We start from the raw sequence: 72089 nt of genomic DNA on the forward strand, positions 1-72089 counted from the left end.
TCTGTTTTTAGGAGCCCAAAGTTAGCTTTGGAGAAGTTTTTCATGGTGGTTACCTTTGCGGGGGTAGGGGGGTGGGTGGGATGTGGATTTCTAAGGTGATTAGCTTGTGGTCGGATCTAACCAGGTAGGAGTTGGCTATTGGTGTAGAGCAACAATCACCCATGTTAATACTGACTAGGTCAAGGATATTGCTACCTCGAGTGGGTGTAAGAACAAGCTGGTCCAGCGCATTGGAATTAATGAATTCTAGGAAACATTGGGCAAGTGTATTGGTACATGAGTAGTTTTCCCAGTTAATGGAGGGGTAGTTGAAGTTGCCCAGTATGAGAGTGTTAGGTTGGACCCTAATATTCTCCAGGGTACTTAGGAACGGGGAGTGCGAGTCTTGGGACATAGTTGGGGACCTATAACAGACATTCCTCCTCGGTTTTCTACAGCTGACTTGCTGTGTGTGTGTGAGAGGTGGGTGATCTATGACTCCCCCCCCCCCAGTTAGTTGTCCTCACACATATACTGCAGGGGATTTGTTACCTTGGGTACTACTGCATAGTGTGCGGAGGCCAGTTTGGGCCAGATATTTCCTGTTGTCCCACATAGCTGTAAGTTTTGTGCTGCTCTCCCAGTAGGCCACTCCATTCCCTTGCATGCATAAAGCATTACCATAGATATGCTCGCAAAACATGCTAATCCATTCATTTATTGTTAAGAAGACTGACTTATCTTGTGCCTGCAGCAGTTGAAAGGATGGTGCTTGAGGGCTGCCTATGTTGGATGCACGCAGCACACTGCCTATTCATGGTAAGTTACAGATAATGTGATGTGTGTGTCATCCATTATACTGTGTGTGTGAGTCAGAGAGAGGTGTCAGTCCCTGGGGTCTCTACAGTGTCAGTGTGTGTGCTATGCGTTAGCTCTTTGCCAATGCCTTAGCATACTGGGCATACCTCCATCTGCCTACAGAAGCAGGCTTAGGGGCCTCCAGCTCTGAGTCCTTCTGTGCCTGTGGGGCCCTTGGCAATGGTGGGGGGCTGTGTGGCCCTTCCCCATGCTGCTCCTGCTGCAGCTGCTTCTTCAGGTTTATATTGTGTAGCATGGCACATACTACATGTGTGCACATGTGGCTGGAGAATACTGCAAGGCTCCAACAGATATGTTAAGGCAATGGAACCATGACTTGAGCACCCCAAACACACACTCTATAATGATCCTGGTTTGTGCATGTGTCTCATTATGGTGTTCTTGTGTGGGTATGTGTGCATTTCTAATGGCTGTCATCATCCACGGCTCCAGTGTATAGTTAGCATCCCCCACTAGATGGCCATATGGGATGCCCCCACTGGCAAATGCTTGGTAAAGCTGTGATGAATGCCAGATGTGGGAGTCATGATATCTTCCAGAGCTGCCAGCACACACATTCATGATAATGCCCGGTGCATTGCACATGACCTGTCAGTTGATGGAGGGGAATCCCTTGCAGTTTCTGCAGACCCTACCCTGTTCACTGGGTGGTGCTTTGATGTGGATGTGCATGCAGTCTATTGCTCCCAGTACCTCTGGGTATTCTGCTACATGGTGGAAGAGACGCATATTGCTGGTCTGCTCCTCATGGGTGTTGGGGAAGTAAATGTGCTCACTGGCATGTGTTAGCATGGCATCCAGGAAATGGTGGATTACCCTGGATGCAGATGCCTGTGAGACTCCCATGGCTACACATACCTTGGTATCCACTGGAATGGATTCTTCTCTGTTGGCTCTAGGTCTAAGTTGAGGCCGGCACAGCTCGGTGATTTGCTGAAGTATGTCTCTGTCCACCCTGTAGGGCTCTACTATCTCCAGATCATGTAGCCCTGGTAAGTTACCCTGGGTTTGAACACTCTTCTCCTCCTCCTTGGTCTGTGATGGTTGTCAGCATTATCCTCCTCACCACCCTCAGCCTCTAGCACATACAGATGGATCAAAGCAATAGCAGCCCCTTAAATTTTTCCAGTTAAAACTCCCCCCCATGTATACGCCAATAGTGCAGAGTTTATGGGAAAAACAGACTGTAAGATGTTTGCATAGTTTATACTGCTGTGCTGCAGATGCTTCCAGTATGTTTGGCTGATTATGATGCTTTTCACCTGCTAGCTATTTATTTTGTACTTGGTTGCTTTTATTCTGCTATTTCCCTTTTTTCCACTTTTTTCTTCCCATTTCCTCCTCTTTTAAGCCCCTAGACACACCGCACAAACCAGGTGCTCAAATGTAAACAGTTCTGCTATTTCTGGGTTTTCTTTTTTATACAACACATGCCATGCAAACCCGTTAAGTAATGTAAACAAGAAAAAATGGCTCATCATTTCATGGAATAAGTCAAAACAGCCACAGACACACTTCTTGCTTAGCTGTGCTTAGCTAAGCTTATCTGGGGACCATAGGGCTCCACTGTGCTTACACCATGCATGACGCACCGCCTTTTCTTGTATGTTGTTCACCCTGCTTACACAATCGTGTTATAGCACCTACACGGTTAGGTGCAGTTTGGCACTTAGAAGATTTTTGTGATTCAGTAAATTTGCCCACATTTGCATATCCCACTGCCTTAGTCCATAGTTACTGCACTACCCCAGAGCCTTCCCCTTAACAACTACTGTTCCCTGGTATTTGTTTGATTTTGCATTCCATAGACTATAATGGAAAAATGCAGATTTTCCTTAAAAATGAGTTTTCACGTTTCTTTTTTTATTTTCGGCACGATCCCATTTGCACGCTCTGCCCTATGCTTAAACGGCTGAGATCGGCCAAAAAAAACAACTTTTATTCTTATGAAAATTAAACCCTTTTCTATGCCATTGAACATATATTTGGCAACTGGCATGCCCAGAGATTATAATACATGCTGTTTTTTTGAGCTGTCACTCCTCCATTTTCATTTTTGCAGAAATGTATTCGGCTAGTAGCCGAATACATTTCTGCAACTAGCACTATTCTTGCATGGATGCGTGCATGCTTGCTGAATCACTAATTCACCTCATTTGCATGTTATTCACCAGCAAATGAGGTAATTAGCATTATGCAGTGGTGTTCATGCAGGAATAGTGTAGGCCGGCTTATGCATCAAATAAGTAGTTTACTGGATCTCTCGGCGGCCATATTCCATGCAGGAGCGGCTATACTGTTCCTGCAGGGAGAAATTAATTTATTGATTCCCAGGGATAGTTTACTCCGTTAATCTTGTGGTATCACAATGAGATGTTGTAGTTTTTATTTCTATAGTTATTATTTATATAGTGTATGAATTTATACTATTTATATAGTGTTTATTTTGCCACTCTGTATGTGTTTTTTAGGCCATACAGGTAAGTGATATAGTGTACATTTTTTATGGTGATCATGAGACAGTTGGGTTAGGAAATTAACTTTTCCCAGTATAGTGTGATCTCAGAGTTGGTATATTTAATTTACGGGGGGGTGAAGGGGGTCTTTCCCCTTCTGCAGAAACATAAGAAAAAGTGTGTTTGTTAGTTTAGTATCATTATATGTGGACAGGATGGTATTTTCATGTGATTTGTAGTGTTCTATGTTGTGATGCAGATTTTAGATGTTATGAAATTCGATGTTATGAGTTTTAAACATTTTGGGTTTTAGATGTTATGGTTTTGATGTTATGATTTTAGATGTTATGGGTTTTAGATGTTTTGAAGGGGAACTATATATATATATATATATATATATATATATATATATATTTATACACACACACACACACACACACACACACACACACACACACACACACACACACACACACACACACACACACACACACACACACATATATATATATATATATATATATATATATATATATATATATATATATATATATATTAGACCAGGGACCAAGAATAGAAGATGTGGAAGGAATAACTGAACAATAGAAGAGAACACTTACAAAACAAGGTAATCAACTCCATAGGTTCATAGGTTCATAGGTAGGTACTAGGCTATTGGCCCTAGGGTCTATACAAGCCTAGCCAAAAATGTACCTTGGCTTTCGCCACCCAAGAAAATTATTTTCCTGTGCCCCTGTCAAGCAGAACCACAGAAGTGATCCCCGGGGTGAATTTCCTATTACCCATCCAATCATCAAGATTTTTCTTGAAGAGTGCTAATGAGGAGCTCTGTTTGACATAGATAGGTAGTCTGTTCCAGAGTATGGGAAGTCTCTGGGACAGGAATCTATCCCTCCAACATGTTCTGTTTATTGTGGTGACAAGGTTTAGGTCCCTAGAGCATGTAGCTCGGAGGGATTGGGATTTCTTTAAGTGGAGGATGTCCAACAGCTCTGGGTTTGACATAGCTTTGTATGTTAGGCAGAGATCGCCTCTGAGTAGGCGATATGCGAAGGAGTAAAGCTGGAGTTTTTTGAGACGGTCTGCGTAAGGCATCTGTTTGAGGCCAGTAATCCTCTTTGTGAGGTATTTTTGTGGCCTTTCCAGTTGTTGTAGATGTCTTGTGAGGTACATACCAAAAGGGGCGTTGTACTCTATAATAGGTCTAATGAGTGATGAGTAGAGGGGAACAATGACCTCTTTTTTTCTGGATGAGAAACTTTTTGTGATGAGGTGTGCCACTTAGAAGGATTTCCTGACCACTTTGGCGATGTGATTATCAAAGGAGAGACTACTGTCCACCTGTGTTCCAAGGTCTCTTATCACACTTTTGGTGTTAAGTAGACTACCGCCTATGTTGTAGTTCTTGGGTACAGAATTTTTACCAAAGGGGATGACAATGCACTTTTTGGCATTGAGCTTGAAACCATGTCTTTGACACCAGGCATCTGTCTCAGTGAGGCCCTTTTGTAAGATGTCCACATCATTAGGAGTTTTAATTATGGCTCCTAATTTGCTGTCATCTGCGAATTTAGTTAGCCAAAGACCTTCTGTGTTAGCCTGTACTTCAGAGAAGTAGATACAAAACAGGAGAAGACCCAGGACTGGACCCTGTGGTACTTCACTTGTCACTGGTCTGAAGTCTGATTTGGAGTCTGCTACTTTCACAGTGTGGGTTCTTTCAGTAAGCCAGTTGGCAACCCATCTTGTGACATAGGGATTTATACCTAGTTTAGTGAGTTTATCTATAATTCCAGAGTGGGGGATGGTGTCGAACGCCTTGGTGAGATCTAGATAGGCTGTGTGAACCACCTTACCCTCATCCATGGCCTTGGTGACTACTTCAAAGAAGTCTTTCAGGTTTAGGAGACATTATTTGCCTTTCACAAACCCAAACTGTGTGGGGTCCAGGGTTTGGAGATCTCCAATGTCTTTGTTTATGAGTTCCATGATGATACGTTCCATGGCCTTGCAGACGAGGTTCGTCAGGCTAATGGGGCGGTAGTTCCCGGGGTCTGTTGTGGTCCCCCCCTTTGTGGAGTGGGATAACTGTCGTGCTGCACCATTCAATGGGCACAAAGCCTGAGGTGAGGCTATGATTGAACATGGTACTTAGGTGGGGTGCCAGTTCATTCTGTAGTTCATGTAGAAGGCAGCCTGGGATGTTGTCAGGTCCCATGGATGCTGTGTTCTTGGCTTTGGAGAGTGAAGTTTTTACCTGTGCAGCCATGATTACAGCAACTTTGCATTCTTCCGGTATAAAGATGGGCTCTTTAGGGGGTGAGAGGGGGGTAAAGTTAGCAATGAACCTATCTGCTAGGATGTTGGCAATATCAGTTGGTTCTGTATATTTAGTGTCATTGTGCTGTAACTCAGAGCAGATCTGAGTGTTGCCATTGAGCTTTTTAACATAGCTATAGAATGCTTTGTGGTTGTCTTTAAAATCAGTGGCAATTTTGTTTTCATAACTAGCTTTGGAGGATTTTATGAGGGATCTCAGCTTCTTACTGAGGCTGACCAGGGAGTTCCTCCAATCGTGGGATTTTACTCTTTTTTGCAACAATTTCTTTCTTCTGTTGTAGAGTTTGTTTATGGCAGAAGACCACCAGATTGGCTTCCTTTTTTTTGGAGGATAGCATCTTGGTTCTGTTAGGGATAGCATGATACATGCACTTGTGTAAGTGCTTATAAAGTGCATTTGTGAAGGATTCAGCAGTCATACCTCTATTGTCCATCTGCATGGGTGCCATGAAGTTTGCCACTTCTGTCTTAAGAAGCGTGAAGTTGACTTTGGAGAAATATTTCACGGTTGTTTTCCTAATGGGGGGTGGGAGCGGGATGTGGATGTCTAGGGTGATTAGCTTGTGGTCGGATCTGACCAACGAGGAGCTGACCTCTGGTGTGGAACACCAGTCACCCATGTTGGTGATGACCAGGTCTAGGATATTGCTGCATCTGGTGGGGGTGTGGATAAGTTGATCCAAAGCGTTGGAATTGACGATTTCCAGAAAACGTTGAGCAAAAGAGTTGGTACATGAGTAGTTTTCCCAGATAATGGTAGGGTAGTTGAAATCACCCATTATTAGAGTGTTGGGTTGCACCTTAATATTTTCCAGTGTATCAAGAAAAGAGGAGTGGGAATCCTGGGGCATGGTGGGGGGTCTGTAGCAAGCTACAATCTGGATTGCGGTTTTGCCCAGAGTTAGTAGAACTTGGATAATCTCGGATGCATTATGCTGAGCAACTAGCTTGGAGGTGTGGATATCCTTAATGAATATGGACACACCTCCACCTTTAGTGTTTCGGTCCGGGTTTGGTGGCCGAAAGGTGTGGTATGAATTATAGCCTGGTAATGCAGGGGTGCTCTGTGGAGCTTAGAACCAGGTCTCTGTCACTGCACAGATGTCAATGTTCTCCATTTTAAGGAGTGCCTCGAGTGAGTGCATTTTGAGGTTTAGACTTCTAGCATTGAGCAGCATTACCCTCAGATTTTGCTTGCTTGTACCTGTTACAGTGGTGAATTTGTCATTTGAACCTTGCCAAAAAAAGGCACTATAGGGGTGGCAAGAGCCTTTGCCAGTATCCAGAATCCCAAGGGCGACAGGTGCAGGCCATCACTGGCAAAGCAGCGTGGTCTGTCGATCATGTCATCCCAGGCAGACAGATACTGGATTCCCTTAGAATGACACCAGAAGCTTAGCCAATTGTTAAAGTAATTTTGTCCTTGTACTGTGGTGTCATTCTGGGTGATGGCAGGATGCTACTCAGGGCTAGGGTCATACCGGCCTGGGCTACAAGATCAGAGAGCTCCTCCATGTTTCTTTTCATGTAGTCCATGGAGGTAAGTCTCAGGTCATTCCCACCAACATGGACAATGACAGAGTCATATTTGTACTTGTTGTGGAGTGACCTGAGTGCGTGCGTTATGTGGCAGATCCTGGCACCTGACAGGCAGCTGATAGTAACTTTGGTTATTTTACAGATTAGTACCTCGCGGGCAGTACTGCGCAGCTTTGGGCGTGTCTGGCATGATTGGCAGTTTTGACTGACAGGTCAGATATAACCGCAAGTTGACATGCCACAAGAGCGGTTTGTAAGAACCGTTGTTAGATTGTTTAGCAGTCTATTAAAACGAATATCAAACCAAGTTCGCATCTTCACAGAAAAGTATGTTTGTAAGAGTGGTTTGTTGGAATGTAGAGGTGGCAACTTTTTAACAAAAATTGAGGTGATTAGAAACTAAAGTTTGCTTTAGAACAGCTACGGATGTACAAGTTAGTTTTTGTTGATGAACAATTTTAGACAGTGTACGAAAGAATGTTGAAAGAAATACACCAGCGTATCACATGCGCAATCCACTTTACTGATACAAATCAGAAGGTAAAGAAAAACAGGAAAATGACAACCAATATATCTACCAACATATGTACCCAAAAAAAAACAGATTTCACCTACATAAGCAGCGTTTATTGGCCATAACTGCGGACACCCAGCTCTTCCTGGTGCGTCTCCTGGTACTGTCTTATATGTTCCAGGAGGCACATAAACAAGTCTTTGCTTTGTCTTCCATACTTTTCACACCAAGCAAATTCATCCAGGTGGCTGTCCACCATATGCCTTGGTGTCCCGTTCATTTGCTTCAGCTGCTTTTTGCAACGCGACCACATCCCCTCCACTGCGTTAGTGTGTGCACCTGTGGTAGGATCTGCAAAATGTTTACTGTGATTCACAGTAAGGTGTGTATACTGCATTGCCGACAGCTTGGAAATTCCCCTATATGCAGCCCATTCGTCAGATGCAATCACCGAACCAGGTAACACATGTTTCCTTATAATCGGGAGTAAGGTAGCCGCATCCCGTCGTTCAACAAATGTCAGGTAGCCACATTTAGTAGAACAGTCATAGATACCAAAGACCCAACGGTCCATTTTGCCTAACACTCGGCCGCGATTGTATTTAGTCTTGACAAGGAGGCATTCGTCTATTTGGACTTGAACACCTGGACCACCGAGTAGAAGGGGATCCTGCAGAAGTGTCCAGCTACAGACATCTCAGAGAAACTGATACCAGTCCACCAAAGTTGTCATGGATACTGTTAAGTGTTCAGCTAGCCTACAGATTGGGAGCTTCAGACACCACCAGTACATGACTTTAAGGAGGGTATCGACAGGCAGCCGGCTGTGATGGAAAAAAGTTCCACATAGCATTCCAGCTCTGCTTCTACATTTCCTTCCTGTGCATCTCCAGGAGAACGAAGCACGATGCCGAACCAAAGATGAACGAGACCCACAGAGATGGCAGCGTTTTTCCTTTGGCACAATTCCTACAGACTGCAGGAATGTAATTGCGGATCTGGGCGAGGAGGTGATGCAGCGCAGGTATGAGTCGTCCATCCTATTCATTTTGTTAAGGTCACGAAGTAGCAATGGCCGTACAGCAAGGTACAGGTAAGGTAAAGGTAATAGAAATTAATTTCAGTTAATTTATAGGTAGTGCAGGACAATAGGGGCGATTATTGCCATTAATAGTTGAATAGGTTACTTAACAGTTGCTCAGTTTGCATGTCAGGTATTAAACTGCATGTGTGAAACAATCACATTTTACAGTTGCTCATCATTATAGACATTATAGGTGTTACAAGGCATATGTGTTTTTGTCGTGACAGCTTTAGTTCAGAAATGTAGTGTAGGGTGTTCCATTTTAGCGGTAATAACAACGCTTGGCAGTTTGTAAACATAGACTGTTTATTTAATACTGTAGGGTTCGTAAATATAGAGTGTTTTATTTCATTTTTGTACTGTTTTTGTAGTGACAGTTTTAGTTCAGAAATGTAGTGTAGGGTGTTTCATTTTTGCCATAATAACAAAGATTTTGTACTGTTTTTGTAGTGTATATAGAGTGTTTTATTTCATTTTTGTACTGTTTTTGTAGTGACAGCTTTAGTTCAGAAATGTAGTGTAGGGTGTTTCATTTTTGCCATAATAACAAAAAGCTTTTGTACTGTTTTTGTAGTGTAGTTTCATGTAGTTTAGTACTGTAGGGTTCGTAAATATAGAGTGTTTAATTTCGTTTTTGTACTGTTTATGTAGAGTTTTCAGTAATTATTTATTTGGAGGATATATAATTTATTAATTATTTGGACGACATATAACGACACTATTCACTTCAATATTGCTTAGCCCGTCCCAGGGGTGTGTCGGGGCGGGATTTGCTACTGTGCATCCTGCGAGGTACTAATCTGTAAGATAACCATAACTTTTTCCTTGTTTAGCCTGGTGAGTGGAACATCAGTGTGCCTGACTATAGAGTCACCTATGACTAGAGTGTTGGGTACGTTATGCCTTATGGGCTGTAGTTGAGTGGCACACAGAGTATGTGGACTATGTGTCATTTGGGTTGTGTTGGGGGGTGGAGGTTGCTTGCATTTCTGCTTTGGAGGTGTCTGTTGTTTGGGCAGATTAGTACAGAGAGCCTCCGCGAATGTAAGTGTGTGCTTTGTGGTTCTGTGTGTGTGTTTTGGTGGTGTAGGTTTTGAGAGACTATGTGATGAGTGTGGTGCGGTGCAAGTGTTTACCTTCTCCTCTTGACTGTCTAGGCCTGTCTTTGGTAAAGAGAGCTTTGCTTCCAGTTTGGTTATATAAGTGCAGCTCTCACAGGTCGTAATGTTGGGTGGTAGGAGGAGAGGGTTGTCTGTGTACATGAGGCAATTGTTGCATTGTCTCAAGATGCCCAGATTCATCAGGTAGACAGGAGAAAACACCGGGAGCTGACCTTTAGACATGCCTGAATAGGTGCTTATTTATTAAGTACTAAAAACTGTTTTCCTCTAGACAAGTGAGGAAAGTTGAGTGCTGTAGTAATTTGTAACTTATTTACTGCTTACAATGAGTTCTGAACAAGTGCTGAGATCAAAGAAACAGATGAGTGCTAAAACTAAAAAGCTAGCTAGTTGCAAGGGAAATTTTGAAAAAACAGACTTTATGGTGCCAGGAATAGTTTAACCCCAGTTAAGTGGGGAGGGGGGCTTAGGAGCTCACAAACAGTCCTGGACACAGCAAATCCATATCTGACCTGCCACAGAAAAGGGGGGAAGCAAGCTTAGAATTTTTTTTTCCAGTAAAGTGGAAATGGAGAAAGCTGGAACAGAAGTTAATTCAACGTTAAGAATCTGAGTGGGTTGGCCTTCACAAATGTTCTCTATTAGATTGAGTGAACTAATGACATTAGACTGGGAGGAGTGTCACAGATCAAATATACAGTATGGGTGGGCAACTACAAAGCCACCAAGTATAAAAACACACAACACTAGGGAGGGTAGGTGGTTGGGAAAAAAATAATGTTCCTAGCTGTAGCCACTAAATTAAAGTTTTAAACAGATCAAGGAGCAGACTAGAGAATGCTTTTAACAGACAAAAATGCACATAAAGGTTCGGACAGAGCAATCACAAACAGAAAATACAACTCTCAGTATGAAAAATTAGCTTACAGTTAAGTAATGTTAAAATAGTTTAAAACAGTACATAAATGCAGTGAAACAATAAAAAAAGCTTTATAACAGTGCAAAAATATAGTAGATCAACTGTATAGCACAATTATAAGTGTTTCAGAAGGGCAATTCCGTGAAATAAGTGTAAGAAATATCTTAGCCTGCTCTTGGAATCTTAAGGAATTTCCACTTATGCAATGCAATCCAGAACCTGACAATACAAGCAGAGCCTTTATAAGACACAGGGTTTATATAGCAGTAAGAATGGAAGAGTTGGGAAGATCAGATTACTCCTCAGCCCCTGCTATTACCCAATCACTCGTACTACAGAAGGTCAGGAGGCCTTGTTACTCTCAATAATGAAGACAATCAGCAGAAAATGGCTGCCAGAAATACAAACAAAACTTCCAGCCTACACAACAGGCCTCTATCAAGATTATGCCACCTGATCAGAACACATAAACCTCACTTTAAAAGCATATAAAGCACACCCACAAATAGAAAATCCAAGTCTCAGTATGAAAAAGCAATTTACAATTTAGTAATTTAAATAAAACAAAAACAATTATAGTAATGCACACTATTACAGTTCCTAGCTGTAGCCACTAAATAAAAGTTTTAAACAGATCAAGGAGCAGACTAGAGAATTCTTTTAACAGACAAAAATGCACATAAAGGTTCGCACAGAGCAATCACAAACAGAAAATACAACTCTCAGTATGAAAAAGCAGTTTACAGTTAAGTAATGTTAAACCAGTTTAAAACAGCACATAAATGCAGTGAAACAATAAAAAAAAGCTTTATAATAGTGCAAAAATATAGTAGATCAACTGTATAGCACAATTATAATCGTTTCAGAAGTGCAATTCAGTGAAATAAAGAAATAACTTAGCCTGCTCTTGGAATCTTAAGGAATTTCCACTTATGCAATGCAATCCAGAGCCTGACAATACAAGAATAAGTGGAAGAGGTAGAATGAATTAGGAGACTATTAAGCAGGGGAATGGGAAAATATGAAAGAGAAGGAAGATTATTTGAGGAGAGACCATCTAAGAGTTATGTAGTTGGCAAAGACATAATTACTAAAACTCAGTGAAGACGGAGAGTATAGGTGAATGGTGAAAATGTTTAAAGGTTACTTAAAAAATTCTCATAGTTTCATAGGCTCATAATAGATTACTAGCTTAATGGCTTAAGGGCCCTTACAAACCTATCTAATATAACCCAATTTTACCCAATATATGGTCCCTAGGGACAAGAGGATTGCATGGATCTGTACCTGTGCATTGAGTATCTCACAGACTGCCCTGTCCATAATGACTATAGGCACTTCCTCAGGTGTGAATTTGTGCTTCCCCATCCATTGATCCAAACTGCATTTGAAGAGAGCCAGGGAAGTGCTCTGCTTAATGGAAATAAGAATCCCGTTCCAAAGAAGTGGCAATCTCTAAGACATATATCTGTCTCTCCAGCATGTTTTGTTTGAGTAGCTGACTAAATTTAGATCTCGCAATTGGGTGACCCTCATGCAGTTTTACTTGTGGATGTGTAGCAGCTCCATCAGGGCTGCATTTGTGAGTGTCTTGTAGGTCAAGAATAGGTCACCCCTTAATGGTCAGTAGGAGACACAGTAAAAGGATTGGGCTTTAAGTCTATGCACATAGTTCATGTTGTTTACACCCTGTATTTTCTTTGTGAAGAGCCTCTGAGGTCACTGCAGCTGGTGTAAGTGCCTAGTCAAGTACATGCCAAATGGTGGACTGTATTCAATTATTGATCTAATGAGGGCTGAGTACAGGGAGACTATAATTTTCTTGGATCTGGATGCCATACCTTCATTTAGAATTTGTGCCACATAAAAGGATTTCTCAAGACTGTGGACATGTGGCTGTCAAGATATAGCTTACTTTCTGTCTGTGTCCCTAGATTTCTCACCTTTGAGTCTACTCTAAGGGGTGTGCTGCTGATGTTGTAATTTGTAGGGGTATTTGACTTCCCAAAGTGTATGATAATGCATTATTTTGCATTCGGTTTTAGGCTATTGTTCTGGCATCAGTCATTTGTCTGATCTAGACCCTACATCATTGGGGGATTCAATTATTGCCCCCAGCATGCAGCCATCAGCAAACTTTGTCAATATGAGGCCTTTCCCATTTGCCTTGACTTCATATAAGTGTATTCCCAACAAGAGTGGCACCAATACTGAGTCCTGTGGTACACCACTAGTAACTGGCTTCTTGCTGGATCTGAATTCACCCACTTTAACCACATGTGTCTTGTCCATGAGCCACTTGGATATCCATCTGGTGACATAGGGATTTATGCCAGTTTTATGAGTTTATTTATAATACCTGAGTAGGGAACTGTGTTAAATGCCTTGACCAGGTCGAGGTAGGCAGTATGTACTGTTTTACCTTCATTCATGTCCTTAGTGACTTTCTCAATAAAATCCACCACATTCACTAAGCATGACCTGCCCCTGACAAAGCTGGATTGGGTCGAGTCCAGTGTTTCGAGGTCTCCTATGTTATTATTAATCAAGATCATGATTATTCTTTCCATTGCCTTATATATAAGACTAGTAAAACAGATAGGATTGTAATATCCTGGCTCAGTAGATGGTTCACTCTTTATGCAGAGGGATAACAGTTGATGTTGTCTATTCTATTAGGACAAAGCTAGTCCAGAGGCTGTAATTAAATAGAGATCCTAATGGGCCTGATAAATCATGATTTAAGCTGTTTAAGATGCAACCTGGTACATTGTCTATCTCCCCTGAAACCTTGTTCTTAGCTTTAGAGAGTGCAGTGGCAACCTGTTATTTGGTGATAATTGGATGTAGAGAGGTGGAGGGTATTTCTTGGGGGAGAAGTGGTGGCGATGTTGTAAAATTTGAGCTCAATTTGTCAGCCAGCAGATTTTCTATGCCTTCTGGCTGAGTATAGGTGATACCATCTACAACAAATTCTGCAAGTTGTTTAATGTTGCTCTTAAGATTATGAACATAACTGAAAAATGCCTTATGGATATCCTTTAGTTTGGAGGTTATTTTTTTCCTCAAAGTCTGCATTCAGAGACTTGACTAGATCCCTGATTCACTTGTTTAGACTAATGATGGATGTATTTCTCTGTTGTGCACATTCCCTCCTACTTCTCAACAGGGTTTTCTTTCTTTTGTTGTACAACCTATTGATATCAGGGATCCACCAGGGTGACTTGTTTTTGTAGTTCGACTTGGGTTTATTTTGGTCTGGTATTGCTGTTTCTAGGCAGTTGTTTATATGGTCATGTCAGTCTTTTCTGTATGCCTCTGCATATGCCTCTGTGTTTTCTGGATTTGGGGGAGCTTGGAAACTAGCTATGGCATCCTTTAATATGGGGTAATTTACCTTACAGAAGTTTTTAAGTGTTTGGAATTAGGTGGGGAACTAGTTTTACCTTTATTTCAAGGGAGACACTTTGTGAGGACATAACACTAGTGATAGTGCAGCACTCTCCCATATTTGTTAGTATTAGATCTAGGATATTTGTTTCCCTAGTGGGAGTGCAGACTAGCTGTTCCAGGGCATTTAAAATTACAAAGTCAAGAATTATTTGGTCTTGGATGTTATCGGTCATGTATGCCTCCCAATTAATGAAAGGGTAGAGCTAAAATCGCCCATGAGTATAGTACTGCGTTGGACAATGAGTGAGTCTAGTAACCTCAGGTATAATGTATGTGTTTCCAGTTTCATAGTGGGGACCTGTAGCTATCATGAATATGGTAATGGATTTGTCCCATGGTAAGTTGGACATGGAGTAGCTGAAGCATGTCATATTATTAATCAGCCTTGAGGTGTGTTTATCCTTTATGTAGATAGCTATACCTCCACCTTTTGCTTTTTGCCATTGTAACTACTGATTTTGAGCTGGTGCTGTTATATAGTGGATACTGGAAATATGCCAATCGAGTGAGAATGTTTAAAGAGATTTCAGCTCAGCTATTGGGAGAATAGTGAGCACATAATTTAAGTGAACTGCACAAGAAGGTATACTATTGTGATTTATAAACAAGCTTTTCCAAAAAAAGAAAAAAAAATGGCCACCTAGATGATAGAAGATAGCTCCATATCAGATGAGGGAGGAAAACGGGATGCCCTAACTCCATTAATAAACTATGATTGTAGACATGACATAAGAGAAGCAGCAAGACACATCAAACAAACCTCAAAATTAACAACTATGTGCCAAGGTTAGCTTCCAGAAGGGAACTATTTCAAATGACTCCCTCTATGTCTACAATGCACATTATATGCAGCAGTGCAGCCACTCCTCAATCTAAAGGATGCCCTTAAAGATGGAAGTCCTCAGGAAGAGAATGTTCAGAAATAGCCTTTTATTTTGTACTCAGAGTCAAAGCCAGAAGAACCTGGCTCAATTGTTCCAAATTGCCCTGCAAAAGGATCTGAGAATTCTTCAACGGATCGTTGCAGTTAAAATGCACTGTATTCTATGTTCCCAGACCAGATCAGTACAGCCACCTAGACAACACTCATGAAGTTGTCCAACCTCACTGAAAAGAAAGAAATCCTAGTGAGGTCATGTGATGCCTGTGCCCTGGCCCAGCAATCAAGGAGCCTCAATCCTCACCAGTATTACCAGAGAGGGCATCTCATGTGTTTGGCAGCTGTGGGATATCCACATCACATATTAATTAGTTGGCAAATACTAATTGGCTTGTAGTGGTGTGGGTAGAGTGAATCCTCTATCTTATGTATAGTGATCTCTGAAGGTGTTTTGTACTCTACAACTGCCACGCAGTCAATACTCAGAGTTCAGATCATCATTGTTTTATTTCTTTTGTTAGCTTAGTAAGTCAGGGTGAGCAAGCAGCATGTCAGCAGAGGAGTATGGAGAGCTGACAATGAGCCAGCTGGTGGATATGTGCCAGGCTAGGGGACTGGTGCATGGAAACCTAACTAAGCCAGACCTGATTGCAGCCTTGGTTACAACTGCATCAGAAAACAGCATCCAGGAGGACAATCAGACTGGCAGTGGAGATACAATATCCTCGAAAAATGGACAGCTCAACCTTTCTGTGGAGGACAATCAGACTGGCAGTGGAGATACAGTATCCTCAGAGAATGGACAGCACGACCTTTCTGCAGTGGACTTAAAAATCCAGCTGGAGCTAAAGAGACTTGAGTTGGAGGGCAGGAGTTTGGAGATAGAGGCCGAGGAAAAGGAGCGTCAGAGGAGGCATGAGAGGGAAATGCTGACTCTTCGCCAGAGTCATGGAGGTAATGGGGAAGGGATTAACTGGACCCCAGAAGCACAACAGGTCAGTAAATTTCTTCCACAATTTAAAGAGGGGGATAATTTTGATAGTTTCATTCATATGTTTGAGAGGGTATGCAAAGAGTATAATGTTGACCAAAGGCTCTGGGTATGGCTTCTGACCCCCTTACCCCATGGAAAAGCTGTAAATGCATTGGCTAAAATGTCTGATGTTGCATGTTTTGATTATACTGCCGTAAAAAAAATGTCTTTTAGAATGTTTTAAGCTAACACCTAAAATGCATAGGAAAAAGTTTTGTGAGTATAGACGCAAGGCAGATGAAAGTGTGTGTGAATATGTTGCTGAACTGAGCACTTATTTTCATAGCTGGGTGAGTGGATGTCAGGTCACCACTTTTGAAGGGCTGATAGACATTTGGTGAGGGAACAAGCCCTGAGCACTTTATCTGAGGGCATGAGGGTCTGGTTACATGATAGACAATGTGCTACTTCAGATGAGTTGGGGAAGAAGGGAGACCTATACCTGTCCAGCAGGACAGCCCTGCACAAAAAGGGGACCCCCAGTACTGCTCATGGGTCTAAAGGAAGACTGCCACAACAGAATCTGCCAGTAGCAGGGGAAGCCACTAGTCCAGGTACACATCCAGGAGCTAGGGTTAAATGTTTATGTTTTGAATGCAACCAGGTGGGGGGGGGGCATGTGGCATACAGGTGTCCACGGAGGCAAGATGGGGAACCAAAGTTGAAGGAGCCAGTTAGTGGGAAAGACAAAATGCCAATAGTAGGTTGTCTTGGGAAAACAAGGGTACCAAACTACCACCAGAAGCTATATCCTATTGTGGTGAATGGCAAAGAGGCCATTGCCAAGAGATACACAGCCTTTGATATAACCGTTGTAAAGCTTGCAATGGTTGCAGAGGAGCACTACTTGCCTAGGCAGTCTACTCCAGTCAGGACTTTAGGAGGGATCTCATTCCAAATTCCTTTGGCTAGGGTTCACCTTGACTGGGAGGGTGGAAAAGGAAGACAGCAAGTAGGTGTGTTTGAGGATATACCTGCAGATGTCCTGATAGGGAAGGATTTTGATAGTGCAGTACCCTGTGCTTGTGCAGTTACACGCAGTCAGGCTTGGAGACAAGCATGTGGGTCTGATAGCCTGGGGGAGATCCAGACAGACTACATACTTGCAGCCAGGATTGCTGAGGTGGTTACTTCAGGGAAGGAGCTACGCTGTAGCAGTGAGAATGAAGGTGAGCCACAGCTGCTTGTGGGTACTGATGGTCCCTTGGACAGAGTGACTGCAAAGGTAGATGTGAGTAGTGATACCCAGGCTGATAATGAGACACAACTGTCAGAGGATGCCTGACTTCCTGTGGAAGGGGAATTGAGAAGGGTTACAAGGAGAGAGTTGAGACAGGCTCAACTCTCAGACCCTGCATTGCAAGGCCTGAGGCAGGTAGCTAGGGAGGCACCTGATTCTCAAGGAAAGGGAGCATCTGTATACTGGGACAAAGGGTTACTATAAAGAGAGTGGATCCCTGAGGGAGGGCTAAAAGGTGAGAGAGTACAGCAGTTGGCAGTGCCTAGAGCCTACCATCTGACGCTTCTAGCCATAGCCCGTGATATTCACTTTGCAGGTCATATGGGCATAAAACGTACAAAGAGGCATATTATGCAGAACTTTTATTGGCCTGGAATTTTCAGAGATGCAACAGGGTACTGCAGGACCTATGAGCAGTGCCAAAAGGTAGGCAAGGCAGGAGACAAGGTGAGAGCTCCTTTGATGTCTTTGCTTGTGATTGAGGAGCCATTTCAGATGGTAGCTATGGATATTGTGGGTCCTCCAAGTACCTCAAGTTCCACAGGGAAAAAGTATATCCTAGTGGTTATAGATTATGCTACACAATACGCTGAGGTGGTGGCTCTGTCCTCCATTGAGGCAGAGAAGGTGGCAAATCCTTTGTTAGAGATTTTCAGCAGGGTAGGTTTCCCAAAAGAAATCCTGTCTGACAGAGATGTCAATTTAATGTCAGACCTGCTGGTTTGTTTGTGGAAGTCCTGTGGGGTGAAGCACATGAAGAAAACCCCCTACCATCACTAGACTAATGGTCTTGTTGAGAGGTTAAATTCTACAATCAAGTCCATGCTACAGGCATTTGCAGATCAGTTTAAGAGGGAGTGGGGGCAAATATTTGCCCCATCTGTTGTTTACTTACAGAGAGGTTCCCCAGGAATCCACAGGTTTTTCACCCTTTGAGTTGCTGTATAGACATAGGGTGAGGGGACCTCTAGATTTAATTTGAGATGAGTGGGAAGGTAAGTGCAACTCTTACAAGGAGTCTGTTGTGGCATCCTAGACATCCTAAACCTCAGGACAAGACTCTGGGAACTCACGGGCTTGGCCCAGGAGAACCTGGCAGAAGCCCAACAACAGAAAAAGGTGTGGTATGACAGGAATGCTCGAGCTAGAGAGCATGCTGTGGGACAACAGGTAAGGGTTCTCATTCCTTCAGACACAACAAGCTGCAAGCAGCCTGGGAGGGTCCCTACAAGGTGGTAAGAAAGGTAAGTGATGTTAACTACATGGTGGAACTGCTAGTTAGATGGCAGGGGCACACATTGTACCATGTTAATATGATGAAACCTTACCATGATAGGGAGACCCTTGTGCTGAGCATTTGCATTGGATTGCAGGAGGAGTCTGAGGGAGATCTGGGGAATGATCTCCTTAGTGAGGCTCGGGCTGACACCTCAGCGGAAGGGGTAGCAATGTCCCAACAGCCATCTCCTACCCAGGTTCGAGAAATCCGAACAATATTGCAAGAATTTGGGGACATGTTCACTGGGAAACCAGGGTGCACCCACCTGGTGTAGCACCAGGTGGATGCAGGACCCCAAAGCCCTATTAGGCAGGCCCCTTGTAGGGTGCCTGAGAGAGTCAGACAGACTCGGAGGAAGGAGGTACAGGAGATGTTGGAACTAGGGGTGATTCAAGAGTCCAACATTCCCTGGGCCTCCCCAGTGGTGCTGGTGCCAAAGAAGGATGGCAGCACCAGGTTCTGTGTGGATTACAAGAAATTAAATAGTCACACAGAGTCGGATGCTTACTCCATGCCTAGGACAGATGAGGCACTAGAGCAGCTGGGTGGGGCTAAGTGGCAGGTGACCTTGACTCCCAGTGCTAGAAAGAAGTCAGCCTTTGTGACTCCTTTTGGCTTGTATGAGTTCACAAAGATACCCTTTGGGATGAAGAATGCCCAGTGACTTTCCATAGGCTGGTAGCTCATATCCTAGCAGGTGCAGGAGGGTTTGCCCTTGCTTACCTAGATGATATTGCCATCTACAGTCATTCCTGGCCAGAGCACCTTCAGCATGTCAGGGAGGTGCTGGGCAGACTACAGAGGGCAGAGTTGATCATTAAGCCGAGCAAATGTCAGGTAGGTATGGCAGAGGTCTCCTACCTAGGACATAGAGTGGGGAGTGGTAAGATAAGGCCAGAACCTGCCAAAGTGGAAGCTATTCAGGCATGGCCTGTGCCTGTTACTAAAAAGCAGGTGAGGGCATTCTTAGGGACAGCAGGGTACTACAGAAAGTTCGTCCTTAGTTAGAGCACCATAGCTGCTCTACTCACAGACCTGACAAGGAAGAATAGGTCAGATAAGGTAGTGTTGACTCCAACATTTGAGCAGACATTCCAGAAGCTTAAACAAGCGTAGAGAGGACCCCCTGAGTTATCCAGTCCAGATTACAGCAAATAATTTGTTGTGCAGGTGGATGCTTCAAACCATGGGGTGGGGGCTGTACTTAGCCTGATTTCTTCAGAGAGGGAAGAGCACCCAATGGTTTATCTCAGTCATAGGCTCCAATCCAGGGAGGAATGCTATGCAGCTGTAGAAAAAGAATGTCTAGCCATAGTGTGGGCACTGCAGAAACTTCAGCCTTATCTGTATGGATGGAAATTCACTGTTATTACAGATCTCAACCCTCTAACATGGTTAAACAGAGCCAGCCAGCAAAATGCCAAGATGCGAAGATAGAGCCTGGGGTTGCAAGCATATGATATGTCAGTGCAGTGGGATTAGCAATGCCAATGCAGATGGGCCCTCAAGATAGGGAACGCAGTGAGGTACACTTAGATAGACCTAATCCTCTCAAGCGGTGTTTATCAAGGGTCACTTGAAAAACTAGCTTGAGTTCTCCAGGGGGGGAGAGATGTGAAGATTGGGTAGAGATAGGCAAAGGCTGCCAGCCTAGGCAAATAGAATTTGATACATAATTCTGGCATTTGTAAATATAAATGTAATATACAGGCTTGTTTCTTAAATGAATGAAAACACTGTAAAATGTTTAACTTCAAGATTGTAGCAACATTGCCATCTGCTGTAAGGAAAAACTAAGTCAAGCATTTCAAATCATTCTTTTGAAATTAAAATGATTTCATCACTGCCTTTGATGTTTTACAGTTCTGCTCCAGTCCGGCTAGAAGAAGGCTTCCTGCCTATTGTTTTAAGGCTAAAGTTGAAAGTCTTTCGGCTTTTCCCGGTTAGGGGTTACCACAGCAGAACTCCGGTCTGCTCATGATTGGCAGTGGATTTTTACAGGCCGAGTTGCCAGCCTGACGCCCAACCTTCGAAGAAGTCATGCTCATTCACGCTCGCACCTACCTGCATATCTTTAGTGTCACTCGACCATGGGGAGGACATGCAGACTCCACAGAGAAGGTGCTCCAGCTGAGAATCGAACGGGAGAACCTCTTCCTATGAGGCAATAACGCTAACCGCTGCACCACCATGACCTTTTACATGTAGAATGTCCTTTATTGCTCTAAGTGTAAAATAATGTAAATGCAGTTTCCATGTGGCTTGGGAACCAGGAAGGTGTAAACGCTGATGCAATATTTAGCAGAACTGCAGTTTCAATTTAAACAGTGAGAACCAGAGATTATTAAGCATTTTGATCTTGGACATCTAACTCAGCACTGCCTGTTGTCTTAAGTAAGTTATCATAGAAGCATGTTTTCTTGTAGCAATAGCTAGGAATTAGAAAAAGATTAGAGTAAGTGTTTTTCTGTCATATCAGATCTGTACTACTGAATTATTTTAAGTTTCTGTGTGATCTCTGAACTCTTGAATGGCACTGTGATGTAGTAGTATTGTCTTGTGTTTTTAGTATTTATTATTAAATATTTTTAAACCCTTTTCAACTGTGGCTGGTTTATGTGGAGATAAATTAAGCTTTAGAGTACATTGCATGCTTATAAGTGATCCTGTAATAAGCCCTTCCAATAAGCCTTGATTGATTAAGTTACACTACTATTGGATATTAATATTGCACAGTAATAATTGGACACCCTTTTAAGGGCCTTTGGGTAGCTGATAATTATTAGCTGGTGGTGGCAGGAATTACTACAGTATAGTCTGGGTATAGGGGCACAGCTGGAAAATTTGTGTCAGCCTTTCCCAGGAGTGTCTGTGAAGTTGTATAAATACTTACCACAAAGCGTGTGTGTGTGTGTGTCAGCTACTTGGGTAGGGGCAAGAAGCACTGGTTGGACAGGGAGGGTACTGGAGGTTAGCCTGCTAGCTAGGCTGAGATCTGGACCCTATAGCTGTGCCAGTGGGGAGTCTTATTGGTGACCTGGGGAGCAAGGGAGTGACCAGCCCCGGACTGACTGTGATCTCTGTGTGCTCTTAAGGGAAATTGTACTTTACTGTGTGTATCTGTTATCCTTTCCTGTCATATGAGATGCCCTCTCTGGTGTTAGTGGTGAGGATTGAGGCTCCTTGATTGCTGGGCCAGGGCACAGGAGGTCACAGGGCAAAACAGGGCAGAAAATTCCATCTGCAAGAACAAAAATAATCTACCTTTTCTAGGACAATTTGCAAGAAGTTATGTAAAAAAAGGACATTTGCTAAGCTCAGATCCCTATGGTACAGGTATGAGCAATTTGCATTGCTTTGTTCCCAGATGTTCTGAAAATAAAAATGCAAGTAGCAAAGTTTCTTTTTGGCAGTTATATGCAGTGTTGGTATTTCTGCAGAACAAAATGTGGGGAGCACCCTAGTCTCTCTGACCTGTATTTTCCTCCCAATGCAAACCCACAATTCAGCACTCTATTGCTTAATGGGAAGAACTAAAGGACCATATGCACCTGGCAAGTTTGCTGCCATATGTCCTACCAATGCCCTATCAATTTAGCTATCTAGAGATTAAGAGTTAAACTAAAACTCCACTGTTTAAGTCAGCTCAAGTCCAGAGAGATCACCCAGGAAAACAGTGAGCTGCCAGCTATTTGGAATTGAAACCTATAACAAGTATTAATCAGCAGCATAACAGGTAGCAAAGGGCAAGGGCACTGTGGCAATGCAAGATACTTCACAATCCCAAGCTCAGAAGCAAGGGTCAGGTCAAGTAAGGCTCAGGTCAGGCAAATGCAGTTTTTCAGTAAAACAGGGGGGGGGATGAATGATGGACACCTTGAGATTAAGGATAAGAAGACAACATAAGTGCAACAGTGTAAAACTTTACTTAATAATGTTGTTAGACCCATTATACACATTCAAGTTAGAGCTCCTTCCATAGATAGCTGAATATGTGTGTACTGGGAGGATATAGATTACTTAAGAGTGCTACTAATTGTGCTAGAACTCTATTTATTTTGACTTTAATTGATTAAAAAATTATTAGCACTTTTAAGAGCTCACTGCTTCCTGCATTGCCATTGCTAAACAATGCTACAGAACTGTGACCAATTATGACATTGCTTGTTTTAACATGGAGGGGTCATAGGATGCATGGCCCTTCCCTGCAGTTAGCCCTGTTGGAGGCTGGAAACATTGCTGTAAGGCAGAGTTGTCCAAAGAGGGGCAGGGTGACAGACCTAACTGAGCTGCTGTGGAGGCAGGGCAATATGTTGTATGCCTCAATTGGATACCTATCCCTGGAAGTAACCATGCAATTGATCGATAGGGGAGGGGCAGAGTAACAATTAGGCCATTAAAGGAAAAAATTCCAGCTAAAGTTGGTTGGCAAAATCCCTCCAGCCACAGCCTGCATCAGTGTAAATCTTTTGGAATAAACAAAAGCTGACAGAACAAGCAATGGATATGGGCAGTAGGTTAGACACCTTAAGGATGACACAAGGGAGGGAAACAAGTCTCAAAAAGTCTTTGCTTGTATTAATTGAAGTTTACCATTTTACATTTATGTCTGTGAATAGGATTTTATTAAAATGCACATATTATTCATCCACTTTACATTTATGTCTGTGAGAAGGATTTTATTAAAATGCACATATTATTCATTCACATAACAAAATAACTGGGAAGTACTGTATATGTGTATACTCTTTATTAGTAACACAGTAGCCACTAGTATAGGTAATTAATTTTAGAAAAGACACACTGTAAGTTACGAAATTAAAATGAGAGGCAAAGGAAAACATAAAAAGACAATGACAGGAGGTGGGCCAGTGCCAAGATCCACAACATTAAGGCACTGTACTACTATACAACATTTACATCACTGAAAATAATGCTTCAGATTTGTTTTTTGCTTTATTTTTAAGTAATTTAAAGGCTCTTGACACAGATCATTGGTAAGTACTAGTAAATATGTCTGCAGACCATTTCAAGCCTAATCAAAAAAAACCCTAATCAAAAGTTCCATCCATCCTCATGAAGGGCAAGACAAGATGGAGTTGGGAAGAATTTGAGGCTGCCCACCCAATTATCGAGGTTTACCTTGAAAGTGCAATGGTGCTGCTCTGCTTCACATCTAATGGATCTTTGTTCCATAGGTTAGGGTTGCAGATGAATATGAATCTGTCATGCCAAATCTTATTTATCTGTTGATGAAACTTTAGTTCCTATAAGAGGTATTTGATGTACCAATTGTTCTTTGAAGGAATAGGAAGTCAAAGAGGGTTGGATAGTTCATGTCTCAAAATATTTCAAAAGGCTAGACACAGATATCCATGGTGGAGTCTTTTAAGAGACTAAGTAGAGAGACAGGACTGTCCATCTGTTATGATAACTAGAGATTTTTGAGACCACTGATGTTTTTAGTTATGAACCTCTGAGGTCTCTAAAGCTGAGGGATATGTTTAGAGGAATACATGCCGAGTGATATATCATATTCAATAAGTGGTCTCATGAGATGCAATTAATAGGGAATTAAGACTTCTTTTAATCTAATGGAGATGTCTTTGGAAATTAGATGAGACAGAAGGCTTTATAAGCAACTGTAGAGACATGATGGACAAATGTTAAGGAATTATCAGCTATGGTATATACTTCCCTTACTACAGTGTCTTTGGAAGGGTGTATCATCCCTATGATATAAGTACATGTTTTCTTTACCAAAATGAACTATGCTACATTTTTCATGTTTTAATTTGAGACTGTTATCCTTGTGCCACGTTAACATGGTCTCACACATGTTAGATCAATTGTGAGTCTGTGAAAGATTGATAATGACACACAATTTAAAATCTGCAAAATTAGATAACCATTGGCTTGAAGTGATGGCCTGAGAGACAGGGACAATTCAAGCATTTTATTGGAGAGACCTTCAATGTGCTTTCCAATTCCATATTAGATATAACAAGCCTAAAAGCAAAGGACCATATCAAAACCCAAATAGCACTAATGTGCTCAAAACAAAAGAAAGACTATAAGGTGAAGGACCAGATGAGAAGGCAAGAAATGTGAAAAAAATATAAATATAGTTGCACGTATAGAAAACTTCTGGAAGAACCTCATGTTGATCAAGAACAAATGCAGGAATGGTTAAGGAGAGGTGAATTCACATCAAGAAATGAAAGGTTAATATTGGCAGCCAAGATAGTGGGCTACGCACATACTGATTTACAAAGTCTGTTGAACATGTGGGAGAAACGGACGTATGTAGGTCGTGTAAAACTAAATTGCAAACAGTCACATACCTTGCTGGTGGCTGTGATGCACTGAAAGGCATAATAATAATAAGACTATATACTGAAAGGCATAATAATGTGACTAGACTGTTACACTGTAGATTGTGCAAACATTGTGGTATAGAAGTGGCTGAAAAACACTGGAAACATAAGCCACAAAGAATCATAGAAAATGATGAAGTTAATATCACATGGGATCATCCAATACCAACACTTCAAAAGATAGATGCTAGAAAACTGGATATAGTGGTCCAAGAAAAGAAGACAAAAGTAGCACTGATCATTGAAATCACCACAACTAATGGCTATAGTGCCTTGCGTACAGAGAGACACAAAGTCATAGCAGGCAGAGACAAGAGCCATGTGGAAGAAAGATACCCAGACAGTTCCAATAGTAGTAGGAGCAACTGGTCTTATAAAAAAAGAATTTACAATTGTATTTAGAAATGTTACCAATTCATGTAGCACCATACGGACTGCAGAAGGAATCATTACTGGGCACATTGCGGGTGCTGAAAAGAGCACTTTTGGCTAACATCAAAGAGTGAAACAATACTAATTTCATAATCTTTAATCATACTTCGATTTAAGAATGGGGTCCAGTCTCGTCATGATATTAGAAACCCAAAAGATTTGGAGAAATTAAAAATGGCAGAAACATTAATTGCAGAAATTAAAGGGATGGGTTGTGTGACATAGGAAAATTACCTAAGAATGTTGGTATAGCATTTACCTTTAGAATTCCAAATGGAAATTCTTCAAGTGAAATTGATTAAAAACTCATATTTTCAAATATGGACTTATTTCATATAAAGTGGAAGCATTTCTGTATACTATTACTGCCCATCTAGCAGTATTGCTTGATTTTTCCCTGCATGCACCCCAAGCTAATCATCGGCAAGCTGACCTATCAGTATTAAAGAGACTGAATGAGCAGGGTATATGAGATAAGTAATATATTTATGTAGGAATCTAGTAAAAAGTAGGCCCATATATGTATTATAGGAAATATACAAATTTGATCACAAAGCAATATACTTTTCGGTCAAAGTTGACTACTTAACCATCTTAGATAGTTCAGAAAGGGATGCAGAAATGCAGTTTGAAGAGAGAAATGGATAGCTTGCAGATGTCATATATTTAAATGCAAAATATTACACAAAATGTATAGGATGGCAAAAGCTGAAGAAGGCCTGCTACTCAGGGAAAGGCCACAGTTACATTTATCTTGAGCATCACTCTAGGAATGGACATTGGAAAGAACACCTGATAAACTCTTAGCATTCAAGCTGAAGCACACATATGCTAAGACATGTCTAGGCAATAAGTGTAAAAGATATGTTAGTGACAGACCCAGTAGATATTACGGGGGAGTTTCTAAAATATTGTGAGCAATTTTACACAGACAACCCTCATCAGAAAGATTCCAGGAACAAAACTTAACAAGCTACTTGCACCATCATCATTCACTTAGGCTGCAGCATGGGGATGGTGAGGTCTAAGGATATGGTTAATCAGCAGTAGAAATATACTTGATGCCTCACAGAGGCCAAATGGGAGGGCAGCATACTGATATAACTCATCAGACATCAAGGAGGCAGTCTTCTCCTTAGCCTAATCAGTTAAAAAAATCTGCCAATATCCCTTTGTTAGAGACATCAAAATCAAAATGTAAAGATACCACACAGATAAACCACTCAGTCAAAAAAAAAAACTGCAAGAAGAACCCAGCCAAGTTATAGTCTTCACTGTGTAATACCTTAGACCTCTCTTGTCAAGGCCCATGGCATATATGCAAATGACACTTAAAGAACATACCACTGTTTCAGCTACATGGCTTCTGAATGCCATAGGATCATAGGATCATAGAAGGCTACTAGGTTAATGGCCCTAGGGTCCTTATAGGCCTAACCAAGTACAACCCCTGATCCCAAGAATATCAAGGTATTAAGTGAAACTAAATCAACAACTACTGCCCCTGTCCAAGGGGGACACAGGTAAAACTCCCAGAGTGAATTTGTGGTTTCCCATCCAGTCATCCAAATTGCACTTAAATAGGATCAGTGAGGGGCTCTACTTTACCTGAACTGGAAGTTTGTTCCAGGGGAAAGGTAACCTTTGTGAGACATATCTGTCTCTCCAGCAAGTCCTGCTGATGTCACATACTAGGTTGAGTTCCCTAGAGTGATTGCATCTTATATCTACCATTTGATTTACTAATGTGCAGAATTTCCATTAGAGCAGGATCTGAGATTTCTTTATATGCAAGATGAGGTCTGGTCTATATTGCATAGTGCTCAACAGCTGTTTCCACGTTGCTTATTCACTGGCATCTTTTAGGCTGCTATAATCTTTCTCTGCCTTGTGGCAGGGATGTAGACTGTGCTAGGCTACATTTTTCATCTTTTTTGTTGGTCTGTCTAACAACTAGTGAATTGCATTGCAGTGAAATGCTTCAATGAATTTTGCCACACTGTTTCCACCTTATTCCTTGCTAAGTGTGCCTATGTATCATTGCAAGTTGACTGTTAACTATGACTGTATTGACTAATGATATGTACTGCTGATCGGTTGATTTAAATTGCATTTTATATTGTACTGTTGCTTTTTGAACTGAACTGCATTGTTATTAAGTACTGCTGCTCCAAAGTCTGAGCTGTTGACTAAATAGCATTTTTATATTGTACTGCTGCTTTTTGAACTGAATTCCATTTTCATTTAGTACTGTTGCTCCAAAGTGTCTCTTACACACTTTATCTGCTAATCACTGCTATACCTAGGCCACACTGCACACTTCCCACTCATCACTACCAGCCCCAGACTTCAACCTACAGTCACTCCATTCCAGCCTTTCCCACCTTTTCAGAGGCTCTCCTTTCTATCTTAGACCGCTGTCCCAATTCAGTTCTTACTCGCTCCCACTGCTGCATTTATTTCACTCCCATACAGCACACAGCTGCATTTCTCTTTCTCCCATATAGCACCCACTATTTAATTTCCCTCACTCCCTTACTTATCATACCTCCCCCTTCATATACACTGTACCACCCTTCCAACCTTTCACTCTTACTTGGTCCTTCCATTTCCTAACCCCTCACCTCTCTCTTCTTTTTTTATAGGTTAGTACAGACTCCTTACTCAAGCCCACAGGCCTATTCTGCTTGGAAACTACCTGCACCAAAGAGCCAATTAAAGACTGCCTCTCTCCATTTTTTGGGGTGTAATTTGAAAGTATGTCCTGTTAAAGTTTAACAGAGGAACCAATAACCAGAACAGTAGTAAAAAACTGAGCGTTTAATATCAAAACAACAGACAAGAATAAATCAAGCGCTTTCGCTCGGTTAATACCGAGCTTTATCAAGATACAAACATGCTTTGTTCTGTTCTTTAAATATTAAAGTGTCAGTCACCTGACCTTCCAATTAACATGCTTGAACAATGAAAAAATTAAAAAATTAAATCATTAGGCCATTAAGGTGAGAAATTAGAAGCACGTTCTTAAAATCACTCACTACAAAATCACCCAGTATAAAAGTACAATACTGTCAAAACTCTAATCACTGTTCTGTTCAACCATTAAAAAATTATATGTAAACAGATGTTTAAACATCTTGAAATAGTAGATATACTGTAATGATAAAAAATACACCTAAATTACTATCAATGAAAAATCAATTTTGAATGCATAAAAATAACAACAATTCACTAATATGAAGAACTACTACCAAATATAAAAGTGTTTTGTGTAAAAAACATCAGTTTGTTATGCATTGTAATGCACTACTTTTAAGGGCTAAGAAGTCCTTTCTTATCTACAATGAACTAGTAGCTAACCAATGACCTAAAGTCAAGCTACCCTTAATTTGAGGACGCTGTTGATGTTTATGTTCTCTTTCAAACCAGGGGGGTTCCCAGCATCTAGCTTGAGTTGCCATAATAGTTCTCTATACTCCAACCTGGTCTCCCAGTCACCACTTCTGACATCTGGTGTTACCTGCTCCAAAACCATAAATTTAAGCTCCATGTTGGGACAACTAAGAAGGTGCTTACAAAAGGCATTGGTTTCCTTGCCCTTGGAGACATCATACAGATGCTCATATATCCTTCTTCTCAAAGGTCTTTCGGTTTTCCCAACATAGAAACTACCACACTGCCTACAGAGGCCAAGATATACCACCCCTTTCGTCCCACAGTTGAAATAATGATCGGAAGTAAAAGTAAACTTTCTGGATGGAATTTGAAGGGTACGGTTGTTAAAAATGGCAGTACATTGATTGCAGGCACCACACTTATAAGTACCTAATCTAGTGGTATTTTTTGCTGAAGTTGAAGAGTATTTTCTTTCAAATAGTTCTTTAAGGTTAACGTCCCTTTTCCTAATGAATCTGGGACGCTCCTGAATAAACTGTTTCAGGTCATCATGTAAAGCAAGTAATGGCCAGTGCTTCAAAACAACATTTTCAACTTCTAATGCGTTAGTAGAAAAGGTATAAATAAAGTTGTTGTAAGAGTTAAGCTGGTCACTACAACTTTTTTGATCAAACAAAGTAGTGCCAGTTCCTAATAAAGGGAAATATTTAAGTTCCCTGTTTTGCAGTGCCTCTTGTGTCAAACAGTTGATTAAGGAAATAGGGTATCCCCTTTCAAGGAACAGAATTTTCAAAAAATGGGCTTCTTCCATAAATAGGTCTGTGGTACTAGACATCCTAGATGCCCGAATGAGCTGCCCTTTAACTATACCCTTCTTTTGGTAAAATGGGTGCCCACTCTTAAAATGCAAATAAGAGTTGGAGAAAGTGGCTTTCCTATAAAGTCTGGATTGAAAACCATGCCTAGTATAGTCCTTGAAAAGGGTTACATCAAGATAATTCAATTCATCACAACTGATGTTGTGGGTAAAGGTCAAAAAATGAGTGGTAGAATTAATGTAGGACATAAATTCGTAAAAGGTATCCTCCGTTCCATCCCACAACAAACAGATATCGTCCAGATATCTCCTGTAATGGACAATGTGCTCAACCCAATGAGATTTAAAGATGAAATTCTGCTCTCAATGATATAAAACAACATTAGCATAGAGGGAAGCACAAGAGGCACCCATTGCCACTCCTTTTTTCTGCCTGTGCACCTCTCCATTAAAATAGATGTTGTTGTTTTCAAGCACTATTTCCATAAATTCTACCAATAAACTAATGACCTTCCCATCAAGTCCTGATTCAGTGACCAAAATCTCCTCAAACCATTCTAGACCTGTCAAGTGTGGTATACTAGGAAAAAGTTCCACTACATCGATGGTGATCATAAGAAGGTCAGATTTGAAGAAACTAGTTTCAATGCCTTTAAGGAAATCCCAGGAGCCCCTGCAAACATATTGCAGGGAAGAAGCAAACTTCTTTGTGGTATGATCTATAAACTTTCCAAGGGGTTCTGTAATGTTGCCTGCTCTAGATACAATAGGCCTAAACTTGAGAGGGTCTAGGCCCTTGTGTGTTTTGGGAATACCAAAAATGACAGAGGTCTTGGGTTTGGCAACATGCAAATAGCTATACAAACGCTCATTAAAAACCCCCTGCAGCAAATGATCAGTAAGAAGGAAATTAATTTTGGAATAAGAAATATTCATCTCGTTCCTAGAAATAAGTTCATATTGTTCTGTGTCCTGCAACATATTATACAAATAAGCATCATATTCAGAGTTGTACGTTAATACCACACCCCCTCCCTTGTCAGGCTTCATTACCCTACAACCTTCTTTTTTAAGACAGTCTATTAAATAACTTTCTTTAATATTTAAATTGTTAACTGGAGGGTGTGTTTTGATAAACTTCAAAGACCTGATATCCCTCTCAACAACTTCTTCGAAGACATTAAGGGAGGGGTGAATAGGAGGGTTAAACGTGCTATTCCTTTTAAGCCCTGTAGATGCATTAGGTTGACCTTTGAAAAACAATGCAAAATTTAGTTGTCTGACAAATAACTTCAAATCAACCAAATTATGAGTTAAATTAAATGAACATGCAGGCACAAAATGCAAGTTGTTTGAAAATAAATCAAAAAAATCGTGATTTACTTGGATTTCAGTAAAATTAAAAATAGTAAAATTATTTCTCCTCCAAACTGAACAATTACTACAGGAAACTTGCGTGGATTCACAAACAGAACAATTACTGACCATTGAGTCTACTTGTTCTATGAGTGTTATTTGTGAGGGTTGTTCCAAACCTGTTGTTGGTATCTCATTCCCCTCACCCCTGCCCTGGGGGGATGCTGAAAATCCTGAAAGGAATTCTTCCTCCCCTTTTCAGCCAACCTCTCACTTCTCCTGAGTGGCTCAACAGAAGGTCTGTAGTAACTGTCAATGTTAGTAACCTCATTAGGTCTATCAAATGTTTGTTGAATGCTGTAGTTCTCCTAAAAGGGGCAGGGTAGGCTTTACCTTCTCTGTATTCAATCAAATCCCTTTCTAGTTTTCTAATTTTACGATTAAGAATCTTAACACAGTATTGATCTACCTCCTGAAATACATTATCGTAGTTCTTCTTTACACTTTTAAAATTACTGTCATTAATCAAACCTTCATTTAAAACATTTAATTCCTTTAACAACAGGTCAGCCTTAGTTTCATATTCTACTATCATGAAATTTAGCATTTCTAGACCAGCTCAGTCAAAAATGTCACAAAGCTTATTGTAGTAGCCAGTTCCAGGTTGTGCATTGTTCGGGAACTTATAACATCGAAGGCCTTTCGGAACGCGTTTAACGTGAACGCATTCCTTCAAGTAATCTATTTCGAGCTGATTGCTTTTATAAGCATATAGCTTGTCTCTCAAATCGTTAAAATCATGAGCCATATGAGCGTTAGAAGTAGAAGGTACAGTACCTGCTTTAAAAAGAAATTGTTGTCCAGCCCAAACATCAAAATTAAACTCCTTGTGTTTAAAGTCCATCTTACTCTTTTGCATTGCCTGCCTTCCAGAGCCCTGGTCATGAGCTGAGGCACTAATCATAACTACGTCATCCAGGAAATCCTTAGGTGAGCCGCTGATTGGTTTTTCAGTTAAACCATTAACAGCTTGTTTCATTCTCTGCTCCAAGCCTTGCTGTTGGTTGCCTGGCAACGTAGACCCCACTGTAACTGCTTTTAAACCCAAACTACTCGTTATTTGGGTTAAAAGACTTGAAACTTGCTTGAATTCAGCCCGGGTAACCAGTCCTTCATCGGGCTCATCTCTCAAAAGTTGAGGCATTTCAGTAAAGTTATCCTGGTCCGTTCCCTCTGCCATGGACAAACGTAATCGAAAAACTTCATGACAACAGGAATAAAACCAAGAATAAAAAAGTCCAACAGATGAACCAATAACCAGGACGGTAGTAAAAAACTGAGCGTTTAATATCAAAACAACAGACAAGAATAAATCAAGCGCTTTGGCTCGGTTAATACCGAGCTTTATCAAGATACAAACATGCTTTGTTTTGTTCTTTAAATATTAAAGTGTCAGTCACCTGACCTTCCAATTAACATGCTTGAACAATGAAAAAATTAGAAAATTAAATCATTAGGTCATTAAGGTGAGAAATTAGAAGCACGTTCTTAAAATCACTCACTACAAAATCACCCAGTATAAAAGTACAATACTGTCAAAACTCTAATCACTGTTCAACCATTAAAAAATTATATGTATACAGATGTTTATACATCTTGAAATAGTAGATATATTGTAATGATAAAAAATACACCTAAATTACTATCAATGAAAAATCAATTTTGAATACATAAAAAAAACAACAATTCACTAATATGAAGAACTACTACCAAATATAAAAGTGTTTTGTGTAAAAAACATCAGTTTGTTATGCATTGTAATGCACTACTTTTAAGGGCTAAGAAGTCCTTTCTTATCTACAATGAACTAGTAGCTAACCAATGACCTAAAGTCGAACTACCCTTAATTTGAGGACGCTGTTGATGTTTATGTTCTCATTCAAACAAGGGGGTTTCCCAGCATCTAGCCTGAGTTGCCATAATAGTTCTCTATACTCCACCCTGGTATCCCAGTCACCACCTCTGACATCTGGTGTTACCTGCTCCAAAACCATAAATTTAAGCTCCATGTTGGGACAACTAAGAAGGTGCTTAGAAAAGGCATTGGTTTCCTTGCCCTTGGAGACATCATACAGATGCTCATATATCCTTCTTCTCAAAGGTCTTTCGGTTTTCCCAACGTAGAAACTACCACACTGCCTACAGAGGCCAAGATATACCACCCCTTTTGTCCCATAGTTGAAATAATGATCGGAAGTAAAAGTAAACTTTCTGGATGGAATTTGAAGGGTACGGTTGTTAAAAATGGCAGTACATTGTTTGCAGGCACCACACTTATAAGTACCTAATCTAGTGGTATTTTTTGCTGAAGTTGAAGAATATTTTCTTTCAAATAGTTCTTTAAGGTTAACGTCCCTTTTCCTAATGAATCTGGGACGCTCCTGAATAAACTGTTTCAGGTCATCATGTAAAGCAAGTAATGGCCAGTGCTTCAAAACAACATTTTCAACTTCTAATGCGTTAGTAGAAAAGGTATAAATAAAGTTGTTGTAAGAGTTAAGCTGGTCACTACAACTTTTTTGATCAAACAAAGTAGTGCCAGTTCCTAATAAAGGGAAATATTTAAGTTCCCTGTTTTGCAGGACCTCTTGTGTCAAACAGTTGATTAAGGAAATAGGGTATCCCCTTTCAAGGAACAGAATTTTCAAAAAATGGGCTTCTTCCATAAATAGGTCTGTGGTGCTAGACATCCTAGATGCCCGAATGAGCTGCCCTTTAACTATACCCTTCTTTTGGTAGAATGGGTGCCCACTCTTAAAATGCAAATAAGAGTTGGAGAAAGTGGCTTTCCTATAAAGTCTGGATTGAAAACCATGCCTAGTATAGTCCTTGAAAAGGGTTACATCAAGAAAATTCAGTTCATCACAAGTGATGTTGTGGGTAAAGGTCAAACAATGAGTGGTAGGTACTAGTTCATTGTAGATAAGAAAGGACTTCTTAGCCCTTAAAAGTAGTGCATTACAATGCATAACAAACTGATGTTTTTTACACAAAACACTTTTATATTTGGTAGTAGTTCTTCATATTAGTGAATTGTTGTTATTTTTATGTATTCAAAATTGATTTTTCATTGATAGTAATTTAGGTGTATTTTTTATCATTACAATATATCGACTATTTCAAGATGTTTAAACATCTGTATACATATAATTTTTTAATGGTTGAACAGTGATTAGAGTTTTGACAATATTGTACTTTTATACTGGGTGATTTTGTAGTGAGTGATTTTAAGAACGTGCTTCTAATTTCTCACCTTAATGACCTAATGATTTAATTTTTTAATTTTTTCATTGTTCAAACATGTTAATTGGAAGGTCAGGTGACTGACACTTTAATATTTAAAGAACAGAACAAAGCATGTTTGTATCTTGATAAAGCTCGGTATTAACCGAGTGAAAGCGCTTGATTTATTCTTGTCTGTTGTTTTGATATTAAACGCTCAGTTTTTTACTACCGTCCTGGTTATTGGTTCCTCTGTTGGACTTTTTTATTCTTGGTTTTATTCCTGTTGTTGTGAAGTTTTTCCTGTTAAAGTTTATTACTAAATACCTTACCAGTACTGATTTTCTATTTTCCCTTGGTCACTGCCTCCTGCACATCTCCAGGCCACTCCCTAGTCCTCCATCTTCCAGCTGCTCAGTTTCTCCCCATACCCTGCCTTCTACAGATACTCTTGCTCTTAAGACCCCTATCTTCTATGCTCCCATCTCTGCCTATTTCTCTCTCTAGCCTGCCCTTCTGCACTAATCTATCCTGCTGACCTTTAATAGCTTTCCTTACTCGATCCTGATATCTCCTTCCCTACTGACCTTTTCAGTCTCTCTCCCTCTGCCTGTTCTCTACTCCTTCTGGCCTCTCCTGCCTCTTCTTAGACCTAACTTACAAGCTTCACTGATTGTCTTTCTTGGGGATTTCTGAGGTCTCTGTGGGTGTAGCCCTGCTCCATTTGCCCTCGCTAAGCTCAGGCTCACTTTGCTCCCCTACCTTACCCCCATTCTCACCCACCCCCACTTCAATTACTTTTATCCTATCCACTTCCTCCCCTTCCCGTCTATATCAACCACTCATACTCCATTTCCTGCCTCCTACTAATCCCTCCCCTTCATGTCCATTTCAACCAATCATACTCGACTTCCTGCCTACTACTAATCCCTCCCCTTCCTGTCCATTTCAACCACTCATACTCCACTTCTTGCCTGCTATTCACCCAACTTTTACTCCATCACTATTTACTATACCACCTTGTGCTCCCAAACCAGCTCATACTCTCATCTCTCTCATTTACTCATTACACTACCAGACATGCTACTTTTATACTTTGCCTTACCAATTCTAACTCTGCTCTCTACTCTAACCTCCTGTCATACAAACCTTTCACAGCTTTTCCTATACTCTCCTACCACATGTCCTCCCAAACCTTCCCCTCCATCTCAACCCATCTTAATCTCCCCATCTCTCTTCAGCTTCACCTTTAATTGCTTTCATAAACTTATTATATTTGAGAGCTACCCTCTCTCCTATAAATCCAAACCAAGACTTCACCACCATATCTTTTTACTTACACATTGTACTTCACTTCATAGTAACATACTTCTTGCTGATGACATCCACCCCAATCCTGGCCCCCCTCCCCTCCTCATAACCTTACACCCCTCATAAGTTTCTCCACTCCCCATCTTCCCACCTCTCACATCCTCCTCATCTTTCCTCACACCAAACCTCACAACACAAACACCTCTCTATCTATGCCCTAAATATACAAAGCATCACTAACAAAATCACTGAGCTGCATTCCTGGATTGCCCAAACCACCCCTCACATCCTAGCCCTATCCAGGACTTGGCTAAAACCCCACATAATAAACAATGAAATACTTCCAGCAGGCTATAATATCTATCACTGTGATAGAAATTCAAAAAAGGATGGCAATGTTGCCATCCTCCATTCTGATAACCTTAACCTCTCTGCTATCACCATCCCTACTCCAGACTTCCACCCAGCTGAACTTATCATCCTTAACTGCCATCATAACCCCCATAAGAAATTTACCATTGCCTCCATGCATATCCCCCTTGGAAGTAACATTCTAATCCAATAATCTATCCTATCATGGTTGTCACACAATATACCCTATGAAACCCTCATACTAGGTGATGTTAACATCGACTGGACCAAAATTACTATTGACTCTCCACAGCTCATTATCAACCTTCAGGGATTCCACCAACTGATAATATCCCCCACCCACCTCCACAATACCACTTTTTCCAACTCTACCATTTACTGGATTCTCACAAACTCTCCTAGCCTTTACCACAGTCCAACTACCTTAGCAAACTCTTTGAGTGACCATCTTCCTACTTCCATCCTAAGACACTTTACCCAAGTAGCTAAACCTCACTCTTACAGAGACTGTTGTAAACTCTATAACTTTAATACAACCTAATTCAATTCAATCCACTCTAGTATTGACTGGTCAATCTTCAAACTGATTCCTCTCAATGAAGCAGTGCTCAAATTTAATAAAATGTTCCTAGATACCCTTAACTCCCTTGCCTCTACCAGGTGAATTAAAATTAAATCTAATTTTGCTCCCTGGCTTTCTAAGGAAACTGGATCCCTCACGCATAAACATGATAGTACTTGGAAAGCCTGGACTAAGACCAAACAACCTTCCCTGTTCCAAAAGTACAAAGAGCTTCAGAACCTTGTCAAAAGACATGTCAGCAATGCCAAAAAAATCCTACTATAACCCTCCCCAGATTAACAGCAAAACCAATCCACAGAAGTTCTGGACTACCTTAAAAAAATTCTCAATCCCAGATGCCCTTCTAATCCCGCCTCTTTCCCAAATAACACTCCTCTAGAAACTGCTACCATTCTCAACAGACACTTCATTGACACTGTCCAGAAACTTACACCCTCCAATTCCAGCACAATTACCCCCTCTCCCCCTCCTAACCCACACAACACTAACCTTTTCTCCTTTCAATCAGTTCGAACTTCCTACATTAAATCACTCCTACTGAAGCATAAACCCTGCTCTTCCTCCTTAGAGAATCTCCCACCCACATTCCTCAAACTAGCTGCTGAGTCCATAGCCTATCCAGTATCCCTATTAATCAATAGATCTATTCAGTGCCAGAGATTTGGAAAGCCTTCTTCACCATCCCCCTGCATAAAGGGGGGAGCTCAACTGACCCATCAAACTTTTGACCAGTTGCCATCCTCTCTCCTTTTTCCAAAATACTTGAAAAATGTATGCACTCACAACTCCTAAACTAACTCCTCCAGCAGAACCTTCTCAAACCTACTCAACATGCCTTCAGCCCTAACCACAGCACTTCTACAGCCCTCCTGTCATTTACACATACAATAGCTGAGGCCCGTGATAAAAAACACCTCATATCCTACCTTTTCCATGACCTCTTTAAAGCCTCCGATGCTACCTCTCATCCTTTACTTCTAACTAAACTTTCTAACCTCAATCTATCTCCTTCCACCCTAGCCTATTGCTCTAGCTACCTGTCTCATAGACAACAATCTGTTTGATGGCTCTCCCCTTGCTCCCCCTTCCTTCCAGTGACAACCGGGTTACCCCAATTTTCCATCTTGGCCCCCCTCCTGTTCAATATCTTTACAAATGAACTTCATACTTCCTGCAAGCAATCTGCTCTAATTCAATATACTGATGACTCTACTCTTATCTGCACGTCCAGAAAAATTTCTGACCTTCACACTCTTACCCAGGACACTTTTTTTTCTGATAATTTACTCATCCTGAAACACAAAAAAAAAACCTCCTGCTATTCCTCCCTCATTCTCTCTCTCACCTTAAGTCTACCTTTCTCATCACATACTCCAGTAACATCACCATACAACCCGACTCCCACACAAAGCTTCATGGTGCCATCATTGATGCTGAACTTAAATTTAACCTACATATCCTTCAAAGTATAAAAAAAAACTCACCAAAAACAGGTATGCTCTATCAAAACCATAAATTCTTGACTTCTAATGCTAGACTGTCCTTGGAACAGGCTGTTCTTCTCCTCTCCCTTTTCTATGCCACCCCAATCCTAACTAATAGTCAGTCCACTACCCTGGCCAAACTCCAACAAAATTACTACAAAATAGCGAGATTCATCACAAACTCCCCTCATTGCCTCGCACTCAGTGCTCTACAACAGCTTGACTTTCCACAGCAACTCCTTCGATCTCAGTTTCAAATGACTCACTCCATACTTTACAAACCATCCTCCTGCCCTGCTCTCTCCTCCTTAGTATCTACCTATGCTCCCACTCACACAGTCCGCGCCTCTAACCAGCAACTCCTAGACATCTACCAACGAAAGAAAACTATTGATAAACTGCTGTATAAATCCACTGTATCCCAAGCTTGGCATAAACTTCCATCACACATACGCTCCATTACACACCCTATACACTTTATGAAAGAACTCAGACTTCACTTACTAAGCATCAAAACTTGTACTTGTTATGACCCTACCTAACTCCACTACTATCCTTTATCCAAAAATTCTACAATTATCTGCTATTTGCCATAGCACCTTAATCTACCTTCTGATACCCCTTCCACCTCATACATGCAGTCTCATCTCTCACACCTCACAATTTGTACTGTTCCTAAAATACTGCTACTTAATATACACATTACTACACTACTTCAAAACTGTTATCAATACCATAACAAAAATAGAAAAAAAAAGGGAGGCGGGGGTTTACTACTATTGTGTATATATCTTTTGATCGGATTTACCTTATTATTTTTCTTATCTAATCACTGTGAATTTCTATGAATTTGTATGGCAAACTGCAATTTGTATGTATTGTAAACCAAACTTTTGTGTATAGTATACTGTCTGTAACTGGAGCTTTTCTCCTCGGGTCTCCACTGAAAATGGGTCTCTGGCCCAGCTGGACAAACCCGGTTAACAAATGCTAATAAATAATAAATAAATAAAACATAATTTAATCAAACAGCACTTACATGGAAAATGCCGTTCATCAAATTCGCTCTTGTGGAGGGCTGTGCCCCCTACATCTGCCGGTAATTATATATACCAACTCTGAGATTGCACTACAGTGAGGAAAGGGCAATTTTTCCAATCTTCATTGTACTGTGATCTCACTATAAACAGCTCAATGAATGACATTTTGATGTAAAGTGACGTTTGGTTAAATTACTTTTTGATAACATAATATAGACCCAGTGAGATCACCTCTGACTCATCTGTAAGACACAGAGTATAGTGACAGTGATTTCAGTCCATCAGCATTTGACAATATGCTGAAGACCCTGAATTTTCTTTGTAAGAGCCCTTTGAGGTCTTTCCAGTTGCTGCAGGTGCCTGGTAAGGTATATACCAAAGGTAGCATTGTACTCTATTATCAGTCTGATGAGTGAGGAGTAGATGAGGGCTATACCCTCTTTTGTTCTGGATGCAGCACCCTTACTTATGAGGTAGGCAATGTAGAAAGACTTTCTTACCACTGTGGAAATGTGGTGATCAAAGGAAAGGTTGTTGTCAACCTGAGTGCCCAAATCTCTCAGCACTGATTTCGTGCTTAGGGTGTTGTTTGTTTTAGTCTGTATATCCAAGACGTTTATTTCAAACAATTGAGGCCCCAGCACAGATCCCTTTGGAACACCACTGGTTGTGGGTCTGCTGGTGGAGGTAGAGTCACCTATTTTGACTGTGTGCATTCTATCGGTGAGCCAGTTTGCAACCCACCTGACAATATACAGGTTTATCTCCATTTTTTTTAAATTTCTCCAAGTCTTTTGGGTTTCTAATACCATGATGGGAATGGACCCCATTCCTAAGTCAAAGTACAATTAAAGTTCATGAAATTAGTATTGTTTCAATCTTTGATGTCAGGCAGAAGTGCTCTTTACAGCACCCACAATGTGCCCAGTAATGACTCCTTCTGCAATTCATACAGGGTTACATGTATTGGTAACATATCTAAATACAATTGTAGATTATTTTGTATAAGACCCATTGTTCCTACTACTATAGAAACTGCCTGGGTATCTTTCTTCCACTATGCTCTCAGTTCTGGCTGCAAATCCTGATATTTTATGACTTTCTGTCTATCTGTATGCAAAAGTATGTAGTCACTGGGTGTAGTAATTTCAATGATTAATGCTACTTTTGTCTTCTTCTCATGGATCACTATATCTGGTTTTCTCACATCTGTCTTTTGAACTGTTGGTAATGAGTGATCCCATGTGATGCTGACTTCATCATTTTCTATGATGCTTTGTGGCTCATGTTATCAGTGTTTTCCAGCCACTTCAATACCATAATGTTTGCACAATCCCCAGTGCAACAATCTTGCCACATTATTATGCCTTTCAGTATACAGTCTTTATTTCATTAGTATGTCACAACCAGCAGCAAGGTGTGCAACTGTTTCCAATTCTGTTTTACAAAACCTACATATGTCTGTTTCTCCTACATGTTCAATGGACTTTGTAAACCAACGTGTATGTAGCTCATTATCTTGGGCCACCAATATTAACCTTTAATCTCTTAATTTGAATTTGCCTCTTCTTAACCATTTCTGCATTTGATCCCGATCAACATGAGGCTCTTCAAGAAGTTTTCTATACTTGCTACTGTATTTATGCATTTTCCACATTTCTTGCCTTCTCATCTGGTCCTTCACCTTACAGTCTTTCTTTTCTTTTTCGGCACATTCAGTTGCTGCCTGATTTTTATCTACTTCTGGTTTGATTTCCATTCCTGCTTGATACCGATATGCTTTTGATAAACTAAGCAGAGAAGTCATCTTAGATTTTTTTCTCCTCATATTTCAAAACTTTCACTATATTTTGGTCTTGTGAAGTCAGCAAATATGTGTGCAGTCCCATGATTGCAGATCTATAATGTAATAATTTTCAAGGAGGCCCATCCCTCCTTCAGAACGGGGAATATATAATCTTGGTATGCATTGATTTTTATAAATCATTTGGTGAGCATGAAGCATCCTTCTTGTTTCCCGTCTAATTTATCGAACGCATTTTGGGGCCAGTGTATCACTCCAAAACTATAAGTTAAGACACGAAGAGCAAATTGATTTATAGCTGGAATTTTGTTTCCTAGATGTCAATGCTGTTTGCAGGATTAATTTAAGTCTTCTAAAGTATTCCTTACTAAGTTTTATTCACATTTGTTCATGTTTTATTGTTGACCCTTCATCAGTTCCCAAATATTTATACACTCCCTCTTCCTCAAGTTCTTTATATCATAGTCTTGTCCCAAACTGATGTTTTCTTGGTGCTGCAGTTTTCCTGCTTTAAAGGTTGCTGTTGCATATTTGTCAAGACCAAATTACATCCATATATCATCTGAAAAAGATTTGACAACTTGCAGTTGTGCTTTCAATTCCTCATCTAATGAGCTATACAGTTTTAAATCATCGACAATGAGAAGATGAGAAGTTTTTATACTTTGTTTTTTTCTAGGAGCCAAATTATAGCTATGGCCTAAGCTGTTAAGTAGACAGCTCAATGGATTAAGGGTATGATAGAATAGCAGCGGTGACAAAGAGTCACCCTGAAATATCCCCCTTTGAATTTTTTTCCCTCAGGTAATAATTTGTCCTTTATCATAGCTTAATTGTAAAATGGTTTGCCACTGTTTCATGGTCACTGTAATGTAGTCAATCAGTGTAGGGTGTATCTTATACACTTTAAGCACTCTTTTATTCATGAATGTGGGATACCATCAAATGCTTTTTTGTGGTCAATCCATGCCATACTTAGAGTATTCCCCTTTTTACAGTTCTCCACTATGACTTTATTTAACAACAAATGATTCTTTGTTCCATATGATTTTCTTTTATTTCCATTTTGTTCTATTGCCATAATTGAGTTTTCTTCTAAATGACTATAAACTCTGTCGGCATCAGTTCCAGTGTATAGTTTATATGTTGTCGGAAGGCAAGTTATTGGTCTATAATTTTTAGGGTATCTTGCAGGTTCACTCTTAAGTAGGAGCACTGTTTTTCCTGTTGTTAGCCATACTGGTGTCTGTTTGGAGTGCACATATAGTTCTTACTCATGGCTAAATCTTCATGCAAAGGTGTTAATACTTTTAACCAGAAGTTAATTACTGCATCTGGGCTTGGAGTTTTCCAGTTAGAGGCTTTTCTTAACTTTGTTTCAATCTCTCTTGCTGTTACTTCATCCTATTTCAAATCCTGTACCTTTAAACTTCTCATTCTTTCTTTTACTTCTTCTGTCCATTTTGCATCTTTGTTATGTTCAACAGGATCTTCATAAATACTTCTCCAATATGTATCTATTTCTTCTTTTTTGGTGGTCTTTCAATTCCTTTTACCTTGTTTCCCAATTCTCTATAAAACCTTTTGGGTTATCAATAAATTGCTTATTTTGTACTTTTCCTTTATATTTATCTGCGTATCTTCTAAGTTTTTTCACCTGTGCTGAGATTTATAGTTTGTTATTTATGATAGTGCATGACAGATCCTGATCTGTTCTAATACTGCGCATTGCTTTTATCATGTCTGTCTTTCTAAGTATCTATGTTGATTTGCCCCCTCTTCTATACTCTTCTAACAGTGACACTTCTTATCTTAATTTCTTTATAGTTTTCTCTATTCGATACTTCCATGATGGTATTTGATTTCTCCCCTTCTTTTCCCTCACTACCCTGTGTTATTGTGGTAGAACTTTATCAGTTATTAATTTAGCTGCAGCGTAATATATCCTGTTTACTTCTATTATATTGCATGGATCTCTATGGACAGTCGTAATTAAAGCATTCATTTGTTTTATCAAACTTCTGATTTTTGGGTTTTATTGACCTTCTGCAGTCTATTTATTTCATTGCTCTTAATATGTCTATCTATCTCTATTAAATCAAGCAACTCTTCTCTTAGCTCATTTTCTTTTAAACTGAGGGCCGGTTTTTTGTTTTCCATTTCCTGTGGGCATTCTGCAGAAAGTTCTATAACATCTTCCTGTGGCACATTCTCGTCAATTTCATCCAATGCCATCCATTGCTCTGTCATATGGGAACTCACTGGCCTATCACTCCTCAATGCTGACTGCGTCAGAGTTTCCACAGTTTCCGGTTTCTTCCCTTGCTGTTCAGCTTCAAGTGAAATTTTATACTGGTTTCCTGTGGAAGGCTCCAAAATATCATTATCTGGAACCTGATCCATTACTTTCTGTTCCACGGGATTCCCCTTAATTTGAATGTCCATTGCTCAATCCTGTTGTGGTACTTTCTGAATTAGATTTTCTAATCTGAATCCTTCACTTTGCAGGTTATCCATAACCTCAGTTTCTATTTCTTTAACCTCTCCATTACTAATCTCCTTTTTTTACTTTTCTTCTTTGTCTTCTTATTTTTGTATTGTAAATTTCTCCATGCCTGGATTCCTTTGCCTGTATTTCTCTTCAAATATCTTTGGTGCTACTCTTTTTGTATTGATTAGTTTTACTTTCTCCTTTCCATAGATATTATATCTTAATAAATCTCATTTTCTTTCCCATGCCCGTATTTCTTTTTCAGGTGTGCCTTGATCTTCTTGTTTCTCCTTACTTTGGGAACTTGTTCCATCATGCTGTGGTGTAACCTGTGTTAGACCTTGTACACCAAATCCTTCACTTCGCAGGCACTCCATTACTTCATCTTCTATTTTTTTTTTTTTTTACTTCTGCTTTACTAATCTTCTTTTCTACATTCCCTCTTTGTGATATTATTTTTATTGTGACATTTTCCATATCTGGATTCCTTTGCCTGCATTTCTCTTTGAATATCTTTGGGGCTGCCTTCTTTATATTGATTAATTTGGCTTTCACCTTTGCATAAATATTGCACCATATCAGATTTATCTTTCTTTCCCATGTCCATATTTCTTTCTTATACTTTTCAAAAAATCTCTAGGTTTTGTTGTTTATATTTTCACACTTCCTTAAATGATTCTTTTTCCAAACAGAGCAAAGTTTCTTGGTCACATTCCTCACTTACTCACTTTCCTCACTTGCCTAGAGGAAAGTAGTTTTTTATTCAGGCATGTCCAAGGGTTAGCTCCCAGTTCTCTCCTGTCTATCTGATGAATCTAGGCATCTTGGAGTAATGTAGGAATTACCTCATGTACACAGACAACCCTCTCCTCCTACCACCCAACACCACAACCAGTGAGAGATGCACATATCTAGCCAAACTGGAGGTAAAGCTCTCTCCAACCAAGACTGAACTTGACAGTCAAGAGGAGAAGGTAAACACTTGCACCACACCACACTCATCACATAGTCCCACTAAACCTCCACCACCAAAATCCACACATAGAAACACAAAAACATTCGTAGAGGCTCTCAATAATAATCTGCTCAAGCAACAGAGACTTCCAAAGCAGAAACGCAAGCAACCTCCACCACCCAACATAACCCAAATGACACATAGCCCACAGACTCAGTGTGCTGATAAACCACAGCCCATTTGGCAAAACAACGTACCCAAAACACTAGTCATTGGTGCCTCTATAGTCAGGCACACTGATGTCCCACTCACCAGGCTAAACAAGGAGAAAGTTACTGTCAGCTGCCTGTCAGGTGCCATGATCCGCCACATAACCCAAGCACTCAGGTCACTCCACAACAAGTACAAATATGACTCTGTCATTGTCCATGTTGGTGTGAATGACCTGAGATGTACCTCCCTGGACTACAGGAGAAAAGACATGGAAGAGATCTCCGATCTTGTAGCCCAGGCAGGTATGACCCTAGCCCTGAGTAGCATCCTGCCATTGCCCAGAATGATACCGAAGTACCAGGACAAAATGATTGTCTCCAACAATTGGCTAAGCTTCTGGTGTCATTCTAAGGGGATCCAGTATCTGTCTGCCTGGGATGACATGGTCGAAAGACCACGATGCTTTGCCAGAGATGGCCTCCACCTGTTGCCCCTAGGATTCCAGATACTGGCTAAGGGTCTTGCCGCCCCTATAGTGCCTTTTGTAGGCAAGGTTCAAATGACAAATTTACCACTGTAACAGGAACAGGCAAGCAAAAACTGAGGGTAATGGTACTCAATGCTAAAAGTCTAAATCTCAAAATGCACTCATTCGAGGCACTCCTTAAAATGGAGAACATCAATATCTGTGGAGTGACTGAGAACTGGTTCAAGGCTCTAGAGAGTAGCCCTGCATTACCAGGCTGTAACGCATACCGCACTTTTCGGCCATCTAACGTGGACCAGAACACTAGAGGCGGAGATGTGTCCATATTCATTAAGGATATCCACACCTCCAGGCTATTTGCCGCAGCATAATGCATCCAAGGTTATCCAAGTGCAACTAACTCTGGGCAAAACTGCAATCCAAATTGTAGCTTGCTACATATCCCCACCATGCCCTAGGATTCCCACTCCTCTTTTCTTGATATACTGGAAAATATTAGGGTTCAACCAAACACCCTAATAATAGGCGATTTCAACTACCCCTCCAATAACTGGAAAAAATACTCATGTACCAACTCCTTCACTCAACGCTTTCTGGAATTCATAAATTCCAATGCCCTGGATCAACTTATCCACACCCTCACCAGTGACAACAATACCCTAGACCTAGTCATTACCAACATGACATCTGAAGTCAACTCCTCGTTGGTCAGATCCAACCATAAGCTAATCACCCTAGATAGCTGCATTCCACCCCCACCCACCATTAAGGAAACCACAGTAAAACATTTCTCCAAAGCCAACTTCATGATTTTTTAGACAGAAGTGGTGAACTTCATGACACCCATGCAGATGGACAATACAGTTACAACTGCTAAATCCTACACAAATGCACTCTATAAGCATTTACACGAGTGCATGGATCATGCTATCAAAAACAGAACCAAGACACTAGCCTCCAAAAAAAGGAAGCCAATCTGGTGGTCCCCTGCCATAAACAAACTCTACAACAGAAGGATGAAACTGTTGCAAAAGAGAGTAAAATCTCATGAGTGGAAGAGCTCCCTGGTCAGCCTCAGTAAGAAGCTGAGATCTCTTATAAGATCCTCCAAAGCTAGCTACAAAAACAAAATCACCACGGATTCTAAGGGCAACCACAAAGCATTCTATAGCTATGTCAAGAATCTCAATGGTAATACCCAGATCTGCTCTGAGTTACAGCACAATGACACGGAAATTACAGAACCAACTGATATTGCCAACATCCTGGCAGATAGGTTCAGTGCTAACTTTACCTCCCTCTCACCCCCTAAAGGGTCCATATCTATGCAGGAAGAATGCAGAGTCCCTGTAATCACATCAATGCAGGTAAAAGCTGCACTCTCTAAAACCAAAAACACAGCATCCATGGGACTGGACAACATCCCAGGCTGCGTTTTACATGAACTTCAAAACGAACTGGCTGCCCACCTAAGCATCATGTTCAATCATAGTCTCATGTCAGACTTTGTGCCCACTGAATGGTGCCCAGCAACAGTAATCACACTCCACAAAGGGGGAGCCACCACTGATCATGGGAACTATCGCCCTATTAACCTGATGAGCCTGGTCTGCAAGGCCATGGAACATATCATCATGGAACTCATAAACAAAGACATTGGTAACCTCCAAACTCTGGACCCCACGCAGTTTGGGTTTGTGAAAGGCAGATCATGCCTCCTGTACCTGATCAACTTCTTTGAGGCAGTCTCCAAAGCCATAGATGAGGGTAAGGTGGTTCACACAGACTATCTTGATCTCTCTCAAGGTTTTCAACACCATCCCCCATTCTGGAATTATGGCTAAACTTACTAAACTAGGTATAAATCCCTACGTCACAAGATGGGGTGCCAACTGGCTCACTGACAGAACCCACACTGTAAAAGTTGCAGACTCCAAATCTGACTTCAAACCAGTGACAAGCGGAGTACCACAAGGTTCAGTCCTGGGACCTCTCCTGTTTGGTATCTACTTTCTGAAGTACAGACTAACACAGACATCCTCTGGCTAATGAAGTTTGCAGATGACTGCAAACTAGGAGCCATAGTCGAGTTCCCAAATGATGTGGGCATCCTACAGAAGGGCCTCACTGAGACAGATCCCTGGTGTCAGAGGCATGGCCTCAAGCTCAGTGCCAAAAACTGCATTGTCATCCCCTTTAGTAAAAACTCTGTACCCATGAACTACCACATAAATGGCAGTCTACTTAATGCTGAATGTGTGATAAGAGACCTTGGGACCCAGGTGGACAGTAGTCTCTACTTTTATAATCACATCGCCACAGTAGTCAGGAAATCCTTCTATGTGGCACACCTCATCACAAAAGGGTTCTCATTCAGGAAAAAAGAGGTCATTGTTTCCCTCTACTCGGCACTCATTAGACCCATTATAGAGTACAATGCCCCTTTTGGAATGTACCTTGCAAGACATCTGCAGTGCTGGAAAGGACACATAAGTACCTCACAAAGAGGATTACTGGCCTCAAACAGATGCCCTACACTGACTGTCTCAAAAAACTCCAGGTTTACTCTATAGCATATCACCTACTCCGAGGAGATATCTGCCTAACATATAAAGCTATGCCAAACCCAGAGCTGATGGACATGCTACACCTAAAGAAATCCCAATCCCTCTGAGCTACATGCTCTAGGGACCTAAACCTTGTCACTACAATAAACAGGACATGCTAGAGGGATAGATTCCTGTCCCAGAGACTTCCTATACTCTGGAACAAGCTACCCATCTATGTCAAGCAAAATTCCTCATTAGCACTCTTCAAGAAAAATCTTGATGAGTGGATGGGAAATAGGAAATACACCCCAGGGATCACTTTTGTGGCTCTGCTTGACAGGGGCACAGGAAAATAACTTTCTTGGGTGGCGTAAGCTGGGGAACCTTGTTGGATAGGCTTACTTAGGCCCTAGGGCCGATAGCCTAGTACCTACCTATGAACCTATATACTATTTTTCACAAATCTGATGGATTAATGAACATAAATTTCTATTTGAGGCTTCTGACAGTGTTTCTTGTGGAAGTATTTTTCTTTCCTATAATTTCTATCTTAATATTTTTATATATCTTGTGTCTGGAAATTCTTCTGGGCTTTTTTGCATAATAGTAACAATAAGCACTTTATTTCTTTCTTATTCTCAGTAGTCCACTCCATTATCTTTATAGGCCTCTGTTGTCCTATCAGTTGTTGTGATTTTGTGGACTACTACTTCCATCTATAACAGGGGAGCCATCCTCCCCCTGGGCCTGGCCTGGTCCCATTGTAGGAATGTTTCTGTATTTTGAGGATTCTACACTGTAATTTTTTTCCAGTCCTGGTACCAGGATTTCCAGCTGGGTGAGTTTATCAATGATGCCTGAGTGGGGAATAGTGTCAAAGGCCTTGGCCAAGTCCAGGTAGGCTGTATGTACAGGTTTGCCTTCATCCAGGGCTTAGGTCACTGTCTGAAAGATGTCCACCATGTTCAAGAGGCAGGATCTCCCTTTAACAAAGCCAAAGTGGATTGGATCGAGTATTTGCAGGGCTCCTATATCTGTGTTGATAAGGTCCATGGTTATTCCTTCCATAGTCTTGCATATTAGGCTGGTCAGACTTATGGGTCTATACATCCAAGGGTCTATGGAGATGCCTCCTTTATATAACAGGACGATGGTTGCTGTTTTCCATTCCAGCAGGTACAAAACCAGTGCTTAGACTGTGGTTAAAAAGAGTGCCTAGTGGTGCAGCTAGTTCCTGTTTTAGTCCATTTAGAATGCAGCCTGGGATATTATCAGGTCCCATAGAGGCTGTGTTTTTGGCTTTGAAGAGAGATTTTATGACCTGCTCCTTGGAGATACTAGGTGGAAGGCATTTGCTAAGGATGCTTTTGGGGACATGTGGCAGGAACAGGGGGGAGAAGTTTTCACTGAACCTGTCAGCTAGTAGGTTGGCTATTTTTGTGGTTTATTTATATGTGATGCCATTAATAACCAGTTCTGCTCAGATCTGGGCTTTTCTTTAAGGTTTTTGACATAGCTAAAGAAGGCCTTATGGTTATCCTTAGTAAAGGAGGCTAATCTGGATTCATAGTTAGCTTAAGAATGCCTCACAATGCATCTTGTTTGCTTATTTAAGCTGAGGTGGGAATGCTTCCAGTTCAGGAAACCATTCCTTCCTGCTCTTGGACAGCAATTTCTTTCTCTTATTGTATAACCTGTTAATTGTGGATGTCCACAGTGCAGGCTAGTTCTTTCTTGAGGATCTTGTTTTGATCCTATCAGGTACAGTTGAGTCAATACATTTGTATAGATGCTTATACAAGGGATTGGTGTAAATCCCAATACAGTAAACTCTCAGTTAACTGGCACCAATGGGGATTGGTAGATGCCGGATAACTGTAGTTTCTGGTTGCTTGAGAGTTACTATTAAAAATAGGCCTGATGAATATTGTACCCTATATTATTTGCTTGGTTTGACTTATTCTCAGGTTGGGCAGAGAGGGAATTTATTCCTGTCTTCCTTTTTAAAACTCTAAACAACATAAGGTATGTTTCTGCAGGGGTAAAACAGAAAGTGCAATGCATGAAAATTATACTGTATTTCTTCAATATTTTTTGCTGGTTGCTTGAGAGTGCTGGTTGCGTGAGTTCTGGTTAACTGATAGTTTACTTTTACTATATTAGGTGTCCATGCCATCAGTGAGGGCTATGAAGCTATTAATGCCGTCACTTATTAGGTTGTAATTGGCTTTGGAAAAGTTTTTTGGTCTAGTTGCTTCTAATGGGGGGGGGGTGGGGATCAGATGTTATTGTTACTTCTAATGAGACTGATTTATGATCAGGCCTCACTAGCCTCACTAGGGAGGTCTGCACACATGGGGTGGTGGAAAGATCACTCATATTAGTGAGCAACAGATCCCCCTTGCGGAGGTGTCAACCAACTGGTCCAGGACATTGCAATTGATGAAGTCCAAGAACCTTTGGGCAAGTGTGTTAGTACACATATAATTTACTCAATCTATGGATGGGTAGTCAAAGTCACCTAAAACTAGGGTGTTTGGTTGTATCATCAGTGGTTCAAGTAGATCCAAGTATGCAGTGTGTTAATCCTGGTTCATGGAGGGGGTCCTATAACTGGCAGTAACTTGAAGAGGGGGCTTACCTACAGTTAATTGGACCTGGATTAGTTAAAGGGAATTGTTTTGTTTGACCACTCTAGAGGTGTATTCATCTTTGATGAATATTGGTACTCCACCTCCTTAGTTCTTGCACTTTCAGTTTGTGGTCTGAATGTGTGGAAGGCATTATAACCCAGTATGGCCAGGGTAATTTCCACGGCCTTAAACTAAGTCTCTGTGACTGCACAGATGTCAACATCTTCTAAGGAGAGGGCTGCTTCTAGCAAGTGCAGGTTTACTTTTAGACTCCTAGCGTTTGGCAGCATAATCTTGAGGTTGCTTATTGAAGATATTTTTACGTTGGGAATTTTGTTGTTGTGACATTGCCTAAAAAGACACTATGGGGGAGGCAAGATCCTTAGCCAGTAACCGGAATCCCAGATTTGACAGATGAAGACCATCTCTGGCAGTGTGGTCTATCTATTATGTCATGTCAAGCTAACAGGTGCTGGATCCCCTTAGAATGACACCAGAAACTAAGCCAATTGTTGAAGTCAATCATTTTTTGTTTATATTGTGGTAACATCTTGGGTGAAGGTAGTTTGCTGCTCAAGGCTAGGAACATACCGGCCTGAGATGCATACTCAGAAAGACCAGTGATGTCTCTCTTCATATAGTCCAGTGAGGTATGTCTGAAGTCATTCACAACAACATGAACTATGATGGAGTGATAACAGTATTCGTTGTGGAGAGACTTGAGGGCAGGTGTGATCTGGTGGATCCTGGCACTTGTCAGACAGCTGACTGTAACCTTCTCCTTGTCCAGCTTGGTGAGTGGGAAATCTGTGTGTCTCATAATTTGAGGTTTGTCTTTGTTGACTTGATTATAAACATAAAGACTTGGCAAGTAAAAAGTCATACCAAGAAGTAGTATCAAAGCACCAAACCTAGAAAATTCACGGATTCCACTTCGTCACAAAAAGCAACTTAATATTTATTTTAGTACATAAAAATAAAGCGCGTTAAAATATCAATACACTTTTCGTCAAGGCTCCTGCCCTAACTTCTTCAGAAAAAGTAAAAAACACCTAAGATCCATCATTTATAGTAAAAGTGTAGCAATCATTAATTAATCAATTTAACTCTTTTTAAAGACTTTTTAAAGACACAGGACTTAATTCAGGCAAACATCCCATTAAGTACGCTCCAGTGTTCCAATTATACTAGTTTTAAAATACTAAAAACAATCAACTAAATCCATATTTATAAGATAATATATATGTAAATATAACCATATAGACAGGCACGAGTGTGTAAAAATGTCACAGATCAGGGACATCAACCAAAACATACTTGTGTCAAAAAACAAAGAAGTTATAAAAATGTGTGCATGTTGGTTATATTAGTTAAATCTGTGCTCAAAATTTGACTTTAAGCACCGTAAACACATAGTTTGGAAAACCCCACCATTCAAAAATGAACGTTATTGTATAAAAAATAGTTTATGATATGTCTAAATATGTATATGTAAATATATTACACCAGCTGCCATCCCACACATCAAAAGAGATCTGTGGTTAAGGGGCAGCTAGTTAGGGCAGCCAGAATGATAACTATTGATGAAGAGTTTGAAGAAGAATGTACCTTGATGATTAATTTCTTTCAAGAGAGGGGTTACCCTTTACATTTCCTACAGGACACTGTTAATGAGGTGCAGCATAAAAGATTTACGGGTCATTACATGCCACTATTGAATAAGTTGAAGGAGGTAGTTTGGTGCCCTGTGTAAATAAGCAACTGATTAACACCAATGGTTTTATTTGTACTTTTAACACTGATTCACATAGAATAACGAATATTATTATGAAAAACTGGGAGTTCTTGATGAGTGATCTCCACCTTAGGGATTTATTTCCAGAGAAACCTAAAATTATTTTTAGGCGTGGTAATAACTTGAAAGAAATCTTACAAGCTAATACGCACGGGTTTAATACTAAAAAGGGGATGTTTAAGTGCAATATGTGTAGCGTTTGTAAACACATTGATGAAGGCAGTAATTTTAAGATAGGCAGCTTGAAATATAAAACCAATGGGAGGTTTCATTGTAGTAGTAGACAAGTAGTGTATTTGGCTAAATGTACACACTGTCCAGCGTTCTATATCGGTAAAACCGATAGAAAGCTTAGTGAAAGAATATATGAGCATATTTATTGCATCAGTAAAAACAAATTGGAAAACGCACTAGCTAGACACACCAGCGAGTACAATGGTCATGAGTTTAATTTCAGGGTTATAGAGCAACTGGATAAAGACAGAAGGGGAGGACCGGAGTCTTTAAAACTTGAGAGAAAGGAACTTCTATGGCAACTTAGAACAAATGCCTGCCAATATCCAGGCATCAATGAAATGTGTTCCATTATGTGTATTTTAAGGCTAAAAAATCTAATTCGATAAGGTAATATTTAATAATAATACTAATAATAAAATCAAATAACAATAAAATAATTAAATATGATAATATGAAATGGAACTAAACATAATACATAATATATAAAATAAAATAAAATGGTTGACCATTCAATTAAAAATAAAATAAAATGAACCAAATAGTTGAAAAAGTGAAATTTGTCCTAAAGGTGTGTATAAATAGAGATTAATATATTGGGTCTTTCCAGGGGATGTACATACTTAAATGTATTTAATTATTTTTCAACATTTTGTATGTATGTTATTGATGTAGGCTTGTATCGCTATTGGTGATGTTTTCTTGTATTTTTATTCTAATTCTAATTATATTTTTATATTTGCATACGTATTTTAATGTATGCATTCACATTTATATATACATATTTAGACATATCATAAACTATTTTTTATACAATAACGTTCATTTTTGAATGGTGGGGTTTTCCAAACTATGTGTTTACAGTGCTTAAAGTCAAATTTTGAGCACAGATTTAATTAATATAACCAATATGCACACATTTTTATAACTTCTTTGTTTTTTGACACGAGTATGTTTTGGTTGATGTCCCTGATCTGTGACATTTTTACACACTCGTGCCTGTCTATATGGTTATATTTACATATATATTATCTTATAAATATGGATTTAGTTGATTGTTTTTAGTATTTTAAAACTAGTATAATTGGAACACTGGAGCGTACTTAATGGGATGTTTGCCTGAATTAAGTCCTGTGTCTTTAAAAAGTCTTTAAAAAGAGTTAAATTGATTAATTAATGATTGCTACACTTTTATTATAAATGATGGATCTTAGGTGTTTTTTACTTTTTCTGAAGAAGTTAGGGCAGGAGCCTTGACGAAAAGTGTATTGATATTTTAACGCGCTTTATTTTTATGTACTAAAATAAATATTAAGTTGCTTTTTGTGACGAAGTGGAATTCGTGAATTTTCTAAGTAAAAAAGTCATAGTCAAAAAAGTCCAAAAGCCAGTCCCTATTATTCATATGCTTAAGAGGCCAGCCACATCTCTATGCTCAGTTCTAAATAGAGAATTAGGCTTGCCTTGATGAATACATTTAACATAAATTGCTAGGGTTTGGCATTGTATTTGTATATGAGTAGCCCATTGAACTTAATGAGCTTCTCTGTAAGCTGGAAGTTTCACCTGCATGTGGATTAGGTACTACTGCATTACCTAATAAAAAGATAGGCTATCATTAGTGTCACATTCCACATACACATGGAGCTGTCCTGCAGGATTTGGCATTTGGAGGGAGATCCTGGGATCATGTGCATGCATATACTGCAAATTTGATGCGTCCATAATCTCCATGGAGGACATGAAGATCCTCTAAGAGGACCTGCCTCAAAAAATAGCTGGTGACAGATGCATGGACTAAAACAAAATGCCAAAAAGTGTATAATCATAGCCTTCACCAAACGTGACTCAGGTGCAGTTTCCAGCTTTATTAAGATGCTTTATGAACAAAGAATTATTGCAATATGAAAAATAGATTACAATAATAAAACAAACAATAACAGCAGTAAATAAAACCATAAAACATCACCCATTACCATCATAAACCAGAGGAAACGTTTTATTGCCTGCGTGAAGCCAGCCAATGTAAGGCAGTCATGAAGCCACTAGTTTCACAGGTAAGAGCTGATAAAAGAATAAATGAAAAGCTGAAGTTTCCAAGCTCACCCATGGAACCACTGGCAGCTCTTTAAAGGATTAACGCAAAACTAGTGCAAGACAGTAGTGCTTGATAAGCTCCTTTAGGTAGCAAGAACCCAAGTCATGACAAATATACTAACACTAGGATTTTAAAAATGATCCTATAGTGGACTGGAAGCCAATGTAGGCTGTTAGAACAGGATTAAATATGATAGCAATGTGATGTAACAGTCAGTAGCTTTGCTGTAGGATTCTCCACCATCTGTAAACAAACCAGTTTAGCGTTAGGCAGTCCGAGGTCAAGAGCATTGCCAGAGTCCAGTCTGGAAGACAACATTGCAGGAATAATTCCGCTCTTCTGGAGCGTTTCTCCCCGGGCCTCCGCTGAAAACAGGATCTGTGGAACCTAGTCGGACTTTCACGGTCAACAAATGTTAAATAAAAATAAAAAAAAATAAAAAAATAATAGCTGAGATCTCAGACTAAATCCTGGATATATTTCTCAGATGGAAGTAAGAAGACTTCACTACATGTGATACCTGATCCTGAAATGTCAATCAAGAGTCAATAACAATCCCCAGATTCCACACCTTTTGAGCAAACTCAACTCGTCTCCCATGAATAGTAGGTAGTTTGGTAAAGATGGCACAAAAGAGTCTCTCAGACTTGTATGAATAGCAATGGCCTAAGAGTTGCAGTGTTCAAATTTGAATTAGTTTCAATTAGCCAGGTGTGGATGACTTCAAGATCATCAGTTAAGGATTTAATTCATGAAATCTCATCCTGGGGAAAGGAAAAATACATCTGAGTGTCATCTCCCTAACTACAGTATGCTAAACCCCTTTTCCCTCAAAGTCGTTCCTAAAGGGAACATTTTTCACAGTGAATAATACAGGGCCCAGCATAGAACCTTCTTGAAAAATGTATTCAAAAAGGTAGAACAAAGATGGATTTATTCCAGAAGAGACTTTATGTGAAGTGATAAATAAGAAGGAAGTAAAGCAGTTAAGTACTATAAATGTAATTCCACAGTAGGAATGCAAACATTCTATAAGCATATCATTATCCACTGTAACAAAGACTCTGGAGAAATCCAGGAGGACCAGCACTGTTTAGTGTCACTGTCTCTTGTCATAAGAAGATAAAGAATCGCTTTAATTAGAGCAGTTTCATTACTGTAGTGAGTATGCAAACCTGATGAGAAAGGACGCATGAGTCCTCTTCCATAAAGATGGGATTCTAGCTTCTTATAAACAACATTGTTATTAATCTTTCCTAGAAATTGAAGAGTAGAGATTGCACAATAGTTGTTCAAATAATTTGGATCAAGAGATTGCATCTTGACATTTGGTATGATGAAAGCCTCCTTCCAGGCTAAAGGAAATGTCCCTTTCCTCAAAGAGGTTATCTGGTTCTCATAAATCATTGGTGTCAGCACATCAAGGCTAGCCAAGAACAGCCTATATAGACAAGGGTGCAACCAGCATGCTGTTACTCACAAATCGGTAATGACAAAAATAAACTCATCAAAATCTGGAATATTGATCAATGCAAAGACTTTAAAGGAATGAGATGACTTACTCTGCCACCCTTAGGGTCAGCTGGTAGAAGGGCAGCCAAAAGAGAGGCAATCTTTTCAGTGGAAGTTTGATCAGCTGCCTCAGATTTGCTTGTTTAAAATACTCTGTTGTTGACCAATTAGACTGGGCTGCACAGTCTTTTCGCCACCCAGAAAAGTGCAGATAATCAATTAGCCACTGCAGAGGTTTCCCTAGATTGATGTTCTGACTTTTTGCAGGAAATCTCTGCTTGATGGTTAATGATAGTTAGCATAATTCCCATGAAGCTCAACTCTATCACTCCAAAGGTGGGTTCAGTGCCAGCAATGTTCCAACCTGTACCTAGCTCTATGTATGGCGCAAAAACAGCAATCAAACCAGGGTTCATATCTCTTAGTAGAGAAAGGGTAAATACAACTTGGGAATAAGGAGTCAAAGGCATGGCAGAGGGAGTTATTATATTCTTCCACCAGGACATCCACACACTCAGCACCAATCTAACATTGGAACTGAGAGAATGCATAAAAACATGTCAGCAAAAATCTGACATATTGTAAACCTCCCTCAGTTCAAGAGTTGGGGACTCTGTTATGGTAGATCTAACTCAACTAACAAGGCAGGGCCTGACCTTGAAATGGATTCCACCACCAAGCTCAAGGCAGCCAAGTCCAATAAAAAGACTAATTACAGTGTTTTCCCATGTTTATATGTTGCAGAGGTACCTACCTGAACAACCCCCAAACATTCCATAATACAGTTAAAAGCATTGGCATCTAGTCAAGCCTCAGTTATGAATGCAAGTTTTACATTACACATAAAGCTGGAAATAATACCTTGTTTACTGTGCATCAACCTGGCATTACAATACAAAGTCCTAAGAGGAGCCTAAGGAAAGTGGGTCCCTGCCACCAGCCCTTGAGTTCAAAGGGACTCTGGGTGGTAAAAGGAGACAAGATTACCAACAGCTGTTCTTGGGGAAATTAAATTGAAACTCACTGTCCAGGGCAGGTATGCATCCTGGGAAGGTCCCTTAAGACATCTTCAGTGACCACCACAATGTTTACATGGTAAATGAAAACACCTACCAACATAGGTGAAAAACTTTAACTGGCAGTCTAGGCAGAATAAAGGGGTGTAAATTCAACAACAGAGAACAGCTATAGTGAATAGGTAGGATGAAAGTATTAATATGATCTTAAAGTCTTCAAAGTTAATGCTATAAACTTAGTAAACAATGTTAAAATGTACCGGATAAGCAACATAAAACAGACTACATCTCATCAGAAAATTATTCATTTAAAATCTGAGAACAGTGCTCCAGTATTCCAAAGCATACAGAAAACAATAAATAAACTGCAGGGCTGTAACTAGGTAAACACATAAATTGGAGTATTGTAGTCCCTAAAAATTAATTACCTTGCCAAAAAGAAATATAAGGTAGGCACAAATCCCATATGAGCCTTAGCATTAGCTAGGACCCAAGATGAAATATAGGCATTGATTAATCCGCACAAGACTAATAATGATCACTGAAAGGGAATATCCTAACAGACATAGAACTGTAGAAAACTGAAGCCATGAAAGTTCTGTCTAATCAAAGACCTAAACAATTGCAAAGAGTAACACTTCCACAATTTGTTTGCAACTGTGCTGATTTGTACACCTCAAAGGTCCCCTGCATGAAGTCGGGACTGATGTCAGATATAGTGACCGGTAAAAGCATTAAACAGGTAATGCTCCACATCAGCAACAAAAAAACAGTCATCTCAATATATTAGACAGACAAAGTGATATTTTAACCACAGCATTCACTCTGTCTCAGTCTGACTAGGGCAGTGCCATCCTATTAATAGACAAATGCAGGCAGCATACCAGATAATGATCTAGCATAAACAAATGAGTTAACTAACTTGCTGACTCAACAACAGACACTACATTAGTGTTACTGCAAATGTGAATGCTGTTATAGTGATCATTACTTTAGTGATTGCAGTTTATTAATACTTGAAAACAAATACACAATATATAGCATAAATCCATGTAGCTTCTCATTCCTCACTTCTGCTTCTGCTAGGCAGCCAACAATAGTGCCATCTTGCATTCCAAACACCAACCACCAACCTACATCATTAGGTTCCTGTTCTAACTATCATGTTGAAAACACCCCCCAGAAAATGTATCACAAAGTTAGGGATCTGGAAACCTATGTTAACAATGAACTGTCCTTTGTTTACCATGTATCCACTATTATAAGGAAGTTCTTTTTCAAAGTACTTCTTGTTTCTAAAGATAGTCCATCCACATCTAGGGATGTTCCTCTGTACTGCTTAGTCATTAGGCAAATCATTGAGTATAATGCCCCTTTTGGTATGTACTTGTCCAAACACATCACAAGAGTGACCACAATGCTTTTTTACGACAAAAAAAAAAAAAAAAAATATCCAGGCTTAAATCATAAAAACTATGCAGACCATCCTGAAACATTGTCTCATTTTTGTATCATACATACCAATAAGTGCCTATACCTTACATACAGAGCTTCAATAGACCCAATTCTGTCAGACTTATTACACATTCACAAGTCCAATGGTATCAGAAACACCTACTCAAGGGATTTCAATGTTTTTTACAAAATGGTATATGTTGGAGGGCTAGATCTGTATCAAAGAGAATACTCTTTCTGTGAAACTATCTTCCTGTGCACTTAAAGCAAAGTATTTATTTTACTATATTCGAATATAATCTGGATAAATAGATGGCTACCCACAAACTAAACCCCCAGTTTCACACCCTATCCCACAAGAATAGGGGAAACATACAACTGTCCCAAAATCTTGTTTGGCCCATCTCTGAGATATTTGTATATAAAACTTTAGGGCTAAAGACTACTATGAGAATGCAAGACCAAGCTTCTTGAGATTCTCACAGATCAATAGCCTAGTTAAAAAAAACAATAAAACAATTTATTTTCACTTTGTTTGGTCTTGTGTCATCAGTCCACAGCATCGCCTGTAGTGGATGCAATGATGTCATTAGAGGCAAATCTGTGACAGACTGCAAGGCTCACGCATCTTTGAACTAAAGAATATAGAAATTCAGTTCTACTGGCTTTATTTTAGAGCACATTCTCTGCCTCAAATCTATTTTTGCCATGATATTGAGTCACTGACTCAGGAAGCACAACAAAATTAACATGTTTTACATTATGTAGAAATAAAATAAAGCACCCCAAAGAGTAAAAGCTCCTGCGGTGTAAAAAGAAGTAAAAATGCACGTATGAATAAAGAACATCCACAGGAACTAATACAGCAACAGTCCTTTCTGAGATGAACTATATCACAAATGTCCAAGAAAATATGCGAAACAAATACTAAATAATCGATTCCGTGAAGAGTAAAAGTTTTTATTCGACACAATAAGAAATGGGTAAGCGCTTTCACCATGTAGGCTTCATCAGACCATTAAGTTATACAAAGTAACAACATTTAAATAATGGTACAATTTCTCTAATTGGTTGTATAAAAACTGACGTCATTTCCTAATGAAATTCATGGCTTAGCACTTATAACAAAATATTAAATATATCTAACCAAGCTATCTATAATGAAATGAAGATAAAAAATATATATATATAAATATAAATGCACAGGGATCCTAAGTATGCATGTAGTATATATCATGTACATAACAAACTTTGAAATAGATAAAAAAGTTTTAAGCATTGTGATTAAACATATGCTATGATTAAAAACATACATGTACGATATCAATAATAAAAAATCCTAAAGCCAACTTAGCACATACATTTTGTAATAACCTCTAATTGATATAGTATACATATGATATGTAGAGCGGGGAAGGAAATAGCAATAGTGATGAACTCTAATTGAAATAGTAATGTTCTCCTGGCAAAACAAAAGTATGGCACAGCATAATTGACTACATTCTTTGAAAGTAACCTAATAGCATCTCACTTGGTCACTTTAAGTCGTCTTTTCCAAAGTATTGGCCTTAAGGGCACTTTATCATTAAGCCCTGATAAATTGTCTGCTCTGCACCTAATAATCCATCTTAGTTCACTTTCCTCTGTATAATTTTTAAGGTCACCACCACGTATGTTTGGATTTATAGCTTGTATTACTGAGAATTTAAAAACATGCTCTGGAACAGCTACCATATTATGTTTAGCAAGTACGTTGGAATCAGAACCTATACGTACATGATAAAGATGTTCTCTGATTCTTTCTCTGAATTTTCTATTCATTTTACCTATATAAAAAGCTTCGCAAGACATACATCTAGCGAGGTAAATGACATGTTCAGTTTGCCAATCAGCTGAAACATGGAATGTGAATTCTTGATGCAAAAAAGGGGGGTGTGTGTACCCCTTTCCCGACAGAGTCCTTTCCACATACCCAGAGGCAGATATCCTTCAGCAGAGGGAGACATAAAAGGAAGGGCTCGGGAGGGGAACACACGGGCCCCACTTTAGAGAAAATGTGGGAACGGATAGACAATCCCTAGTTATCAATCTATCTACATGCAACCTTAGTATACCTGAAATACAAGTACTCATCAAAGGACTTACATTTATACCTACCAGTAGAAGTGACCTTACAGATACCATAATTGATATCAAGATGTTTGCACGTAATGTACAACTTAAGTTAGAACACGGTGATAACAACAATTATGAAGGACCACACATATTTCGTGTCCCCAGCATTCATGTACCCGTTTTACACCCTCTGTTAGATACTTTTATTAAACTCATAGAACAGGATATATATGAGATGAATAGACACACTAATAACAAGAGTAATAATCTATCTTTTCTCCAAAGAAAAGCACCTAATGATTTAAGTAGAGACAAATCCATAGTTATTAAACCAGCAGATAAAGACGGTCCCGTTGTTATTATGAACTGTGAAGATTATAGAGAAAGTATGGGGAACTTATTACAAGAGGATCATTTTTACACTAAAATAGAAATGGAAGATGTTGTTCATAAAATATATAGGCTATATGATATGTTAGATGACTTACTTATGAGCAATAATATTAGTCTAGATTTGTTTAAATTTCTAAGAGTTAATAACCCATTAATACCTATTATTCAAGGCATACCGAAAGTTCACAAATGTATATTTAAACCACCCTTAAGACCTATAGTAGCTGGACGAGGTTGGGTTACGGACCCTCTTTCCATCTACCTAGAACATTTTCTGAGACCAATTGTGGAAGTTAATACTTATATTTTAAGAGATAGTAAACAATTCCTGCTAGACCTATATACTTATATGAAAAGCATAAGATATGATGAATCATATATATTAGTTACTTTAGATGTCAAAAGTCTGTTTACTGTGATACCTAATGACATTGGAGTTGAAAAGACACATCGTTATATGTCCACACATTCCTCTTTGGATGGTAAATTAGTAGATTTGTTGACCTTGTTTCTAGAAACAATTTTACATAATAATATTTTTCTGTTTGATGAGAGTGTATACATTCAAAATGATGGCGTAGCAATGGGCACATCGTATGCCAACAGTTATGCAAACATTGTTATGGCCAGTTGGGAAGAAGAAATGCTGTTACCTCTGGAATGTTTCAAAGCAAATGTTGGCTTTTATAGATGCTTTGTGGATGATTTGTTTTTGGTTTGGAAGGGAGATGAGAATAGTTTGTTAGAGTTTGTCTCATTGATTAACAGCTTGACTGATTATTTAAACTTTACAATGACATCTTCCAGACATTATATCTCTTTCTTAGATATTAACATTGAGAGATTAGATAATGGCCTTCTCAATACAGGTGTCCACAAGAAAATATGTCATAGAAACACATTATTACACAGGAATAGTATGCATCCACATTATGTTTTCAAAAATGTTGTGAAAGGCCAAGCCATGAGGGCTTCTAGACTTAATCCAACTGAAGATGGATATGTACAGGAACTCTCAGATTTGAAACAAAGGTTGGTTGATAGGGCTTACAGCCCAATAGAGGTGGATAGAGTTATAAGGGAAATTAGCTCAATGAGAACTACTAGAGCAAATCCTTATTTTTCAGACAAGCATAGTGATACCAACGCGACATTTGTAAGGACTCCTGGCAACATTAAAGTTCACATGTTTTTTACTTCTGATACCTATATTTTAAGGGACACGATCAAGAGACACTGGGGCATCCTACTCTTAGATGATAATATTAGGGGGATAGTGGGTGATGAATCCAAATATTTGTTTAAAAATAAAAGGAACTTAAAACAAATATTATGTCATCCTTCTAATTCCAGGATAGAAACCAACAACAATCACACTGATATTGGCACGAAACCTTGTAATAAATGCAAACAGTGTAACTACATAGATACAAGGCACACTTTTTTACATCCTTTTTTGCATCAAGAATTCACATTCCATGTTTCAGCTGATTGCCAAACTGAACATGTCGTTTACCTCGCTAGATGTATGTCTTGTGAAGCTTTTTATATAGGTAAAACGAATAGAAAATTCAGAGAAAGAATCAGAGAACATCTTTATCATGTACGTATAGGTTCTGATTCCAACGCACTTGCTAAACATAATATGGTAGCTGTTCCAGAGCATGTTTTTAAATTCTCAGTAATACAAGCTATAAATCCAAACATACGTGGTGGTGACCTTAAAAATTATACAGAGGAAAGTGAACTAAGATGGATTATTAGGTGCAGAGCAGACAAATTACCAGGGCTTAATGATAAAGTGCCCTTAAGGCCAATACTTTGGAAAAGACAACTTAAAGTGACCAAGTGAGATGCTATTAGGTTACTTTCAAAGAATGTAGTCAATTATGCTGTGCCATACTTTTGTTTTGCCAGGAGAACATTACTATTTCAATTAGAGTTCATCACTATTGCTATTTCCTTCCCCGCTCTACATATCATATGTATACTATATCAATTAGAGGTTATTACAAAATGTATGTGCTAAGTTGGCTTTAGGATTTTTTATTATTGATATCGTACATGTATGTTTTTAATCATAGCATATGTTTAATCACAATGCTTAAAACTTTTTTATCTATTTCAAAGTTTGTTATGTACATGATATATACTACATGCATACTTAGGATCCCTGTGCATTTATATATATATATATATATATATATATATATATATATATATATATATATATATATATATATATATATATATATATATATATATATATATATATATATATATATATATATATATATATATATATATATATATATATATATATTATCTTCATTTCATTATAGATAGATTGGTTAGATATATTTAATATTTTGTTATAAGTGCTAAGCCATGAATTTCATTAGGAAATGACATCAGTTTTTATACAACCAATTAGAGAAATTGTACCATTATTTAAATGTTGTTACTTTGTATAACTTAATGGTCTGATGAAGCCTACATGGTGAAAGCGCTTACCCATTTCTTATTGTGTCGAATAAAAACTTTTACTCTTCACGGAATCGATTATTTAGTATTTGTTTCGCATATTTCCTTGGACATTTTTGATATAGTTCATCTCAGAAAGGACTGTTGCTGTGTTAGTTCCTGTGGATGTTCTTTATTCATACGTGCATGTTTTACATTATGGTTAACGAAGAAACCAATTAACTGTGGAAGGAGGAGGTCTTTTTTCTAAAAGTAATACATTTAACATTTAGACATTACTTATTGATTTGTAGAGTATACATTTAGTGGAAGAAAAAGCAATAAGTTCTATAACTTGGTGTTATACAACATCATATTCTGCACACTTAAAGAAGTAGATTTCTACTTTAATAACTGTAAAAAGGATTGAATAGCAATGGATTGTCTTCTAGGTGCTTATATATTCATATAAAATATTATCATGACATGCCGTGCTGCATATGCAGCTGTTATAACAAAAACAATATATATATATATATATATATATATATATATATATATATATATATATATATGATGGCTTTTTATAAGATGGCTTTTTTTCTCATAAATATTGATACGAGTGAATCATATCAAGTTAGATCTAGTTATGTAACATACACAACAAGGAAAGAATTTACACTTTGATAGAATGACCAAAGCTCTACTGTGTACATACCAGAAGCTCACTAGAACATGATTAGATAACTTGTGTGTGTGTGTGTGTGTGTGTGTGTGTGTGTGTGTGTGTGTGTGTGTGTGTGTGTATGTGTGTGTGGATGTGTGCATGCATGCATGTGTGTGTGTGTGTGTCTGTGTGTGTGTGTGTGTGTGTGTGTGTGTGTGTTTCTGTGTGTGTGTGTGTGTGTGTTTGTGTGTGTGTGCACTATATGAATTTCAATGAAAGGGAGTTACTTAGAAGCACTGATTTGTTATAACAACTACAACAAAAATGCATTCACAGTCTGCACAATACTACATTTCTGGCTTTGTGTTTATTATAATATAATACATAGTTCTCTAAAGTTTTAAAAACAGCTTTCCATATCATAAAAACTGTACAGCCTACACAACTAGTGTCCAGCTAATTTTGTTCGGCCAGAATTGTGTTTTCACATAACAGTTTGAAATTCCTTTCTCAGTGAATGCTCACTGAGGTATTTACAATATGATGAATTATGCCTATTTACATATCTGACAATATGAAAAACAATGCCTACCGCTCAAGATATGCAACTTACACTTTGTGATGCTCAGTCATGGTATCACATAATCTTACTGGAATTGGAAGGAGTTATGCTTTCAGGTTATGCAAATTTTATTCTAATAATCTGCTTAGTTTTTTGGTTGGATGCCCCTAGCTTTTAAGAGCCTTTGTCCAGATGTTTGATGTCTACAAGTTGAGACAGATGTTTGTTGTAGCTAGGGTGTGATGGTGAGGCTTGCCAGCTCGTGCCACTGGATTATTTTAATGCCAAATCTCTTGGTCAGTTTATGTGTTGATATCTGCTGTAAATTACAGAAAACATGTCTAAACAGAACAAACTCTTGCCCCAAAAGTTTATCATCAAAAGGTACTGTCAAATGGGAAAGAATCAGGAAGAAATTGGAGAGTTGCTCAGCATACAGTAAATGCAAACACAAGTATTAATTCATATAGGTACTCAGATGTAAATAAAGTGAAAACTTTTACTTCATATTTTTAAACCACTAAGTGCACTTTACATGATAAGAACACAATTACATCGAAAAGAACCAACAAAAATATCTTTGCACAGGATCTTTCAGCTTGGTAACTTGGTGAATATTCTGCCATCCCTTCATCTCCATGATCTCCTCTAAACGTACTCACTTAATTGTGATAACTTTTATCTTTTTTAGTTTGCGATCATCATAAAATACACACAAGTGGTAAAAACAATGGAGGGCATCTATGATCCAGATATATACAATGAAGATGTCTACATCAAATAGCTGAACTTTTCTGTCATGCTTGCAGTTTACTTCTTTTTTTCAGGACTATATATTTTAACCAATATTCATCTTTGTCCTCAGAAGTTTCGTCTTCTATGGACAACGCACCATTTTAGTGGCTTTCTCCTTAAAATAAATCTGCTACTTTTACATTTACATAAATACAAGTCAGCAATAATTGCATTTGCTGCCAAGTGTTTATACTAAGGAAAGACAATTTTGCAAAACGTGGAATAGTCATCATATTCTAATGGCAAGTACATTACAATTGGGCAGTAATTTCTTTCCAGAAAGAAAACATATTGCTTGATGCCAAAACTGCATGAAACATTTTGATAAATTAAATTACATAACTTTACGAGATTCCAGCAGTCAGACAAAATACCCACATATGTGTTATGTTTCTGAAGGTTTAAGGGCAATGGTGATTGTGTACTTTTTTTACAAAACAGTATACACATCTCTGATGGATGCTTAGTTGTTAGGTTTTTTAAACCATTTTCTAACTATAATGTGTTTATAATTTCTTAGCTAACCAATGATGTATGTAAGAGTTGTACATAACTGTTTTGAGCTCAGTACAACCTGAAAAAAAAAAGAATATTCAGTAACAATATGAACTTTGAACAAATATTCTGCTCTGCTATTTTTGGCACTGTAGCTAAGATATTGTAACTATTTTATTTTGTGGTATGACATACATCTGATTTTCATCTACTACCAGATGTTGCATCTTTCTGTTTATCTTTATGGAACTTGAAGATGTTCTAGTGATATCTGTGGGATCTCAAGTGTATTTCACAATGCTCATTCAGCCATTCCTAGGGAAAATGTATTTATAGTAATTTAAGCCATGTAACTGCAACATGTATATTCCAGTGGCAAACTTTCAAATAATAGGTTGTTTCTTTTAATAACATATCAGCTTTTGGCCATTGTTTTTCTAAGGAAGACTGCACTATTTATTAAAGTATCTTTTAAATAAATGGCATGGACAAGTGTTTATACAGTTTGCTACTGTTTTATGTATGGTCATTATCTAGCCCTGGGGAAGAAGAAAAATGTTTTTTTGTCCCCACAATTGTACATGGAAGCCTCCTCAATGAATAAAGTTGTATGTTTGCTACAGCTTGATGTATACATTTAAAACAGTTGTACCACTAAATGCTGTGTGTGTGTGTGTGTGTGTGTGTGTGTGTGTGTGTGTGTGTGTGTGTGTGTGTGTGTGTGTGTGTATGTGTGTGTGTGTGTGTGTGTGTGTGTGTGTGTGTGTGTGTGTGTGTGTGTGTGTGTGTGTGTGTGTATAAATATCAAATGTGTTACTATATATGGCTTAGTCACACATTCGGTATGTTAAATAGCTTGTTAGGTGCAATTTTACATCAAAATGTATTCTTACCAAAAAAGGCTGGCATTTTGGATGATAGTGGGAGTGGGATTTTGCACTTCTCCCATTGTTGTGTTATCTTGGAGTTGGTAATTATAAAGAGGAGGTCTTTTAGGAGTTCCAACTCCCACTCCTCATGGGGGGTTCAGGGGAGGGGGCTTTCTCACTGCATAAAACTTTGGTATCTTTCTTTCTGTGCATGTGCACACGTGCGCGTGAGCGTGTGTGTGTGCGTGTGTGTGTGTGTGTGTGTGTGTGTGTGTGTGTGTGTGTGTGTGTGTGTGTGTGTGTGTGTGTGTGTGTGTGTGTGTGTGTTTAGACAGTTTGTTATTGATGCTTCATATGTCAGTCTAGTGGTTAGATGATTCACCTAACTAGAATTATTTGTCAAACAGGCAAACACACTTATGATTTAATCATTTCAAAATAAATAAATAATTTAATATGAGCAATAATTTTCTGCAATAGTTGTTGATTTTTATGGCCCTCATCCTTTTTCTTCTTTTCTTTTTTTATAAATAGCGATACGCATTAATCACAGATCTCTAGTGCAGTGACCTGCTGTGCTGCACAGTGTTTATAGGTTCATAGGTGTGTACTAGGCTAATGGCCCTGGAGTCTTTACAAGCCTAGCCCATAGACGTGCCCTGGCATCATGCCGCCCAACGTTAGTTCCCAGTGCCTCTATGAAGTAGAGACACTGCAGTGATTCCCGAGGTGGACTTTCTATTTCCCATCAACTCATCAAGATTTCTCTTGAAGAGGGCCAGTGAGGTGTTCTGCTTGACATGTATGGGAAGTCTATTTCATAGCATGGGCAGTCTCTGGGTTATGAACCTGTCCCTTCAGCATGTCCTGTTGATTGTGATAATGAGGGTGAGGTCTCTGGAGCATGTGGTGCAGAGGGATTTGGATTTCTTTAGATGTAGCATTTCTAATAGAGCTGGGTCAGACATGGCTTTGTAAGTCAAGCAGAGATTTCCTCTAAGTAGATGATATGAGACAGAGAATAGCTGGAGTTTTTTTTTAGTCTGTTCATGTAGGACAGGATCCTTTTCATGAGGTACTTTTGTGGCCTTTCCAGCTGTTGCATTTGTCTAGTGAGGTACATGCCAAATGGGGCAGTATACTCGATGACTGGCCTAATGAGGGAAGAGTAGAGAGAGATGATGACCTCTTTCTTCCTGGATGTAAAACTCTTGGTAATGAGATGTGCCACATAGAAGGACTTTCTTACCACAGTGGCAATGCGGTGGTCAAAGGAGAGGTTGCTGTCAGCCTGTGTCCCCAGATCTCTTATAATGACTTCAGTGTTCAGTGGGCTCCCATTGATGTGGTAATTAGAGGGAACTGAGTTTTTCCCAAAGGGGATGATGACACCTTTTTTGCATTAAGCTTAAGGCCATGGTTTCAGCACCAGTCATTGGTCTCAGTGAGGCATTTCTATAGGATGTCTACATCACACTGGGAGTTAATAACGGCTTCCAGCTTGCAGTCGTCTGTGAACCTGGTCAGCCAGAGTCCCTCCATGTTGGCCTGGACTTCTAAGAAGTAGATGCAAAACAAGAGAGAACCCAGGGCCAATCCCTGTGGGACTCCACTCGTGACTGGTCAGCAGTCTGACTTGGAGTCTGCTACTTTCACACCGTGGGTTCTATCTGTGTGCCAGTTTGGTGATATAGGGGTTGTTGCCTAATTTGGTGAGTTTATCAATAATTCCTGAGTGGGGAATGGTATCAAAGGCCTTGGCTTGATTGAGCTAGGCTGTATGAACTGCCTTGCCCTCATCCACAGCTCTGATGACAGACTTAAAGAAGTCAACCAGGTTGAGCAGGCATGATCTACTTTTCACAAAAGCAAATTGCATGAGATCTGGAGTTTGGAGATTTCCTATATCCTTATTAATTAGGTCCATGATGATGCACTCCATAGCCTTACATATCAGACTCATCATGCTAATGGAACAATAATTCCTAGGGTCTGTAGTCACTCCCCCTTTATAGAAAGAGATGACTGTAGCAGTGCACCATTCGATAGGGACAAAGCCTGAGGTGAGGCTGTGATTGAACAGGGCACACACATGTGGTGTCATTTCACTTTGTAGTTCATGTAGAACACATCCATGGATATTGTTGCGTCCCATGGAAGCTGTATTCTTGGCCTTGGACAATGCAACTTTAGCCTGTGCTGCAGTAATGCTGGGTGCCCGGCATTTCTTCTGGTATTGTGATTGGTCCTTTTGGGAGAGAGAGAGAGAGGGGTAAAGTTGGCACTGAATTTGTCGGCCGGTATGTTGGCAATATCTGTTGGCTCAGTATAGGAGGTACCATTGTGCAGTAACTCAGAGCAAACTTGGGTATTGCCATGGAGATTCTTGATATAACTATAGAAGGCTTTGTGGTTGTTTTTAGTGACTGCTGTAATTCTACCTTCATAGCTGGCTTTAGAGGTTTTGCCTTCACCTTTTTCTGGAACAGTTTCTTTCTTCTGTTGTAGAGTTTATGAATGGCAGAGGACCTCCAGATTTGCTTCCTTTTTTGGAGGAATGCGTCTTGGTTCTGTTGGGTATGGCTAGTTCCATGCATTTATGTACATGTTCAGCAGTCATGCATCTATTCTCCATTGACATGGGTGCCCTAAAGTTAACCACTTCTCTTTTTAGGAGCCCAAACTCAGCTTTGAAGAAGGTTTTCATGGTGGTTACCTTTGCAGGGGGTGTGGGTGAGATATGTATTTCCATGGTGATTAGTTTGTGGTCGGATCTAACCAGGGAGGAATTGACTATTGCCCTCAAAACCCCCAAAGGAAATAGCATGAATTTGTAGTTGGCTTAGTGCAGTTGCTGTTGTAACATACATGTATAAATGGGCAGGTAGACCAACAGAAAGACAAACAGAAATCTAACAGTTTCTAACAGTGGAAACTATTCACAGATGTTCAATGTCTGAGTACAATACTGAAAACTGAAACTTGTTATAACACTGAAGAAGTACATTTGTAGGAGGGAATTCTCCCATTGACATCCTTAGATGTGGTGGTGGTGGGGGGCTCCACCTCCCACATTTCTATTTGCATATGCTTACTCTGAGATTGTAAAGGTAATACCTTAAGAATCCTGAATCTTGATCATAATATACAACTCACATCAGTCACACCTTTGTGATTCCACTTAAGAATAGCAGTCATAACCACCTTTGCATTTCTGACTCAGTCACATACACATAACAGATATGTAGATGGAAAGATATACAGAAAGATAGATAGATAGACCGACAGATAAATTTTTTGCTGTTTAAGCTAGCTGATGTCTCTTTTGAGAGGTACTACAAAATGGCCTGGAAGCTTGATGACATGCTAAGTATTCTAAGTGGCAAGAACGACTATGAATTACTCTTGCTCTGTTACATACTGGTAACCAAAGCACCGTGTTCCTGCAATGTAAGCAGCAAAATGAGGCTGTAGAAGTGATGTTCTACTGAATTCTTTTTCACACCTTACATTTTACATTGAAATTAACCTAGCTGACAAAAACAAACTGCAACATTATTATACAGTATGTGAGAACTGGAGTATTATGAAAATATGATCTAGATAGGATGGCTTTGAAGGAGCAGTATGTAGGTGCCATAAGTGTTAAAAGCTTGTACATCAGAGAGCAGGAAGAAGGCTGAAGAGTGACTCTACAGCTAAATAGGACGGCACATTGTGGGAATGAGAAGAATCTTTTTGATTGAAAAGGAAAATACATGTATCTATTACTGATATTGTTAGCTATGGTTATCATTAGTATTGTTTTTATTGCTATGTCTGTTATTATTGCTGGTGCCATTGAGTATTGCATGTATAGTAACTCTGCCACTGTATCTTGATTGCATTTATGAATTCTGTCTTCATATAATGGTGTGCATTAATCTTGCTATTTTTCTGGCTTCTCATGTAATGGCATGATACAAAAATTCTTAAAATAGAGGGCATGAAGAAAATCATTTAAAAGATTTGTGCCCCTGTTTCACCAAAAGGCATGCAATTAAGGTATCTTTTCCTGCTGATGACGGCTCTGGAATGCTCAGAAGCATGCATGCAACATGAGACTGAAACACAGGACCATATCTAAAAGACACTCATCTAACAAGGGAGACAATTGCTCTACACCAATAGTCAACTCTTCCCTTGTTAGATCCGACCACAAACTAATAACCTTGGAAATCCACATCCGTCACCCCCCCCCCCCCCCCATACACAAAGGTAACCACCATGAAATTCTCCAAAGCTAACTTTGGGGCTCCTAAAAGCAGAGGTGGCTACCTTCACAGCACCCATGCAAATGGAGAATAGTTGCATGACCGCCGAATCATACACCAATGCACTGTTGAACACGTACACAAATGCATGTCTCTCGCCATACTCAATAGAACCAAGACACTCTCCTCAAAAAAAAGGAAGCCAATCTGGTGATCTCTCGCCATAAACAAACTCTACAACAGAAGGAGGAAACTGATGTGGAATAAGGTGAAGTCCCAAGACTGGAAAAACTCCCTTATCAGCCTCAACAAATGGTGGAAATCCCTCATCAAATCCTCTAAAGTTAGCTATGAAAACAGAATTGCAGCAGATAGTAAAGACAACCATAAGGCCTTCTATAGTTATGTAAAGAATCTCCATGGCAATACCCAGATTTGCTCTGAGCTACTACACAATGGTACCTCCTATACCGAGCCAACAGATATTGCCAATATACTGGCTGAGACTCAGTGCCAACTTTACCCCTCCCACCCACGAAAGGACCAATCACAATACCAGTAGGTTGCCAGGCACTCAGTATTACTACTGCACAGGTCAAAACAGCACTGTCCTAGACCAAGAATATAGCTTCTATGGGACCTGACAATATCCTGGCTGTGTTCTACATGAACCACAGAGAGGACTGGCACCTTCACTGTGTGCCCTGTTCAATCACAGCCTCACCTCAGGCTTTGTCCCTACCAAATGGTGCACTGCTACAGTCATCCCTCTCCACAAGGGACGAGCAACTAATGAGCCCAGAAACTGCCACCCTATTAACCTGATGAGTCTGATATGCAAAGCAATGGAAGGCATCATCATGGACCTAATAAACAAGAATATAGGGAATCTCCAAACTCTGGATCCTACACAGTTTGGTTTTGTGAAGGGTAGATCATGCCTGCTCAACTTGGTCGACTTCTTTGAGTCAGTCACCAGAGTTGTGGATGAAGGCAAGGTGATTCATACAGCCTATCTTGATCTGGCCAAGGCATTTGATACCATTCC

This window comes from Protopterus annectens, chromosome 6.part0 (assembly GCF_019279795.1).
Source record: "Protopterus annectens isolate FY-2018-M chromosome 6.part0, PAN1.0, whole genome shotgun sequence".
NCBI classification, from domain to species: domain Eukaryota; kingdom Metazoa; phylum Chordata; order Ceratodontiformes; family Protopteridae; genus Protopterus; species Protopterus annectens.